The sequence below is a fragment of the Microtus oregoni genome, unplaced genomic scaffold (assembly GCF_018167655.1).
Source record: "Microtus oregoni isolate MIOR12 unplaced genomic scaffold, Mior012 000165F_ref0000029, whole genome shotgun sequence".
Classification (NCBI taxonomy): domain Eukaryota; kingdom Metazoa; phylum Chordata; class Mammalia; order Rodentia; family Cricetidae; genus Microtus; species Microtus oregoni.
Genome location: NW_024544820.1, coordinates 634473 through 695420, shown reverse-complemented (window position 1 = coordinate 695420; position 60948 = coordinate 634473). Strand labels below are relative to the sequence as shown.

Below are 60948 nucleotides of genomic sequence, written 5' to 3'. Positions count from 1 at the left end.
CATGAATGAGGAAATGCTAGCATGGAAATTGCCACATATAGACTGTGGAGATAGTGTGGAGGAAGAGTGGAGTGTGGGATGGTGCAGAAGGACTGATGCAGAAACCAACTGTCATTCTTGGGTAACTGAAGTGCTATGGGCTAGAAATCCAGACAGTTACTGCTCAGACTTCCGTTCAGCAATGACTCTGCAGTCCAGAGGGTAGGAAGGCAGTTACACAGCCTCTTGATGCCAAAACTGGGCTAGAGGTAGTTGCAGAGAAGCCACATATCCATGACTTCCCACTCCATCCTATTTTCATATATTCTTACATCAGAGCTCACTGCAGCTTTGTATGACAGGCACGAGAGGGAATATGATCTATTTTATACCTGAGGATGTTATGTCTTACAAAAGATACCGATGAGGCAGCCAGTTTCTTCACACTTTGCTGGCCAGTTTCTCTTTCCTTGTGGACCCTCCATGCTCACATCTTAAACTCTGCTCTCACTGAAGTCTCATGTTTTGCCAACACAACATATTCTTGATCTTTCCATACATTCAAACTCTCCACTGTAGCATAGCCATAACATTGGCTCTAGTGTTGTCAACTTCCTTAGTCACTTTGTTTAATATAGCCTCCCATGTACCATATGCTCTTCTACATGTTATTTGATGCATGAATGAATAAAATATAGTCTCTGTTGGTCACAAAGTATTTCAGATCGCAAATACATTGTCTCTAGAATTAGGGAGGTGAACAGCAAGAGACATCTAAATTATTAAAAAATTAAATTATAAATTTTTAAAAATATTTTGATCTTTTCAAATTTTATGCTAATATATATATATATAATATGTGTGTGTGTGTGTGTGTGTGTGTGCCTGAATGTATGTTTGTGTACCATTGGTGCACAAGTGCCTGCAGGGGACAGAAGAGAGCATCAGATTTTCTGAAAACTGGAGATACAGGTGATTGTGAACTGCCTGATTTGGGTGCTAGGAAATATATCCCGGCCCTCTGCAAAAACAGCCTCTTATTTTGTTTAGTATTTATGTGTATTGTGTTTGTGCACATGAGTATGAGTGCCTTCAGAGGCAAGAAGAGGGTAATTACCTGGAGCTGGGGTTAGAACACGTGTGAGTCACTTAGCATGTATGCTGGGAAAATCCGGATCATCTTCAAGAACAGTAATCATGACCCCCTTCCCCCTCCGCTCAATAGGCTGCGTTCTTTTGGAACGCACACAGATCTGGGTTCTGATGACTTTATCCGCGTTCGGTCCTTTGTCCTTTCACTCACCCACCGCCATACCCGGCAGACCCACCCCCTCCTGTGCCAGGAACGTGCTGCCACTGGCACCATGTTCTACCCATACCCAGCACTAACCCCGGAGCAGAAGAAGGAGCTGTCTGACATCGCTCACCGAATTGTGGCTTCAGGCAAGGGCATCCTGGCTGCAGATGAGTCCACTGGAAGCATTGCTAAGAGGCTGCAGTCCATTGACACTGAGAACACCGAAGAGAACAGGCACTTCTACCGCCAGCTGCTACTAACTGCTGATTACCGTGTGAACCCCTGTATTGGGGCAGTGATCCTCTTCCACAAAACACTCTACCAAAAGGCGGATGATGGACGTCCCTTCCCCCAAGTTATCAAGTCCAAGGGAGGTGTTGTGGGCATTAAGGTAGATAAAGGTGTAGGACCCCTGGCAGGAACCAATGGTGAGACCACCACCCAAGGGCTGGATGGGCTGACAGGACGCTGTACCCAGTATAAGAAGGATGGAGCTGACTTTGCCAAATGGCGCTGTGTGCTCAAGATTGAGGAGCATACTCCTTCAGCCCTTGCCATCGTGGAAAATGCCAATGTTCTCGCCCGTTATGCCAGCATCTGCCAGCAGAATGGCATTGTACCCATGTGGAGCCTGAAATCCTCCCTGATGGAGACCATGACTTAAAGCGCTGCCAGTATGTAACCGAGAAGGTACTGGCTGCTGTGTACAAGGCTCTGAGTGACCACCATGTCTATCTGGAAGGCACACTGCTGAAGCCCAACATGGTCACCCCAGGCCATGCTTGTACCCAGAAATATTCCAATGAGGAGATTGCCATGGCAACTGTCACAGCCTTGCATCACACAGTGCCCCCTGCTGTCACTGGAGTCACTTTCCTGTCCGGAGGGCAGAGCGAGGAAGAGGCGTCCATCAACCTCAATGCCATCAACAAGTGCCCACTGCTGAAGCCATGGGCCTTGACTTTCTCTTATGGCTGAGCCCTGCAGGCCTCTGCTCTGAAGGCCTGGGGCGGGAAGAAGGAGAACCTGAAGGCTGCCCAGGAGGAATACATCAAGAGAGCCCTGGCCAACAGCCTTGCTTGTCAAGGAAAGTACACCCCAAGTGGTCAGTCTGGAGCCGCAGCCAGCGAATCTCTCTTCATCTCTAACCATGCCTACTAAGCAGAGGTGAACTAAGGCTGCCCCATCAACACTCCAGGCCCCCGCCTACCCACTTGCTTTTGAAGAGGGGGCCTTCAGGCTTTCCCATCACTCTTGCTGCCCTCGTGACTGGTGTGGTGTTGTCTGCGAATGCTAATTCTGCCATCCTTTCCAGCCCACTGCCAATAAACAACTAGTTAAGGGGGAAAAAAAGAATAGCAATCACTTATCCACTAAGCTATCTCTCTATCTCTCAAGCTGCAATAAATGATCCTAAACTGCAAAAATTACCCTGAACCGAAGCAGCAGATTCCAAGCTAAAAGAACGGCAAGTAAATCTATTCTAACTAGGATTGCAGTGAAACCACTCCATGGAGACTGTACTTCGGGTTAAGATCTAAATGATGAGAAGGGAGAGACTGTTGATTGAATGGGATTTCAAAGGCTTTGAGGTGGGAGAAAGTTAGCAATGTACATAGCTGAGGCATCAGCAGTGCGGAAGGAGCATGGCGTCCACAAACGCATTACTTTTAAACCTAACCTGCCAAGAGCTCTTTAAGTGGAACTGAAGGGGACTGGAATTTACTGCTTTGCCTTTATGTATTAATCTTGATCTAGTCATTTTCCATTAAAACCAGGAGTTCCTGACTTTAGGATGTTTTTTGATAAATCTGTTGGTCAGTCATGTTATCTGCTTGTTATTTTCTTTTTCTTTTTTGCTTACGATGTACTTAATGAATCCAACTACCCCCCCCCAAAGAAAACCATGGCCCTGATAGATTCTTCTCCAAACTGTACAGAATAGATGATGGGGTACTTTGGAAGATGAATGCTTCTGCCATATGTTGTCTAACCAAGAAGCCAGGTTTTCAAGTCTAGGAAAATACAACTAGCATAGGATGAAACCTACTAATCTCAACCAAAATTTTAGTGAACCCTTGAGACTTTCCAGGAAGAAATTATGGGTGAGGGGGCTTTGTAAACACAGAGGATGGACATTATCTGTTGAGACCTTTGACAGTGTGAACGCTTTCGCTATAGAAAAGCTGTTCTTGGTAACAGGTGTTTCTTGGAACAGTAGAGACTGCAGCATAGAAGTTGTGGCTAGATAGACCTATTTTGTTGGGGTCAGAGACCTTGGAGTAGGATTAAATATGAAGTCCAAAATCTATGTGTTTTTCTAGGAGGAATACTGACATTTCAAATGTATTTTAATTTGTTTCCAATAGCCATCATGCTACTCCTGATTATACTAAGCCTACTAATTTTGAAATTTGTGGAAGATATACATAGTTATAACTCTAGGCTGAGGCTCAGATTCAGCCTAACACACATTGAATGCCACTGAAAGAGGGGAGAGAAGAAGGTAAAGGAAAAGAGGAAAGAAAATGACAAACAAAAGAAAGACAAGATATGGACTGGCTTTGTGGGAGCCTAGTCTGTTTGTATGCTCACCTTCCTAGACCTGAATGGAGGGCGGAGGACCTTGGACTTCCCACAGGTCAGGGAACCCTGACTGCTCTTTGGACTGGAGAGGGATGGGGAGGGGGGTGGGGGAAGGGGAGGGAAATGGGAGAAGGGGAGGAGGTGGAAATTTTTAATAAAAAATAAAATAAAAAGGACAAGATAAGACAGGAATGAATAGAAGAAATAAAGGAGACAACTTGAAATCAGATGAAGGGAGAAGGTAGCCTCTCTTTTTGTCCAGTAGGTTTATCAATCCCACCTCATTAAGGCATTTCTCTAAGGTCTAAAGAATTCTTCATAGAATAGCATTTCGACTTGATAAAAACAATCCAGCAATGGGTAGCCAAGATTGTCAAATTGATTTGCTCAACTAAAAACCTGCAAAATCTTTGAATTTTTCAGGATCTCAAAGCCAGAGGAACCAACAGAGCTCCTTGAACATGGGACAGTGAGCAACTGAGATCATCATTCTACTCGTCTTTTCGACCCAGAGAAAAGCTTCCCTCTGAGATCTAACCAGTAAAACCATCATATAACAGCGTAGTCATCTGGAAAAGTCCAGAAAGAGATAGGAAGTCTCACTACTCAAAGTAGAACAGAACAAGGACTGGTTGATATCTGATTTAAGGTGGAATCTCCAGTGGTCTGATTGAAAGTTAAATAATTCATGGAAATGTTGTTACTAGGATTAACTCAGCTGCAGAAAAATGTTGAGAAGGACATGTAAGATTTTGTATGAGGAATAAAAAAAAATCCATGAACTGAAAGTGAACATTGTAAAAGACAAAAGACAAGTTATACTGACCCCTTTATCCCTCTTTAGTTGACAAGGTTTGGAGATGAGAATTTGTTAAGCTTACATAACCCCCATGTTGTCATCAAACAACCTTTGATTCATTTAGTTTTCAGAATACTTTTTTCCAAACCAAATAGAAATTGCTACTTAGCCAACATGATCCCTATCAGCTGTTAAAGGGGATTTTTGAAAGAAATCTCCCTAGTTTTTTCTTTTCTTCTTCTATAAATTTGACTTGTGTGAGTCACCTTAGGGAGTATGGTCAGATCAACTCCAGATGTCTTCTCAAAAGAACTTGAAGGTTGTGTAAAACTAAGTCTTGTGGTCTGTGGTTAAAGGTCTCTATTTGTGAAGCACCATCTTTGGAGGGCATCTATATCTCCAACTCTCTCTGATGTCAAGAAGCTAAGCCTTTTACTTTCGTATTTGGAAAATGATGCCTAAAGAGTTTCCACAGTGGGTCAGTATAAAGCCCAGAATCGTCCTATACTTAGCTTAGATAATTCTGTGACTAGATTTTACAATCTCTCTTAGGTCCTAATTCAGAATACTGTGAACTCTCTGAAAATTCCAAGTTTGTTTGATTACTTATTTATTTTATTGGGGGAGGGTTGGATAGAGTCACACTATGTAGTGTAGAATAGTATCAAAGTTAGTATCTTCCTGTTCCAACTTTTCTAGTGTTGAGAATAGAGGCATGCAGGTTATAAATCAATTGCATTCAACTTTGCTAGCATCTTTCTAAGATACTAAGGTATATTTGCAGCTTTGCTTTTTGACTTTAGATAATAGAGATTTCTTCTCTTTTGCCCACCCATCTTTTTCTACTTCCTTTTGGCTTTTATTTTGTTCTTTTCATCACTAAGGGTAATTAGTGTAACTGGCTAAAGTTACATTTGTGTTTGTTTTTCATTGAAATGAGTCTCATCATGTCCATAGGAAGAAAACAGAGAGTTGTAACATAGTTGCTGCACTGGTAGGTGAAAGTTCACTTCTCGCCAGATCTTAATTCTGGGTCTTTCACCGAGAACTTCCTGTGTTTAGTATGAAGTCTGCAGGAAAAGAGCTTGCCCTTTAAAGACTTTTCTACTACAGTAGAATTGGAGACATGGTCTTAACATGATTCCAAATTATTTGTGACCCAAGATGGAATGAAGCTATGAAAAACAACTCATTCAACAGGTACGTTAGTGAGATTTAACTAATATTGACAAAGTATTTGCTTCATATTGGGGCTTATTCTCTGGAACTTCAAAAATAAGTAAATCGAGGAGGATTCCAGATAGAGCACATCTTCTAGCCTTGTAAGCATCTAGCATACATGTTGTATAGTTAGTCTTAATTGAGGTACATGCAGAGTAAAGGAGAAAAGAGTCAGCCATTTCCTAGATGATAAGTAATAGAGAAGATAATTGACTTGAGCTTGAAGAATAAACATAATATCTCATAACAAGACAGTTGTTAGTAGATCAGAAAGCTCTCTAGATTCAGTGATGTATATGTGAAAGTTAGATGCATACTAATGTACATGGCATGTAGTAGTTGGAATATAGAATAAGTAGAGACAGATGAACATATAGTTTGTGGTAATATTTTGAAAAATCTTGACCACTTGATTGACATATTCAGTATGACAGTGGAGAGCCACTGATCCTTTAAAAGCAGTATAATTAGACCAATAAATTTGTGTTTTTTAAAAGACCACTCTGGCAATAAATGTTAAACATTAAGGATAAAGACTTTATTGGAAGAAAATGAAAATAATAATCAGTTTTTCCTTTCATTTTAATGCTTGCAATTAGAACCACATCGTCTTGACCCTCTATAAAGCATTCTGGAACTAATGTCATCACTGCTTTTTAATATTTGCTAAATAATTTTTCTGGGTCAAATAAGATCTTTGTCCTTGATGAAGCTGCAGGCTACTAATGAAGAAAGAGTGGGAGACATAAAAAAATCACATGATAAGGCAACAGGAGTTAGGACTGGAGAATTAAAATATTTGATGATGATCAAAGATAACATATTTCCAGCATGCATTCCTTCCATGAAGCTAAGGCACACACAATGATGAGTATGTTTGTTTCAAATATGGTGGTAGGCATTTGAAGACTTAGATATTTAAGGGTATGGGTAATACACAACTTGATCATACTGATCCAGAGATAGAAGAGATAAGGACTCATGATATGGGCACCTGTCTGTTGATGTTTTGAAAAATATTCAGAAACAAAAGAAGGAAATCAGTCAGTAAGCATTCAAAACTATGAGAAACAAAAAGGCAAAAAGTACAGAATCATATAGAGTGTCAGTATGTGATATGAAGTAAGGGGCCAAAATGGTAAGGGAGATAAGAGACTATGGTAAGTGTACGTTCACAAATTTAAAGCTATTCTGCCTGAAACGAATTACTGTTTTTTTTTTTTTGGCAAAGAATTGATGCTTACATCATATTCAAATGATGCTCACTTGGCTTTTGTTGACCAAATTGAGTCTGAAGCAGGGTGATGCCCTGTAAACATGTTGGTGATTGCATTATTACACTTTGTATGTGTACACAGGTATCAAACTGAAATACTGCACATTGTATGTAAGTGCAAACATAATACGTAATTTTCAAAAGAAAGAAATAGTAGTTAATTGAGATATCAAGAGGGATTCAGACTCATAAAGAGACTATTTCCTTTCATTATTAGAAGTGTGTGATAATTTGATGATACTGGATTGAAAAGCAATTCAGAAATGCAGATAGTGAACACATAATAACTAAATTATGGCATATTAGAAGGTGAAATAGTGAGACAATCTATGGAGCTTGCTTTTTCTAAAATGATAGTAATAAGTTCTCTGAAGAATGATATGAACATTGTAAGGAAAGGGATTTTTTAAATACCATCTGTAGTTAGAGTACACTTACACTCTGAAATATCAACAGACGAAGGAGAAAATAGGATGATGTCTCAGAAGGGGCCTTTGCCTTAATAAAATTGGTGAGAACCCAGCCTGTGGAGTATTGGAATAAGATGAAATGAGACTGGTGAATTCCAGTTCAGATACCTCTTTGATTCAATTAGGTTGAACTGAGAGGTTCACAAGAGACGCCAGAGTCTTAAGGCTGCAGCTTGCCATTCAGGGAAGAACATTTGGAGAAGTAGGATTAGGGGAGAGGAAATTGACTTAAACCACAACAGGCATGGTTCAGATAAGATGTGAGGATCAGCTTCCTGTCAGCAGAGCATAGCTCATGGAAAGAGAAGTGAGAGAATCTCATTATTTACGATCTCCACCCCCAAACTTAGAATCAATTCTGCTTTTGAAAATTAAAAAGGTTAAGGTCTCAAGTGGGGTTAGTGGAAAGGAATAGTGGCCCTTCCGCGTGGCATATGGTATGAAAGACAACAGGAGAGATGATTTGAAATCCAGCTCTGCTGAGTATTGAGAGACTTGAAATGTGTCTTCATTTAGGTAGTCTAAAATTTAGTTTCATGATCTGTAAGAAGGTCATAACAATACCTTCTAGAGTGGCTTTGAAGATTGCAAAAGAGGATGTATGGGAACCGCACAGCAAGGTTCCTGACATGCAGCCATCTTTAGTTGCTGGCTCTCTTTTTCCATTTTGTTTCTTTCGTTCTAGCTACTCGGGGCCCTGAAACCTCTGTCTGTCCCTGCTTTCGTTTTAGCTACTCGGGGCCCTGAAACCTCTGTCTGTCCCTGGACTCTGTTACCTCTTTTTCTATTTAAAAATTATTAACAGATAATGAAAAATTCCTGGACTTATGGATTCTGGGGATTCATATTGTCTAAAAGATAACCATCACCAAGATAGAGTCATGCTTGCTGCAAAGTCATACAAAGCCTCTTATTTTTTCCATTCTGCAGCTACTGCTAAGCTTTGAGAATGTACCAGAAAACTTTCAAGATGCCCAGTAGCGTTAATGAATCACAAAGTGGGCCTACTGTGAGGTTAGAGGCTTTGCCAAGCTTTGGAACTTAACTTTCCTCATTAGGAATATATGACTAGTAAGTGCACCTATAGATTCTCCTACAATTCCAATGTGGACACAGACTCAGGTTTAGGGATTAGTCACAAAGATCCCTTCAATGAGGGCCATCAATAGAGGACCCTAACAAATCCAGATATGGTCTAAGACATAGGATAAAATATCCCTGGCAATTTTATAGCCTTGAAAACTTTTTCACAAATGTTAGGTAAGTATTTAAAATAAGTAATGTTTATTATATAATAACAAAATGAAATAGCATGTAGGAGAAAAGACAAATAAATGCCTCAATATTAGTTTTTTATACGCATGTCATATTACACACATGCAAGGTTCAGAAATTTACCTAGTCTGGCTCAACTTTCAAGACTTAGTTTTGAGTGTTCTTTGGAGAAAGTCTTTTCTATACTCACACACTATATTAAATTCATTACTATTTCTCTTATAACTTCTTATAATTATTTTATATAACACATTATTATTGTGATATTGTTTTGTATCTGCTTCTTTTCCTCATTTAAATATGAATTCTCGAAGGCAGGATTCGATTGTGTGTTTTGTCTTTGGTATCCACATCACTCAGATCAATTGACAAATTCATGAATCAGAAAGGAAGGCACTTAAAAACATTTCAGTCAGGTCCATGTATAAATGAGAAGATTGGTACCAGAATAAAGAAGGGACATTACAAATTTCATGCCACAAGCTATGCCATAGGTGAGTCTAGAACTCAGGCCTTTTGATACTCTCTATTCAATTGTTCTTAATGAAAAGGTCAAGACGGCATAAAAATAACTATTTAATTACTTACTGTTTTGCAGGAGGAACCCTGCAAATTCTTTAGTTCAACCACTACCCCGAGCCTTAGAGAAAGGGAGCTCTTCTGGTAAATTTCATGCTCTGTGAGAGCAGGAGCGATGCTTGTTAAACTAAGGTTCCATTTGAGGTGTTAATTTCTTTTCCTTAATTGATTTTCAGAGTTCTTTGTTAAAGAGATGTTCCCGTTGTATACAATGCACACAACAGACCCATCACCTTGTCATTTCCCTTCTGCCTTTGTTTCTAGTTTCATACTTCTCTGTGTTATCTGTGTCCCTTACAAAAATATGATATCAAAGGCAATGACTTTTTAAAATCTATTTTTAAGATTTATTTTCTTTTTAATTTTACGTATATATGCATATCCGTGTGTGAGTGTGTGCATGGAGCGGCGTTTTCTGAGGCTAGCGGCATAGGGTCCTCTGGAGCTTGAATGACAGGAGATTGTGAGCCACCTGACATGGGTGTTGGGAATCAATCTTGGGTCCTTTGGAAGAGCAACAAGAGGAGCAAGAGCTCCTATGACTGAGCCATCTCTGTAGCCCCAGTTATTTTTATCTTATTAACAATAATATGCTACTAAATAATACTGCTTTCCCTATATTAGATGCTCAATTCATATTTATTGGTGAAAAAAGATTTTATTCAATTTCTTTGAAATTCCATTATGTTAGTTTGCTTTATTTTGTTGTGATAAACAATATGACCAAAACCAACTTGGTGAGGAAAGAGTTTATTTTATCTTTCACTTCCACATCACAGTTCATTATTGAGAAAAGTCAGGCTGGGAACTCAAGGCAAGAACCTGGAGGTAGGAACTAAAGTAGAGACGACGGCAGAAAGATGCTTACTGGTTTGTTCCCCATGGCTTTCTCCGGCTGCTTTCTTACATGATTCAGGAACACCCAGGGATAGTACTGTCCACAGCGAGTTATCTCTTCCCACACCAATAATAAGAAAATGCCTCATAGGCTTATTATCACAGGGGTATTGCTATGACAAACCTGATGTGTATTATGGAAAGGATTATGGAAGTTTTTCAGACCTTGGGCTAGAAAAGCCGAGGAGTCATCAGAGCTTAGCGGGCTGTTCTGTGTGAGCTTGGAAGATAAGCATCCTGTGAGCAGTGCAGATGATGGAGGCTTGGCTTGTGAAGTTCCAGAAGCAAGTTTTGAGTCTTTTAAAGATTGTGTTGGGCCCCACATCTGACAGAAAACTGATCTCCATAATATATAAAGAACTCAAGAAACTGGACACTAAAATACTATATAATCCAAAGAAAAAATGGGGTAAAGATCCAAACAGAGAACTCTCAATAAATCTCAAATGACAAAAAAAAAAAAAAAAAAAAAAACCACTTAAGAAAATGCTCAACTTCCTTAGGTATCAGAGAAATGCAAATCAAAACAAGTCTGAGATTCCATCTTACCCCTATAAGTATGGCCAAGATCACAAACACTGATGACAACTTTTGCAGAGAGGTTGTGGGGTAAAGGGAACACTCCTGCATTGCTGGTGGGAGTGCAAAGTGGTACAGCCCCTTCAGATATCAGTAAGGCAATTTCTCAGAAAATTAGGAAACAACCTTCCTCAAGATCCAGCAATACCACTTTTGGGTATATATCGAAAGGATGCTCAATTATACCACAAGGACATTCGCTCAACTATGTTCATAGCATTATTCATAATAGCCAGCACCTGGAAACAACATAGATGCCCCTCAACCAAAGAATCGATAAGAAAAATGTGGTACATTTACACAATGGAATACTATTCAGCAGTAAAAAGTGACATCTTGCAATTTACAAACAAATGGACAAAACTAGAAAAAAATCATACTAAGTAAGGTAACCCACACCCAGAGAGACAAATAAAGTATATGCTCACTCATAAATAGATATTAGACATAAAGCAAAGAATAACAAGCCTACAGTTCACAACTCCAGAGAGCCTAAACAAGAAAGAGGACCCTAAGAGAGACTTTAGAAAGAAGAAAAGACAAAATCTCCTGAGTAAGTTGGGAGCATGGAGGGCAGGATGGGTGTGGGAGGGGAGAAGGGAGAAAAGGGGAGTGAGAAAACTTGTAGCTCAATAAAAACAATAAAAAAAAGAACACTAAAAATTAATAAAAATTTTAAAAAGACTGTATTGGGGCTACTGAATTATGAACTAATAAAGCAAAACCTCTGCTTTACTGAGACAATTGATACTTGTCAGCTGGGGCTGAAGAATCAAGAAGAGACCAGCAAAGCTGAGGTGAAACCTGGGAAGCATTTCCTCAGAGCACACGGAAACTGTTCCAGACGTGGCTAGGTATGTCATGCTGGCAGCTGAACTTGGTAGTGTAAGATTGTCCCAGGTTGCATGCTTAAGCATGAAGGGATTATGGGGAACAGCTGGAGCTTGATGCTGTGTTTCAGGGTTGGAGACTGTGAAGTGAGCCCGGGAGAAACCAATGGTGAAAATGTAGCCTCAGTTGCAGTAAAATGCCCAGGGTGGAAATGGCCATGGAGAGAAGTTGAGGCTCGGCATCATGTGACAGGATTAGAGTCCAGAATGAGAAGGTTAAGTTGTGGGGAGGGACAGTGTGGGAGAGCAATGGAAGAGATATCTTGATAGAGGAACCACTTAAGGGGTTAGGGAGAAACCTGGTGCTAGGGAAATTCCTCACAATAATGGAGAGAGTGCCTGAACAGGTCATCCGCTGTAACCATGTCGGTAATGACTCAGCTGCCATCATAGCGTCTTCATCCTGTAACTGATGGAACCAGATGCAGAGATCTACAGTCAAGCACCAGGCCAAGATCCAGAAACCCAATCCAAGAGAGGAAGGTGGAAACATATGAACAAGGGAGGTCAAGATCATGAAAGGGAAATCTATAGAGACAACTGAACCAAGCGCGTGGGAACTCATGAACTTTAGACCGACCGTGGTGGCCCCTTCAAGGGACCGAACTAGGGCCTCTGCATGTGGGAGACAGTTGTGTAGCTTGTTCTGTTTGAGGGATCCCTGGCTGTGGGACCAGGATGTATCCCCAGTGCATGAACTGACAAGGTCCTTGATGCTTGGTACTGCCTTAACTTAATGTTCCAGCCTTTGTAGACTCCCCTTACTCTTTCTGAGGAGTGGATTGGGGGTGAGCTGGGGGAAGGAGGGGGAGTGTGAGGAGGGGAGAGGAACAATGCTTGATATGTAAAATGAATAAAAATTTAAATAAAAAAGTTGATAAGAGGCAACTGTTAAAGGTACAACCCAGATGAAGTGGAAACTCAAGAATTTGGGAAATAAGAGTAACTAAGATGACCTTCAAAGACCGCACCAGCTATGAAGTAGAGTTGATCTGAGCTTCCTTTGGAGGAGTCCCGAAGATCATAAGGGAATCGCAGACCTTGATCCCTGAGTTCTTTCCACTGGTGGAGTTTGGTCTTGTTTTATTCAGATTGAGACTGCGTCCTGGTTCTTCTTGCAGTAATAAAAATTTGAACTTACTTTGATTTTACAAGAATCTACAGTTGAGAGACTTTTGAGTTTTAGAGATACGTTGGATAGTTTAGAGACTTTAGATATTTTAGAAAAGTAATGAAATTAGAAAACCACTTTGGATGATTTAAAGAGGCTGAACTTTGTTTTTTTGGTAGCGAGCTAGTTTAATTAATTATGGCATATATAGACAAGGAATACATGACACTCATTTACAACGAGATAGATTGGCATGGATATACTGAAATGAATGTTCTTCAACAAAATACATTGATGAGCTAGGTGTGAGAAGCATACCCATCGTCTCAGCACTTCAGAGGTAGATGCAAGAGGGTTAGGAACTCAAAGCCATTCTCAACTTTATAACAAGTTCGAGGCTAGTTTGGGCCATGTGAGATTATTTAAAAAAACAGTCTGTATCAGCTCAGTGATACAAGGGGCACTATCCCCCATCTGAATAAGTGAACACAGTTTTTATTGTAACTTCATAATTTTATGTGTTTTGAGGATAAAATAGTGTTATGATTTATAAAACTCCATAGAATTGTATCAGACTAATTGTTGTGCTTATTACCCCAAATACTTACATTTTGACTATGTGATTTGACATTTGATATTTGTAATTTTGAAATATGCAATATACTACATTTAAGTACATTTAAACTTACTCCATTGAGACTTTGTATATTTTAAATATTTTCTTCCCCACTTACATCCCCAGATTCTGTATCATTTTACTCTGTGTTTCTGAATTTGGTTGCCTTAGATTCCACTGGGAAGTGAGAATATACAGTAGTTGGTTTTCGTGCCTGGCACATTTCACTTGGCATAATTTTTTACACTGTGTTGTAAACAATGGAATTTCCTTATTTTTACAGTACACATTTTAAAGTAATGTAACTTTCAAAGGGAATGGAAGTGCAAGAGTTCTCACGTAAGCAGTTATTGACCGTTGATGGATGCCAGGAGGAGAGTCGTTTTCTTTTTTTCTTTTTAAAAAATATCTTGGCCCCAGTTTGGTCTACTATTCTCTAGCAGATGGATGGCCTTGACCTATCAGTCTGGGGGCAGCAGAAAATGGAATCTTTGGGGGAGAAATAAAGAGGTAGGGAGGAAGTTGAGAGTGGGTGTGGTAAGCTGGGGGGAGTTGGGGGAGGAGGAATGGGTAGTAAATGCTGTCAAAGTCCATTGTAGGTATGCGTGAAATTCTCAAAGAATTAATTGAAAATGCTATATTAAAAAAAGAAATGCATTTGTCCCCTCCAAATACTTGCAAATAGGTCATTGCATGTTGGTTTCTCCTTCCTTCCCTGATAAAGACCCTTGGTGGACCTCTGTAAGAAGCCGATAAGACTATTTGGCTAGTTCTCTGATCAAGAGCAAAGTATAGAAAGACAAAAGTATAGTTAATTTGTTTTTCTATTTTTAAACAATTCTCTGGACCCCTTTTGTTAACAGTGTTGAGCATTGAACTCTGGGCTTTGCATATGCTAGGTAACTCCTCTAACACCGAACTATAACTACTGAACTTGAAATCCCATTTTATTTGCTTCATTTATTTTGTCCTGTTAAGAAGCTAGGCAAAGGTAAGCTCTAGCAAAGCTCCAAGACCAACAATCATAAATGAAAAATTAGCGAGATTTTCAGTATATGACCGCTCTTGTAAGACAAAAGGGTGACTAACCCAAATTTAATATTTCTTAGCTAGAGTTAATATGATATATATTGCTAATAATATATATGTTGCTGCAGGATTCCATTCATTCATGGATTTTTCACAAGCCATTGAAATCTTACCTTTTCCATTTGTTAGTTGTGGTATTACCTATGTCATCTGTTAAATACGAATATGGAGGTGGAGGTGGATCTGAGAGGAATTCGGTAAGGAAATGGGTATGATCAAAATATACTGCATGAAATTCTCAAACAAATAATATACTTTAAAAGGGTGATTACTGTAGCTCTCTCATTAAGCTATACTAAGGATTGTATTGGACTAATATTTTAAAAAATATATAAAACAAGTGAAACAGTGCATCACAGTGAGCTCACAAAAAATGTTTACTATTGTGATTACAGTTCAAAACAAATCTTTTGGCAGATCCAATGATTTACCTCGTTATTCTTTTTTTTTGTTTTTGTTTTTTTTTTTTTCGAGACAGGGTTTCTCTGTGGTTTTAGAGCCTGTCCTGGAACTAGCTCTTGTAGACCACGCTGGTCTCGAACCCACAGAGATCCGCCTGCCTCTGCCTCCCAAGTGCTGGGATTAAAGGCGTGCGCCACCACCGCCCGGCTTTACCTCGTTATTCTAATACATCTATAGGTATTGGTAGCTCTTTTATTCACACAAGGTAGCCATGTCCTTTCCTATCACTGTACTTTTTGCGTTTTGGTGCTTTGGCTGGAACCGAAGTATCAGGTGTGCTAGGCAAGCACTGAGCATGCAATGGTGGTGCATGCCTTTGCACAGCTCTAATCCCAACACTCAGGAGTCAGAAGCAGTCAGATATCTGAGTTCAAGGCCAACCTTGTCTATAGAGCTATTTTCAGGACAGCCAGGGCTACACAGAGAAACTCTGTCCTGAAAAAAAGTGTGGTTATTAACACGTTGTGGCCACACTTTATTTCTAGCAAATTATTGCCTGTTTTTATTGGTATATATTTCTGTTTTCCCTTGGTACCAAATGCAGAGCTTTGCAGGTAGTAAATGTTTGACACAACTTTATTGAATATTTTTCAGCTGTTATTGTTGAGTTACATGTTGAAATTTATTTCGTTGATATTACTGGCTGTGTATGGCCCTTAGTGAAAAGCCTGTCTTCAGATTCAGGTGTAAAAGGAGTTTTTTAAGTCTGATCTCAGTGGGCCTTACACATTGCATCAGCCTGTAGGCTTCCTCTCACAGGAAGTCCAGTGTAATACTGTGCAGAACAACTATCAAGGTTGGAGTGGGGTGTGTGGACATCAGCCATCTCTTGCACAGGAAGTGGCCATAACTTTGCAATTGTCTTTGTACTCTTTCTTTCAGAAGTTTCCCGAAAGAGGTGGAGGTGGATGACCATGGAAATGAATTCAAAGTAAAAAGGTGTTTTCCTGGTTCCCACATAGAGGGAAATAAGCTAAGGATCTTGGAGAGTTAAGGCCAGGAGGTCTTCCTCATTTTCTTATGCACTGGGTCGTTTATTTACTCACCTGATAGTCCTGGGGGAAACATTTGACCCGTTGCCTTGAGAAGACAGCGAAGGCCTAGAAACAGTCCTTAGTTTGGGTTTCTACTAAAAATGGATGCATAAGAGCAGTTGGACAACTACTGATTTTGCTCAAGGTTATCAAAGAAGACTTTCTAGTGACAGCCAGCATCATTTTTATCTCTCTATCTTTTAAGACAACCTAAAACCTTACTCTTCTGAGAACCTTTCTAACTTGTCTAACTCTTTGTCTCTCATCCTGGGAGGACTGTTTATTTTAATCTATACATCTGATGTCACTTTATACCTTTATCAAGTATTTGTCACATCCTATAGAGTAACCCAGTTTCTTTGATACATTTCTGTTTTCCTATTTGCTGTAGTCTGAGACTCTGGGAATCGGATGTGAAGACTGAGGTTCAGCTAGTACATGATTATGTAGGGTCATATAGATATGTAGGGTCCTATAGTCAGAGATGAGTTGAAGGACTCTGTCTCAGGGTTTCTTCTCATCTAACACTGAGTGAGTACTTGAACATATTACAGAAGGGGTCCCCATCACAGTCTGCAAATTCTCATTTTTTCTCTTTTCTCTTTTTCCTCCATCTTCCTCTCTTTCCAAACACAGCCATGAACTATAGCACCTCAAATGGGAAATCCGTTTGACTTTCCATTGCACTGAAAATCTGCACGGACTACAGGCATACTCTATATATAAGGGGCCCCGCTTGCTGGATGTGGTGACACAGAGCACAGAATCCTAGCACTTGTATGGCTGAGGCAGGGAGATGGTTTTATTCTGGGTTTGAGGTTAGTCTGAAAAAGATTCTGAAAACCTGGGGTTTAAAGGAAAACTTTGTCTCAAAAAATAAAAATAAACAGTCCCTTTGTGCTGTTGTTGAAAGCTGGGCCCTTACCAACATGTTCTGTGCTTGTGGGATAAAGAGGAACTCTCAAGCGTTCAGTACCCTTTGTTCTACTTCATATTCTCGTCACAGATGACATTTTTTTTTAAAACCTCTCTGGCCCCTAATAGTTTCCATCTATGGTGCTGAAGATGGACACCATTAGTTATTCCTTTATTGAAGTCATTATCTCCAGAAGTACCTTGTTTAAAAGCCAGTGGGGGATGGTTGGGAATGTAGCTCAAACAGTTTGAGCCCCTGTCTAGCACACGAGAAGCCATGAGCTTAATCCCCAATATCACACACAAAAAAGAAAACAAAATAGCCACTAGAATACCTTAACTGAGCGCATGCAAAAGGAGTGTTACTGAATGTAATTTTTTCAGAGTTAGTTGAGAGAACATAGTCCCTTCTTAGAGAAGGGCTTACTGCCTTGCTCCTACTCCAACCTTTAGTTAGAAACTCAAAAGAAACAGTCTCTAAATCTTTCTGGAAGTGAAATCTGAATACACTGTTCTCAGGGTCTAAGCTATCATTATTATTTATTATTATTATTCTGGTGGACGGAAGGTATTTGCAAGATAGTGTTGATGTGAATGGGTCCCTATTCTGGGCTACAGTCACAGCCTTGGACCCTGTAATCACAGGAAAACAGACAGTAAATAAAGAGGACCAGGGAGCTATGGAGTGTTTGAGTCAGAGAGGCTGAAAGCAACAATGACTCCCAACTATGCTGTTTAGAGAAGGAACAGAGTTGAGACTATGCTCCTCACACTTTTAATTCTCATGGTCTTTTTGCTTTAGTCCAAACTTAAAAAAACTTTATATGGCAGAAACAGATTATTCACAAAAGCTTGACTATTGTCTAGGGCCTTATTTCCACTAGTTAGACTGAAGGGTGCAGTCTGAAACCAACATCACAGGATCTGTCCCCATCCTTCATCCTCTGTGTCATTAGAATTTAAGGGGGAAGGTCCTAAATGAGAACCGATCATCTTCCTAGTTGTGAATGTAGACTTCCCAAGGACTGCATACATGAGGCTTGAGCATATAAGTCATTGCCTTCCCAAGCTCTTCAGTTATCCTTCTCATCCTGGAGGTCACATTGATTTTAAAGATATAGCATTATCTTTTATTTTATTTTCGCTAATTTTTTCCTTCATTGTGGTTAATAAAATACAGTTTAAAACATCCTAGCATCGGAGCAGTAACTGAATGCAAATTCAGCCTTCACCCTTATTTCTGAGTGTTGTTTGCTCAGACAAGCTGCTTTATCTACAGTGTGTGGCAGAGAGTTACCAGTATATTCCCTGCGGTAACTTGGTCAGACTATGGCTTGCCTCACCTGCTGTATCCCTTGGGAGAAAGCAGACTCTCTGAGTCTCACAGGGAGGGAACAATGTACTAGCACCGCACACCCGAATACCTCAAGCCATGGCTCAAGTTCAGATCAAGCTGCACGCTGGGAAGACATTCCAGGTGGTGGTGAGGTTCACTCCTGATTTGGAGCTCACTTGCTTCCACAGTGGAGAAATACTGACTAATATGATCTGTGAGATGACCCAGTCGGTGCTGGCTTCTCAGGAGAACTGTCCTTTATGTTGTACCCACAGAGGCCCGGGGCTCCAGGCCTGCTAAAGCAACCACCTCGATCTCACAAAGGTGTGCTTCTGTAAAGATGGAGCAAGTAGGTGCTGCCACTTCTGGAGACAAAGAGCCAAAAGTTTCTACATTCTCTATTTGCTAGTCTTTTTAAACTTTTCTATAGTTTGGGCTCTAAAATGATGGGAAGGAGAGTCATACCCAAAAGGGAACTCACTTGTCTTTAGAAGGGGGTGGAGGTAAAACTGTCACATTTATTTTGTGCTACTCCTTATAAGTCATAGAGCTGCTTCTGTCTGTCACGAAAGAAGGAAAGCAGCATTCCAGGGTGAGAAGGCATTCTCACAGGAGAAGATTAACATTGTTTCAGTGGAAATGGTGTGGTACCATATTTCAGTTTCGATACAAATGTGCTTCCAATTTAAAATTCTGACAATGGATTTTCATTAGATGTTATCATAGCTCTGATATTTGAGGATTCCCTCAGTTGCTCTTGGAACCTCTTTGCCTCATGAGCAGAGCCCAAAGGCAGCTTATAACTTCCTGCTTTCTCACTCTGAAGAATGGGAAGTCAGTGAGTGTCTTTGGAGAATGGGTGGAGATAGAGCAGTAGGGGCCATTGCTGCACTAGCAGCTCCTTTCACAATAGTTCTGTTTTGTCATGTTGTACCCAGATTTCCGTTGGTTAGCCTCAACTTTATCTTCCTCATTTCTGTTTCCTCTTCATGATACAGAGTCCTTCCGAACATGTGACCTGCCTGCTCACAACATAAAGCTCAGCTTTCCCTGATCGCTATAGTTCGGTTCGGCACCTATATCCCATCCAAGACAAAGGCACGAACTACTTTGATGACAGGTATAGTATCCATTTATTCTCTTAGATTTCCATGCTGTGACAGTGTTCACAACAGCTTACAGTGGATTGGATATGCCTAACTGCTTCTCAGGTCACAGTTAGGGATGGAGGTCAACGATAAGACAGGAGAAGTTTTCTATTGGCTTTCTATGCTGGAGTTTGTGGTTGCTGAGAGAGGGGACATGATAGTTCCTAAAAAATGATAGGGCTTAGAAGATAGTCATGTAGAAGTTAAATGTTCTTCACAACCAGGAGTTAGGAGTTCTGAATAGCATTTTTTCAGTTTGTCCTTTATCACCTTAATTCTTTTAGCGAGTCGTTTCTGCATTCTAGCGCTCAGGCTTGGAGCTTCTTTTTCAAAAAAGAGGAAGACAAAGATCTCTGGAGTGCCATTTAATGTCCTAGTCCCTGTGTCTCTTATTTCAAAGGTTATCAGCCCTCCGCTGAGAAGGGGGGTGGGACCGATGCTCGAATGTAAACTTTTAAGCAGTGCTGAACACACGCTGGAAAACTGGTGTTGTTATGAAAGGTATGACCAAGAGATGAAAGTTTCTTCCTCTTCTAGTCTTATACCCCACTACTCCAATGTTAGAACTGAAAAGTCACACAGAAGGAAGTTTGAGAGTAGAAAGAGAACAAATATGCAAGTGAGGACCAGAGGTCTAGGGAGAAGGAAGAAGGTAATTGCCCAAGGCCATGCACAGAACCTAAGCACAGCTCAGTCTAATCACAGGCCAGGGCTTTTTTTGCCCTGCTGTAGGACTGAGACACCAGAAAGTAGAGGTGCCTTGCATTTGAGGCAGGTGGCTCTTCTTCTATTGGAAGAAATCTGGATATTTCGGAATGGCCCTGAGTATTTCTTCTTCACTAACCTATTTCCTGTTATATGGCTTATTCTGGACACTTAGAGAACTTTGGGTAAAACCTCATGCCTCTTTTACCAAGATTATGCCCTCCAATTTCTTTGGTGACGACCGATCTATTGGTTTCTTTGGGAACAGATCTCTGGAGCTAGCCAATGGAGGATGTTGTGCTCTCATGGGGGATGAACGATGCTCTTTCAAATCAGATCATGACAAATAGAAGAGTTGAGGAATCCTTCAATTACCACCGCATGTAGTCATCTAGCTCTTCATTCTATGGGTCTGACTAACTTTTTTCAACTGAACTTGCTTTTCTTCTGTGTACTCCTTTGAACAGGTGCAACGAGCATCAAAAGTGAAAATGAAACTGGCCTACATCCAGCTTAATGACGGACTCCTTCCATCAATACTGGGAACAAGTATTTATAATAATTGTTTAATTCAGAGTGTTGACTCTTTAGCCCCTCTCATACCTTTCTTCCTGGCTTCCTGAGGTATATGGGGTCAGATAGGGCATTTAAGATGCTATGAATATCTCTGGGGTGTCCAACTCTTCTTACAGCAGGTGACAGGCAGTGGAGAGGATGACAGGAAGCAGCAACAACTGTCCATTACCCTTTTCCTTGCTATTGTAAATACAACCTCTTTTAATCAATTTCCTTGGATTTTACTAGCTCCAAAGTCTGAAGCAAGGTCTCTTTAAGCACCTTCATAAGAAGCTATAGAAATCTCACCAGACAACTTTCAACCACCTTGACATGTAAGACTTCTGTCCACATCTCTAGAGAAGACAAATTGAAGCCTAAGAAAGGTTTTATCCCAGCTGTGATTGGCTAGGATCAGTACCTAATTTTGTCTGATTCTTTCCACTGTACCACATGTGGTGGCTATGATAGCTGCCGTATTAGAAAGTCACACTTTTGGGAGATGTAGGGTGACTGAGAGAAAAGTTAGGGAGTAGAAAAGACAATTTTGATTTTTAGCTTTTACGTCATCAAATTGGAGCGATGTGTTAACCTCTTATATTCATCTAAGAGTTTAGAAAAAAACAGCATATTTTTGCTGAAATAGCATCCAGGGAAGTTTTCCTTTCCTAGTAATCTTGGATGTTTGCCACTTTTTGTGCCAGTGCTTAATATAGGCTATCTACTTTTTTTTCAAACCTACATTTGGTTCTGGGCAGGACAAAATTCGATAATGGCAAGCTGGCATTTTGAACAATAGGATTTGTGTGATGCAAAAGACAATCTCAAGTTCCAGGTGTTGCTCTTCTGACAGTTTCCTTACTGCCCCAGTGGCTGTGAGTTCGAACAGCTTACTGATGCCCTGCAAAATTCACTGTCCTGTTTTGCTCTTTATTGCTGTTCTTCTCCCTTTTTGCAGGGGGATATAAGACAGGAAAATGCGATGCTGAGGAAAGCTGAGGGACACAATGAGATGACATATGATGTAACCCCCAAACTCTAAATGACTTATTATATGACTTTCCCCAAACTTCCTTTTCTCATTTTTAATCTTGACTCGGCAAAGCCAAGCGACTTAAAAGAGAATTTTAATAGTATTCGCTTGTAACTATTTATGAGACATCTGGCTAAGGCCTCAAGAAATTACTGCTTCAATTTTGCTAAACAAATTGTCAATCATTTTTTTCATGTTGATATTTATTTCATTTATTTATTTTAACTTTAAAAACACATTTTAGTCACCTTTTTTTCTGTATAAGGAATGAAATACAGAGTTTTATACATGCTAGCCAAACGCTCTTCCACAGAGTTTTATCCCTAGGCTTTGTTTTTTTTTTCTTTTTTGTATAAGATAGGGTCATGTTACATAGCTTAGGATGGCCTCAAACCCGAAGTTCTCCTATCTCTAAGAAAGCTGGTATTCAGACATGTACTATCATAACTGGGTATAACCACAAGTTTTGAGCATTTGCTACATAACACATATTAAATGGATGTCTTTATATACTTTATCATTACTCTCACAGTGACTTCCTGCACATTCTTGTGGCTATAAAAAACTAGAAGTGAGGGACATAAAATCACTTATCTAAGATGTACACTAGCTAATGGCCGAGCTAGAATTCAAGACCATTTTTAAAACTCAAAGTCGTGCTGAGAACACAGCGTGAAGGAAGTGGATAGAAGGAAGGAACAAGGATGTTGCCTTTGAGGCTTTTAAAATCAGGGCTGCAGGATAACTACCAAACTGGCCTGTTTCAGCTGGATAGAAGAGTTAAGTGTGGCTTGGGTCACGGAGTCTCCGGGACAAATACTCAGGATTCCTGGTTTGGTATGGTGCCTTAGGCCTATTTTGCTCCCTCCCCCTCTTTTGGTGTTTCAGCCTGTCAGGTCAGCCTCTGCGTTTGTCTGAGGCTTGGGGTCTAACTTCATCACCACATCCCTTCTCTTTCTAGGTGTACGTCTTCTAGGATGTGCTTGCTGCTCAGTGGATGCTCCTGACCTGGCCTTCTGCAGTGTCACGCTCCGTGTATTTGACAAGCTGAGTTGGACACTCTGTGTGGTAGAGTGTCAGTTTGTCAAATACCCCAAGTGTGGCTCCTGCCTAGCATCTCCAGGCCCAGGACAGAGCAAATAGCCTGCAGGATATATACAAATGCTTATGAACCATCGAGCTTTCTCAAGGTACTCTGTGGCTCTGAGGGAACTATAACATTTCATCAGGAGACATCAGAGTAAGGGAGGTCCAGCTCTGGGGCCGACAAATCTGGGATCTATCTACACACCTTGTGAGACTGCTATGGAGTGCCCAATGGGATTCAAATATATTAAGGGATACCAAGAAGGATGTGCAATTTGATTTAGTATTAATGTCTTCTTTCACATTCCTCTTCCTGCAGCCAGAACACCAGAGTTTTTCTACAAGCATCTTGACATCAAGAAGAAAGTAGGACATAGCAATCCACTTTCTTGTCCCTGGAGCACACATTGACCTTGCCTGCATTTTCTCTTTTTCTGTTTTCTTTTGTCCCTTCTCAAAGTACTCTTTCTGTTTCTCTTCGCACACCCAATTCTTCCATGTACATTCAGACCCCACCAAACTCCAAACACTCTGAGCAGTTCGGAACATCGACCTATACTTTATCTTTACTCCTTGAGTAGATCCAGGTATGTGCTCTTATATTTCCTGCCACTCACTACATCCCCCTAAATTGTCAGTGAAGATTTCCAGGGCATATTCTTGAATTCCCCATTACATTGTAAGAGTCTAGAGCATATTATAGTTACTTGATTGCTGCATTCCCTACTATTGTCCAGTATTTTAATTTGTTTAATAAATGTTTACCAATTAATTGATGTTCTACTAGTCCATTGCCTTTGGTGAAATATCATGCGGGGTTTTGTGAAAAAAAATCAAACTGTGTGTATTCCAATGCTAACGTGTACACAAATAGGAACCAAACAGATTTTTTTCCAGAGAAATAAGACTTAGGACTGGAGAAGGAGGGTAATAAAAAACAGACTCAGAGGGCAAGTGAATTTTGGAATTGTTTGTTTATGTGGAGCTTTTAAACATAATTTTCTGAGCCTTTAACATTCTGCACTGAGTGAACTTTAATACAGAACTATAGAAAGGCATTTCCAATATCTATCTCCAGAGTCTAACATTTCATGATATATATTTTGGGAAGTTTCTCTAGAGAAATTCCATACTTTCCCTCTGTTCTGGAGATATCTAATTTCACTCTTACTTCCCACGCATCAGCCAGCTACCTAAATGACAAGACCTATCTTTTCACCCCATTTTTTGCTTAGAAGAGTCACTCTCTATAGGAAGGACTTACTGGCTTATCCTGCCTGGGAAAACACCGTAGTTTAGGAGCAAAGACCATCTCTAGCAGATGTCAGCAGCAATGCAGGCACACTGCTAAAATTCACGGATCTCACTTCCAGTCTTGTTTAGCCATTGTCTTGATGTCTGTTACTTTTGACAAGTCATCATTTCTCTCTGAGCTTCGTTTCCCATTTTGTGATATGTGAATGCTCAGATCAGTAATCCTTAAGCTTTTTTCAAATGAAAGACCAAGAGACATCCCTGATGGTTCCTGCGTTGGGGGGTTCTGCATTTGTGACTAATTTTACTAGAGAAATTTCAATAATAATTCTCTCCTCAAGTCCAGGGATTACTTTTTTTTTTTTTTTTTTTTTTTTTTTTTTTTTTTAGCGGAATAAGATAAATGAGTGTTTTTAAAAGGAGCTTGAGGGGGGCTGGACTAAGAGCTGTTTCGTGAAGGAAGCTGAGGTTTCTGCTGAGTGAGGCCACTGTTGTGTGGAGGCTTGTAAGTAAAATGGAGAAGAAGTGATCCTTCTCACCAGTTATGTGTAGCTAGCATTCAGCAAGGAAGAAAATGCTGAGGTTTTGATCACAAACTTGGCAGTATTAGTGGGGGCAAAATGTGGAGGCCTGTTACTTGCTCATTTTTGTGTACTGTTTTGACTTTTGTAATCATCTCAAAGTGAGAGCAGCTCTTGTTGAAACTATAGGCAACGTAGTAACTCTCATGAATAGTAAAGAAGTTGATTTGATATGAAATACATGGGGGAAAGGAAGCAGTACAAACCTGACCCCAATTGGTTTCTAGACAAGGGAATTTTATTCAATGGTACATAAATATATAGCTCTCCCCCCTCTTCTCTCCCCTCTTGTCCCCTCCCCTCCCTTTCCCTTCCCTTCCCTCTCCCTTGCCTCCTCACTCCCTTCTTTATCCTCCTTTCCCTTTCCTTTCCTTAAAAAAGATTCTGCTACACTTAACCCTCTCCACATTGCAAGAAGAGTTCAGGAGTTAAAGAAAATAACTGATGAATATTGCAACTAACCCAAAGATTTTAGTGATACTACACACATGTTTTAAACAAGGAAATTACTTCATATCTATGTTCATTGTCCTTTGAGAAAGAAGTAGGGCTTCTTGCCACACTTCCTGTTGCCCTGAGAAGAGTCCCTAAGTAGAACTGAAATGAAGATGGAGTGGGGGAATGGCTATTCTGTAGAATACTGTTTAGAAGAGATTGGTTTGTTTTAGATAGGACTATTCACGGTGTGAGAAGGGAAATGGCATGAGTTGGAAAGTGAAAGACTAAGTTTAGCCAAAAAACAAACTGACAGCAACAAAAATCTATAGTATAGTTTAGCCTAGCATTACAGAACTACAGTCCCAGCTACTTGGAAGTCTAAGGCAGTTGGCAAGCTCAAAGCCTAGAGTGAAATAAAGGCAAGCTTGAGCAAGTTAATGAGATCTCATAAAAATAAAATGTTAAACAAATACAAGAATATAGTTTAGTAGTAGAGTACTTGATTAACCCTGGTTAAATTTCTTGTAACACACACACACACACACACACACACACACACACACACACACACTTTCTTGTAAAACACACACAGACACAGAGAAGAAAAGGGTCTAGGGGGGCTTACCATCTTATTTAGTCTCATTTTAGGTAAGTCCTACTGTTTCTTAAGACAAACACAACTGAAGTTGCTGTCATGATTAAACATTTATTACCACCAGAAGAATAGAACACAAGAACATTAGGTTTGCAGTGTAGGAACAGATGTGTACCTTGGTCTTTGATTTGGCAATATTAATTAATTAACACAGATGATTGCCTGAGTTGTTAGGACTGAGCCTCATTCACCTGCTTTTCTGTTGATGCTTTGAGGCATGAAAAAGAACCTTTAGTGCTATGGGAAATTCTCTAGTGTTTTCAGAGGAGGTGTGGAGGCCCTGGGCAGGAACATAGAAGGGTCCAGGGCCAAACTCAGAAGCTAGCTTTCTTGAGGGGCACATGGTAAATTCTTAGCCAAACCAGGATTTCCCAGTGGCCCCACCAATGGCAGAGTTGATACTTTAGGTTGTCTAGGAAGAAAGGAAGCAAGCAAAAAGTCTTAAAGAGCTAAATAATCATAGGCAATTATGTCAGTAGACCTTGACTTGTAACATTTTAGCAGATGCTATTGTCTTCGGTAGCGACAACTTAGTAGTTTCGAGGAACTGTGTGAAGCAGGCAGGAATGAATAGTCATCGTCAATCTGGGTGGTTATCTAGTACTCCTGGCCCAGGCAAGGACTCATCAAAATAGTCATTGATCAGAGCATGGGAATCTGGTTCGTCACTGAAGTACCCATTTGTGAAGGTAGTCACCTCTGTGGTTTCTCCAGAGTTTCTGGTCTCCTTGGCACACACCCTGTGGACCAAGAGCCAATTAGTCATGAGAAAGATCTTGGGCTTAGATCCTGCCTTCTAGCATCCTAGCTCTTAAGTTCTTATTCACTGACTCCCAGGATCCTGTTAGGCGGGGACTGTGGGGACAGAAACCTGGTATACCTAAATCATCTTGTATGTTCATTGATCCAGGATATAACATGAGAACATTCATCTGAGAGGGTAAAATACTTTCTGACCCTGAAGGATTCTGCTTGGGCTAGTCTTCAGGTTTTCTGCTAACAACCAACAGAATTTAGGGTATTGAAGGGTTAATATGTTAGAAAAATGTGTATCTTACCTGTTTAGTTCACAGACATACTCTAGAAAACAAGGAAGAATCAGGTTAGAAATTTATATGGAGAGTATATTGGAGCTAAGTATGAAACCTCAGTACCAGTCCAAAAATGGGGGAAGGAAACAGAAGAGAATCCAGGGTACCAGCTTTGTAATATTGAGGGATGTTGTCATGAGTTAAAATATAAGGACACATATTTTTCAGAGAAGGGGATGGTACACATCCTTGTTCTCCATCCCCTTTGCCATTTCTGACTCAGACCATTAAGCTGAAGATATTGTTTGCTGTGGGTAAAGGGAAAACACACCAGACCTGTTCTTCACCCAGGATTCTCATCAAAGATTCACAGAAAATTCTGTGGGAAACTTGATTGCCTAGCTACATCCCAGGAAAATGCACTGAATTTGGTTCCATGTCAAGAACCATTTTCAAGTGCACTGACACTGACCTATTACTCAAGAAAGGGCTCGGTTGTTGCATAACCTCTTTTACCACATATGTTTATGAATATGTATACATATATGTATATGTATGTGTGTACATATATATGTGTATATGATTTATAACATACATGGATAAGTTGATATTTCATTGAATTAATAAAATATTATTACTTAAAATCTTAAGACTAAAAGGACCCCAACCAGATAGTCATTGCCCCCTAGTGTTGTGGAGAACTGTCCTCTAATCTAGAGGACTAGCCTGGCACAAAGATGGGTATTTCTTGATACAGCCCTCTTCCCTCTAGGTGCTTATGATCTTTCAGGTTAGCAACTGGAAATTCATGTACTAAATTACAAGAATGGTAACAATGCAAACTATGGGAGTTCTGTTTTGTAGAGACCCACCTTTCCAAGTTTTATCTCCCCCACTGGACAGGGAACTTCTTTATTTCCAAGGTTGTTTTTTTTTTCTGTCTTAACTTGCTTAGTATCCAGAGTACAACCTATGCTCAGTAAATACAGACTAAATTGAATTACTGCTGTGACGCTGTCTCTCTTAAAGAGAAACAGGAAGTGGGAATTCTGGAAAGGCAAACTAAGAAGGTTAAAAAAAAATAAAGCACAAAGACATGTTATGTAAGTTTTAGTTGCTTGTCTAAATTCAGTGGCTGGAAATGAGAACAAGGAAAAGCGACTAGTGGATGGGAAGAAAACAGAGCTAGACCCACATCATAGAGGGTCTTTAAAAGATGACTTAACCTGATTTCTTGTTCCCTTGAGCTACTAGGGACAATGAAATATTTTGGGATATTTTAAGAGGAAAATAATATGTAGTTACTGTCTTAACCTTTAGAAGACTATGGTGAATGGTTTCCTTCAAATCGAGCTGGTATTTGTGGCCATTTGAGGAATTTCCATTCCCTAGATCATCCTGATGGATCGCAGTCATGGTAACTGGCCAACACCATAGGTTATACTTGAGACCCTGGGGAAAGTGATAGACAAGACTGCGTTCTATTTAATTAAAGTGATCCAAGGCAGAAAAGATGGTCATGAGTAGAAGAAGCTACAGAAAAATATACAAGATGATTTTAGACAAATTGACTAGTGCAAGGTAATTGAATTCTAACTTTTTCTTAGAAACAATCATTCCAACCCCCCTGTACCTCATGTTTTCCATACTCATTAAATCTCTCTGGCAATAATGTCTTCATCATGCAACTTCCAAAACAACTGGGTTAATCTTAGGGCCATTGCAAGGCCTAGTGAAGAAATTCCTTAGGCTGGATTTCAAAACCTGCTCTGATTAGAAGGGAACCTACATTGTCCCCTGTAATTCATTATCCCTTAACTAACTGAATTTTTCACAAGTACTTTCAGTTTAGACCTTTATACTTCTGCTCACTTGGTTTCCCTTTCCTGGAACACTGTCCCTTCATTTAGTGTCTTCATTTAGTATGACCTAGCTCTAGTTAAACCTTTTGAAAGGCTTTGTTGATTATTCCAGCTCTGACACTCTTCTCTTCAGTATTTGTTCAATATCTTCTTCTCTACACCTTGAATCATTAATCTTTCTGTAATGTAGGCTATGATAAATTCTATGCTTCAACTTGGAAATCCTCACATACATTGCAAGCAACTCAAGGGCAACTTCCTTTCCATTCTTGTAAGATGATTCATTACAAAGAGTTGTGCTTGGCTTAGTACCCTGGATTTTTATATTCTGTTTCATAATTCTTACAACATTACTGGCAGAAACAATGAATATCTGTCTCTTTTTATTTCTACCATTGTCCTGAAACTAGTCTTAAAGATCATTGGAAAGTTAGCCATACTTCTGCATATAGAATGTAGATAAATACACTGTTGGAAAGAATGCATGAAAAGGCCAGCCATCCCTACGCATTACTCACCTTGCTGGAATGTCCTGTGGCAGAAGATAAAATAAGCCGTGGTGACAACCACTATGCAGCAAAGGGAGGTGATGCAGATGATGAGAAAGACTTTCAGGTTCCTTCCTAAAAGAGAAAATAAGACCAAGAGTTATGTGGTTTAAAATGAAGTTAGTCAAAGGCCCTATCCACTGCTGGACTTTGCGCATAATAATACTAACATACCAGGCACGATGTCGATGTGCCCATGGTATGATAGCAGCAAGACTAGTGTAGGACAATTAAGACCTTTCTGATTTTCTGATTGGAACTGAAAACTGCTCCACAGGAGGGAATATCATGCCTGGTACTATAATTTGGTCAAAAGTCTCTCTCTCTCTCTCTCTCTCTCTCTCTCTCTCTCTGTGTGTGTGTGTGTGTGAGTCATACACCCTAGAGTAGAATTTATTATACTTCTTTTTGTAAATATTCAATTTGCTATTTGAATATTATACCCAGAGACTTCTCTCTGTATTGACTAGGAAGCTTGTTTTGCATTTGACAGCCATCAATGCAGAGATACATAACTGGTAAAAGTGCTGAGAACAGACTTAGACTCACTTCTACTTTATGTGCATTGGTGTTTTGCCTGTATGTGAGGGTGTTGGATTCTCTGGAACTGTAGCTACAGACTCTTGTGAGCTGCTATGTGGTTGCTGGGAATTGAACCTGGGTCCTCTGGAAGAGCAGCCAGTTCTTTTAACCACTGAGCCATCTCTCCAGCCTCAGTGCTCATTTCTAAATGATGAATTTCTCTCTCTCTCTCTTACACACAACACGCGCGCGTGCGCGCGTGCACACACACACACACACACACACACACACACACACACGGGGCGGGGGGGAGAACTGAGAACCTCATGAAAGAGAGAGCAGAAAGGTTATGAGCCAGACAACGAGGAAGAGTGCTGTGGAATGCTATGTTCTGGACATCACAGGGTTATTTTATTCATGAATTTATAGTAGTATAGCTAGGGTTATCAGCTCAAATTGACATAAGATAAAGCCAAAAGTCCTGCAGAGATGGTAGACATGCTCGTCTTGCCCTACTCCTTACTGAATATTGCTTCTGGAGGAGAGAGACTCATTCTTTTTTCAGTGTGTTCCCACTCAGAGGTTTCCCATACTCCAGCAGATGGACTCAAACTCATGTACATCTGGGTGTTACTAGTTAGGTTTAGTGGGTTAACAACGAAGACATGAAGTTAGGAGGAGGTAATTTGCAGAGTATATGGTTGAAGTAGGAAAAAAGAAATGAGAGGTGAATATGAACATACTTCATTTTATACCTATTTGAAATTCTTGAGAATCAAGAAGTTATAATAAAAGCATTGCATATTTACATAATATTATTTCAAAAGACAAGATTGGGTGGGAATGGTGGTGGGATACTGACATTTGGGAGGAAGAGGCAGGCAGATCTTTGTGAGTCTGAGGTTGGTCTGGTCTACATAGCTGGCACCTGGAAAGCCAGCACTACACGTGCCGATAATGTAATATTGTTTATCCATGAATTATTAGTAATGGCCCAAATGGGAAGTTTTTCAGGTAATATTCAAGAAGAATAACATAAATTCATTGTTAAGCACATACATACTAACCAATTATTTAATAATTGAAATATATTGTATATAACAAACATATATATTCATATGAAACTGCCACTGACTCTGATAAACACACTGAGTAAACTAAACCAACCACAAAAATACATTATTTTATTCCTTTATAAGAGTTCAAAATAGCTTAAAATAATACATGGCAATAGAGACTAGGAAAAGAAAACATTTGGTGACTATTAGACTGCAGGTAATGTGGTTGTGAAGTATGTACATTTTAAAGATTTTTAAATATTAATTTACCTATACATTATTCATACAATGTTTCACTAAAAAGTTTGTTAAATTTTAAAAAGGCAGACAAATAAACAAAAATTGGCCTTGAGAAAAAAAATCAAATCAGAAACTCTAAGTATCAGCCTAGAGCATCTTGAGGTTCTGAACTAGCCAGAGAGAAAAACAAAATCCCACATTCTTAGGACAATCTTGATAAATGTCAGAAACAAAATGTCAAAACAAGTTCTCATAGTCCCACTGGTTGATTGCTTTTTGGGCCACAGGCAGACTTCTATTCTTTCCAAAGGGCCAAGATAGAATTTCACTTTGCCTAAAAAAAAATGGTGGTGGTGTTTTGACTTGCCAGCTTTTCAGAAATGCTATATTCATGAGATTCTGGCAACTTATGTTCAGCCATAAAGACTCTTCTCACTGAAGTACTCTTTGGTTCAAGTTCCCAGTTTCCTCTTTTCTCAAAAATATTTCCACTCAGAAATCTAGGGTACCTTGAGAGTTAATTCTGTCAATCTGAAAGGATCTAGATACTTCCAGGAGACAAGCTTCTGGGCATTACCTTAACTGTGGGCATCATTCTTCTATGGGCTGGCATTATGGAAAGAATGAACAAGGGAAAGTAAGTTGAGCACCAGCATCCTCTGCTTTTTGGCTGTAGATCTGATGTGATTATATGCCATGCCTTCCTTGCTGTGATGGACTGCACCCTTGACCTATGAGCCCAAATAGACCTTTCCTTTCTAAGGTGTTTTTTCCAGGTATTTTGTTGCAGAAATGACATAAGTAACTAATACAGGCATGTAAATAGTTGAAGGAATATACTGTACCGAAATTCTAGTCCTAAGTCTTATTTACTTGTTGTATGACTAATGGGTCAGATAACGGATCTTCCTCCAAAGATGTTTGCACACAGATTCTTAGAATTATATGTAACACAAAGAAGAATTAAGGTAAAAGACAGAATTAAGGCTGATTGTTATCTGCACTTAAAATAGGGAGATAATCATTACTGTTTCTGATGGACTCAATGTAATCATAAGGATTGATTTAATAGTAAAGGTAGGAGATATGAGAGAAGGTAAGAGTTAGAGGAAGATCTGAACATATTACATTACTGATGTTGAAAACAGGTGAGAGAAATCAGGAGCTAAGGAATGTGGGCAGCTTCTTCATAATGGAAAGCATCAAGGAATGGATTCTTTTACAAAGTGTCCGGAAGGACTGGGGCACTACTGGCACCTGATTTTAGCTCACTAACATCAGACTTTTGACAGCCATAGTATAAGAGAACATATTTATGTCATTTTACCATACAAAATTTGAAGTAAGCTTTTATGCTAGTCACAGAAAAGTTAGTGTAGTGACGTTGGTCAAGTCTTTAACCATTATTAGACTTTAGTTTCCTCATAACTTCCATGACACATTTGAATGGTATTCAATGCGCTCCTTTCATTGACTTTCACTTCATTCTAGTCAACATTCAAGATAACCTATTCCTCATACCTGCTTTGACTGATTTTTCTCTCCACCACTGCATTCTGTCATCTTGTCCCTTGTATCCTTCTGTTCCAGGAGTTACTGTTTCATGGCATGTGTGTTGTACTTCCCTCCTTCCTTAAGAGAAGCTGTTGGTTTTTGTTTTCATTTTGGAGAGATCGTTAGGTAGATGGCTCAGTGGTTTACATACTTGGTGTACAGCAAAACCAGAGTTCCCATCTCATTATTCACATAAAAATCCGACATAGTCATGAGAATCTATAAGCACAGTGTTTAGGAACAGAGGCACGCAAATTTTCTGGTCTTGTTGGCTAGCCAGTCTAGTCAGCATAGTGTGCTTCAGGTCATCGAGAGACTCCATCTCAAGAAAAATTGAGGTAGAGAACAGCAAAAACACCTAGAGGAGAGCTCTGGTCTCCATATGAGCATACACAGGCAAGTATGTGCACACACACGTACATTATATTAAACACACATACACACACACAAACTGCTTTTTTCCTTCTTATTGGCTTTTTTCTAGTTTCATGGCTTATATCTCACTCATTCTTACAAAATACACATGTGTAAAATTAAGAGCTAGAATCTACATATAAGAAAAAACATTCAACATTTATGTTAGTGAACCTAGGTTACTCCAGTTAACATATTTTCCAGTTCCATAAATTTTCCTGATATTTTATTTTTCCTCATGACTGCATAAATTTTTTTTACCAAATAAAAATGTATTTTCCTTGTCCATTCATCTGCTGGTTGTTATTTAGGCTGATTTTATTTCTTGTTGTGAATAAAGCATCAGTAAACATGGATGTGCAAATATGCCCATGGTAGGATATAGTGTTTTGGTATATGCCCAGCAGTGTGAATGGAATATCTTTTCTCATTTTGTTTTTAGCAAATTTGTTGGTGTATATATAAAATATTGATTTCATATGTTGATTTTATATGTTGATTATGTATCTTGAAACTTCATTGTGAACATTGTATTTAATAAAACTGGAGGTGATACACATTTTTACCTCATTTTACGTTTTAGAATGCTCTAAGTTTTTAAGCTTAGTGTAATGTTGGCTACAGGCTTTTCATAAGAAGCATTTAATTGTGTTGAGGTAGGTTCCACACATTCTTACTTTCTTCTGAAGTTTTATTAAGAAACGGAGTCTGTGTATCTGCAGAGATAACCAAGTTAATCTGACAGTCAAACTCAGCACCGTTGTCCACATGGAACTGACTTTGCAGAAATGAAGATTGCAGAAGTTAGTGGGTCATGAATTCTTTCTTCCCCTGTGGTTTCAAATAGAATCTAAGGTTAGTCAAAATGGGGCAAGAAAGTTCATTCATGAAGGTTCTACTACAGGGCAAATGACCTTGAAAGGCATCTGTAGAAGGGAAGTGGAAACGACCTGACAGGGAATGGTGTTGTGGGCAGTAAAATCAGAGGGGTAGAAACATGTAAGCCCTCTGATATCAGTCACAGAGCTATGGAGCTATGGGATTTGAGAATTTGTACTTTCGTGTTTCAGTCTTGCTTTGGTCCTTACTATGCCTCATTTCTCACTTTTATCATGGTAATGTATATTCTGTGTTATTGTATGTTAGATATAATTGCTTTTTATTTTACAGGGCATTACAGTTAAGAGATTGTCTTAATTATAATGTTTCTGATGGGTTCAATGTAATCATAAAGATCAATTTAATCAGAAGAGACTTTGGACTTGCAAATAGTAATCTAATTGTGCAAGAATGTGGGGACTTTGGAAATTGGACTAAATGAATTTTGCTTTATGATGTGGCCAACAGACTATTAAGTTTAGGGAGTAGAATATGGTAACTTGAGTGAGGCAGCTTGGGATTTAGAATTGGTTTCTAGTTGGTTGCTGTTTGAGGAGTATTATGAGGGGTGGCCTTGTTAGAGGAAGTATTTCACTGAGGATGTACTTTGAGGCTTCAAAATCCATGTGCTACCCCGAGTTTATTCTCTTGGCTTCTTTTTTGTGGCTGGACTTAAATGCTCTCAACTGCCTGATGCCTGCCACCTGCTTCACTCCACTATCATGGGTTGTAACCCTTTAAAACTGTAATTTCAAAGTATGCCCTTCCCTCTGTAAGTTACCGTGGTCATGTTGTCTCATCATATAATAGAAAAGTAACGAATACATACCACATGGCTCTAGGAAGAAAGGAGGTCAATCCCAAACTCAGCATAATAAAGATTAGGGATTGAAATAAATGAAAGACAGACCAAAGAAACAATACACAATATTAACCAAATAGTTTGTTCTTTAAATAGATTAAGATGAACAAACTCCCCAGCTAAAATAACCAAGAAAAGAGAAAGAAACCTCAAATTAGTGAAATTAAAGATGAAAAGGGAGTTGTAAGACTTCGATGAAATCAGGAGGAATATTAAAAATATTTTAAAATTTATATAAAGCACTGGAAGACTGTAAGAAATAGATCAGTCTCTAAACACATATGCCTTACTATAGTAATTCCTTTTCTGTTGCTGTGATAAAACATCAGGTCCAAAGGTAACTTAAAGAACAAGGAGTTTATGATTCCAGATGGATGAGTCTGTAATGGCAGGAAATTGTGGTGGCAAGCATGGGCATGGCAGCAGGAGCAGGAAGCCTCGAGATCAATCACATTTGTCAACAACAAAGACAGTGCAGAGAAAGGGATCTGGAACTGGCGTGAGGCTATAAACTCTCAAAGACCAACCCCAGTGATGTACTTCCACCAGTTGGGGAACAAAAACTCAATTAATTTATAGGGGACATTCAAGCCACCATATCCCACTCTTTGACCCTGATATGATTATGGCCACATCATAGTACAAAATGTGCTTAGTCAAACTCTAAATAAAAGGCCTCACAATCTGTGACAGCCTCATAACCATTTAAAAGTCCAACATCTGTTTTGAGACCCAAGTAAATGTCTTATCTGTATCCTCAGATAAAATAAAAAAAGTGGATTACATACTTCTAACATAAGATGACACAGAATGCACATTACCATTCCAAAAGGGAGAAGTGGATGGATAGGAAGGAAATAATGGACCAAAGAGAGACTAAAATCTATCAGGGCAGACGTGAAATCATGTAACCTCATTTCTGATGACACAAAGGTTATATGACTCTGCCACTCCCGCCTTTCTGCCTGCAACAGGCATCTCTTTCTTGGGCTGTTACCACTCCCTATCTGCAGTTCTCCTTGGTAGATGTTTCATGATTCTAGAATCATCAACATTTGGGGTAACCAACACAATTCAGGTTTCATTTTCACAGCATAACACAATGAGCACTTGGGCATCTTGTCTTCTCAGGCTGTTCATACAGGGACTGCCCTGTTACCCATATCCACATCTCAGGGGCTTCTATTCTCAATCAATTCTAAGATATAACTTTGTTGACTATACTAATCTCAGTTGACAGTAATTATTTTCAGAGCTTGAAATATATCATTCTGTGCTTTCCTGGATTTTAGTGTTGCTGGTAAGAGATCTGGTGTTATGCGAACATTTATGCCTCTGTTTCTGAGTTGGCATTTTCCCTGTACATCTTTTGGCCAGTACTTTATTTTTTTAAAAATTTATTTATTTATTAAGGATTTCTGCCTCCTCCCCGCCACTGCCTCCCATTTCCCTCCACCTCCCCCATTCAACTCCCCCCCTCTCGTCAGCCCAAAGAGCAATCAGGGATCCCTGTCCTGTGGGAGTCCAAGGACCACCCACCTCCATCCAGGTCTAGTTAGGTGAGCATCCAAACTGCCTAGGCTCCCACAAAGCCAGTACATGCAGTAGGATCAAAAACCCATTGCCATTGTTCTTGAGTTCTCAGTAGTCCTCATTGTCTGCTATGTTCAGCGAGTCCGGTTTTATCCCATGCTTTTTCAGACCCAGGCCAACTGGCCTTGGTGAATTCCCGATAGAACATCCCCATTGTCTCAGTGTGTGGGTGCACCCCTCGCGGTCCTGAGTTCCTTGCTCGTGCTCCCTCTCCTTCTGCTCCTGATTTGGACCTTGAGATTTCTGTCCGGTGCTCCAATGTGGGTTTCTGTCTCTGTCTCCTTTCATCGCCTGATGAAGGTTAATATTCAGGAGGATGCCTATATGTTTGTCTTTGGATTCACCTTCTTATTTAGCTTCTCTAGGATCGCGAATTATAAGCTCAATGTCCTTTGTTTATGGCTAGAAACCAAATATGAGTGAGTACATCCCATGTTCCTTTTTTTGGGTCTGGCTTACCTCACTCAGAATAGTGTTTTCTATTTCCATCCATTTGTAAGCAAAATTCAAGAAGTCCTTGTTTCTTACTGCTGAGTAGTACTCTAATATGTATATATTCCATACTTTCTTCATCCATTCTTCAAGTGAAGGGCATCTAAGTTGTTTCCAGGTTCTGGCTATTACAAACAATGCTGCTATGAACATAGTTGAGCATATACTTTTGTTGTATGATAGTGGCCAGTACTTTATTTGGATGTTTATTTCTTTCTCTAGGTTTATAAAATTCTTAGCTATAATTTCATTGAATACATTGTCTAAGCATTTTTACTTAATCTCTGCTTCTTTCACTGTGTGGGCTATTAGGTTTGGTCTCAAATATTTTAGTTGTGTTCATTAATGTTTTCTTTATGTATTTTCTTATGTATTTCTATTTTATTACCCATCCTTGAAATTCAGTCTTCTACATGGTCTTATATGTTCCTGATGATTTTTGCTGTGCTTTCTATTTTATTTATTAGTAAAGCATATATCTTGCTTGTTGGAGACCACTGGTCCTATCCCCAGTATTATAAAAAGAAGTATGCCTTCAATGAAACAAAGCCAGAGCGTGAAACAATGAGTAATGTTATTAAACTATTTCGCACTGAATAATCAAAACAGATACTTGATGGATACCTGGATTCATAGATGTTCTGTGGTATATCTGGAATTCACAACTGGTTACAAGACCATGAAATAATTTGGAGGGTTCTGACATATGACCTATGACCTATGACACAGGTGAAAATGGGGATCTCGAGTTGCTGAGGAATCCTAGCTGGACGGGTGAGTGTGTGCTATCCAGGGGCGGACTGTCCCGGAAGAGAGCACAAACCCCCCCTCCCCCAGCTCCTTCTGTAGGGCTGTCTTTCTTTCGCACGACCGACCCCCCCAGCACCGCTCCCCAACCCTGCCCTGCTGTATGCTAGGACCAGCACTCAAGAACAGTTTTTTTTTTTTTTTTTCAGTTTTAAGCTCCTACACTAAGGCTACCCACCCAGAGCAGTGAGTGCCTGCATACCGGGCAGGCCTCAGGGTCCCCTGTTAGGGAGCCTGGGCACCGTCAGCTCCTGCGCCAGGCTTCCTGTGCTCTTCTGGATACCGCCCCCCCCCTTGCTCCATTCATCCTTTTGGCCCTGGATCATTGGGCTACCGGTGGCCCTGTTTAGTAGCAGAGGAATCCCATCTGGACGGGAACGGTTCCTGCTTCTACACTGAAGAGATATACCCAGAGAGTCAATCACAGCAAAGACTGGACCAAGACACCAGGCCTCTCCTGACTCCATTTGAAGGAAGAGATGGGAAGGCGCCAATGCAAGAATTCCTCCAACAACCTGAAAGGCAACATGACACCACCAGAATCCAGGGATCCCGAAATAAGAAGAATTGTACACCCTACTCCAGAAGAAATAGAAGAAATCGACTCAAAAGTGAACTATATGAAAATAATAGAGGACCTTAAACAGGAGGTGAAAAACTGCCATAAACAATTAGAGATTACAAACAAAAAGGTAGAGGAAATGAATAAATCGCTCAAAGACATGCAAGAAAACCAAGAGAAACAAGAAAAAGCAATCAAACAGGTTAGGGAAGCAGTTCAAGACTTGAAGAATGAAATGGAAGCAATGAAGAAGGCACAAACTGAGGGAAGAATGGAGATGGAAAATCTGGGTAAACGAACAGGAACTACAGAGACAAGTACTAACAACAGATTACAAGAGATAGAAGAAAGAATGTCAGACACTGAAGATACCATAGAGAAAATAAACACACTGATCAAAGAAAACAGCAAAACCAACAAATTCTCATCACAAAACATTCAGGAAATCTGGGACACAATAAAAAGACCAAACCTAAGAATAATTGGAGTAGAAGAAGGAGAAGGGCAGCTCAACGGTCCAGAAAATATACTTAATAAAATTATAGAAGAAAACTTTCCCAACCTGAAGAAAGATGTACTAAGAAGGTTCAAGAAGCATACAGAACACCAAATAGGCTGGATCAAAAAAAAAAAAAACATCCCCTTGCCATATAATAATCAAAACACAAAATATACAGAATAAAGAAAGAATATTAAGAGCCGCAAAGGAAAAAGGCCAAGTTACTTATAAAGGTAAACCTATCAGACTTACGCCTGACTTCTCTATGGAAACCATGAAAGCCAGAAGGTCCTGGATAGATGTACTGCAAAAATTAAGAGATCATGGATGCAAGCCCAGACTACTATATCCAGCCAAGCTTTCGTTCACTATAAATGGAGAAAACAAAATTTTCCAGGATAAAAACAAATTTAAACACTACGTAGCCTCAAATCCAGCCTTACAGAAAATAATAGAAGGAAAATCACTAACCAAGGAGTCCAACAATGCCCACAATAACTCAGCCATCTAGAGACCCTTCAACAGCACAACTCAAAGAAGGGAAACACACAAACGCTACTACTAAAAAAGTGACCGGAGTTAACAATCACTGGTCGTTAATATCACTTAATGTTAATGGGCTCAGCTCACCTATAAAAAGGCACAGGCTAAGAGATTGGATACGAAAACAGGATCCAACATTCTGCTGATTACAAGAAACACACCTCAACCACAAAGACAGGCACTACTCAGAGAGTAAAGGGCTGGGAAAAGGCTTATCAAACAAATGGACCTAAGAAACAAGCAGGTGTGGCCATAGTAATTTCTAACAAAGTTGACTTCAAACTTAAATCAATCAGAAGAGATGGAGAGGGACATTTCATAACAGGAACAATTCATCAGGATGAAGTCTCAATCCTGAATATCTACGCCCCTAATATAAAAGCGCCCACGTACGTAAAACAAACATTACTAAAACTCAAGGCAGCCATCAAACCACACACACTAATAGTAGGAGACTTCAACACTCCTCTCTCACCAATGGACAGGTCAATCAAACAGAAACCTAACAGAGAAATTAGAGAATTAATGGAGGTAATGAAGCAAATGGACTTAACAGACAACTATAGATTATTCCACCCAAATAGGAGAGAATATACCTTCTTCTCTGCAGCTCATGGAACGTTCTCGAAAATTGACCACATAGTCGGTAGCAAAGCTAACTTACACAGTTACAAAAAAATATTCGTAACCCCATGTGTCTTATCAGATCACCATAGATTAAAGTTAGAATTCAACAACAATGCTACCCCCAGAAAGCCTACAAACTCATGGAAACTGAACAGTCAACTACTGAACCATACCTGGATTAAGGAAGAAATAAAGAAAGAAATTAAAGTCTTCCTTGAATTCAATGAAAATAAAGAAACAACATACTTGAACTTATGGGACACTATGAAAGCAGTGCTAAGAGAAAAGTTCATCGCACTAAGTGCCCACTTAAAGAAAACAGAGAAAGCATATATTGGAGACTTAACAGGCCACCTGAAACTCTAGAAAAAAAAAGAAGCAGACTCACCTAGGAGGAGTAGAAGACTGGAAATAATCAAACTGAGGGCTGAAATCAACAAAATAGAAACACAGAAAACAATCCAAAGAATCAATGAAACAAAAAGCTGGTTCCTGGAGAAAATCAACAAGATTGATAAACCCCTATCCAAACTAATCAAACAGCAGAGAGAGAATACGCAAATTAATAAGAGCAGAAATGAAAAGGGGGACATAACCACAGACACAGAGGAAATTCAGAGAATCATTAGATCTTATTACAAAAGCCTGTATAACACAAAACTGGAAAATGTAAAGGACATGGACACTTTTTTAGATAAATACCATATACCAAAGTTACACCAGGACCAGGTGAACAATCTAAACAGACCTGTTGGTCGCAAAGAATTAGAAGCTGTTATCAAAAACCTCCCTACCAAAAAAAGCCCAGGACCAGATGGTTTCAATGCGGAATTCTACCAGAACTTCCAAGAAGAGCTAATACCTATACTCCTTAATGTATTCCACAATATAGAAACAGAAGGGTCATTACCTAATTCCTTTTATGAAGCTACAGTTACTCTGATACCAAAACCACACAAAGACTCAACCAGGAAAGAGAATTACAGGCCAATCTCACTCATAAACATCCACGCAAAAATCCTCAACAAAATACTGGCAAACCGAATCCAAGAACACATCCGAAAAATTATCCATTATGATCAAGTAGGCTTCATTCCTGAGATGCAGGGCTGGTTCAACATACGAAAATCTATCAATGTAATCCAGCATATAAATAAACTGAAAGAAAAAACCATATGATCATTTCATTAGATGCTGAAAAAGCATTCGACAATTTTCAACATCCATTTATATTAAAAGTCTTGGAGAGATTAGGGATACAAGGGTCATACCTAAATATAATAAAAGCTATATACAGCAAGCTGACAGCTAACATCAAATTAAACGGAGAGAAACTCAAAGCCATCCCACTAAAATCAGGATCACGACAAGGCTGTCCACTCTCGCCATACCTCTTCAATATAGTGCTTGAAGTTCTAGCAATAGCAATAAGACAACATAATGGGATCAAGGGGATTGGAATTGGAAAGGAAGAAGTTAAACTTTCGTTATTCGCAGATGATATGATAGTGTACTTAAGCGACCCCCAAAACTCCACCAAAGAACTTTTACAGCTGATAAACAGCTTTAGTAATGTGGCAGGATACAAGATCAACTCCAAAAAATCAGTTGCCCTCTTATACACAAAGGATATGGAAGCAGAGAGGGAAATCAGAGAAGCTTCACCATTCACGATAGCCACAAACAGCATAAAATATCTTGGGGTAAATCTAACCAAGGAAGTGAAAGATCTATTTGACAAGAACTTTAAGGCATTGAAGAAAGAAATTGAAGAGGATACCAGAAAATGGAAAGACCTTCCTTGCTCTTGGATTGGGAGGATCAACATAGTAAAAATGGCAATTCTACCAAAGGCAATTTATAGATTCAATGCAATCCCCATCAAGATCCCATCAAAATTCTTCACAGATCTGGAGAGGACAATAATCAACTTTATATGGAAAAACAAAAAACCCAGGATAGCCAAAACAATCCTATACAATAAAGGATCTTCTGGAGGCATTACCATCCCTGACTTCAACAAATGGTGCTGGCACAACTGGATGTCAACCTGTAGAAGAATGAAAATAGACCCATATCTATCCACCGTGTACAAAACTCAAGTCCAAATGGATTAAAGACCTCAATATCAGTCTGAACACACTGAATATGATAGAAGAGAAAGTGGGAAATACCCTACAACAGATGGGCACAGGAGATTGCTTCCTATGTATAACCCCAGAAGCACAGACATTAAGGGCAACATTGAATAAATGGGACCTACTAAAACTGAGAAGCTTCTGTAAAGCAAAGGACACTGTCACTAAGACACAAAGGCAACCTACTGACTGGGAGAAGATCTTCACCAACCCCGCAACAGACAAAGGTCTGATCTCCAAAATATTTAGAGAACTCAAGAAACTAGACTTTAAAATGCTAATTAACCCAATTAAAAAATGGGGCACTGAACTGAACAGAGAATTCTCAACAGAAGAAGTTCAAATGGCCAAAAGACACTTAAGGTCTTGCTCAACTTCCTTATTGATCAGGGAAATGCAAATCAAAACAACTTTGAGATATCATCTTACACCTGTCAGAATGGCTAAAGTCAAAAACACAAAGGATAGCCTTTGCTGGAGAGGCTGTGGAGGAAGGGGTACCCTCATCCATTGCTGGTGGGAATGCAATCTTGTGCAACCACTGTGGAAGTCGGTGTTTCGGTTTCTCAGGAAATTCGGGATCGACCTACCCCTGGACCCAGCAATACCACTCTTGGGAATATACCCAAGAGATGCCCTATCATATGACAAAAGCATTTGTTCAACTATGTTCATAGCAGTATTATTTGTAATAGCCAGAACCTGGAAACAACCTAGATGCCCTTCAATGGAAGAATGGATGAAGAAAGTATGGAATATATACACATTAGAGTACTACGCTGCGGTAAAAAACAATGACATCGTGAATTTTGCATGCAAATGGATGGAAATAGAAAACACTATCCTGAGTGAGGTATCCCAGACCCAAAAAGATGAACATGGGATGTACTCACTCATAATTGGTTTCTAGCCATAAATAAGGGTCACGGAGTCTACAATAGGTGAATTTAAAGAAGCCAAGTGAGAAGGTGAACACAAGGAAAAACATATAGTTATCCTCTTGGCTAAGGGAAGTAGACAAAATTGCTGGGGAGAAAATTGGGATCTTGGATGTGGGGTGGGATGGGGGTAAGGGGAGATGGGGAGAGAAAAGTTAGAAGGGAAGGAGGGGGGATCTTGGGGAAACAGGAGGATTGAGATAAATGAAGGTTGGACAGGGGAGCATGGAACCACAATTCTTAGTTAAGGGAGCCACTTTAGTGTTGGCAAGAGACCTGACCGTAGAGGGGCTCCCAGGTGCCCAAGCCGAGGTCCCCAGTTAGTTCCTTGGGCAGCTGAGGATAGGGAACCTGAAATGACCCTATCCTAGAGCAATAATGACGAATATCTTGCATATCATCATAGAACCTTCATCTGGTGATGGATGGAGATAGAGACAGAGACCCACACTGGAGCATTGGACTGAGCTCCCAAGGTCCCAATGAGGAGCAGAAGGAGGGAGAACATGAGCAAAGAAGTCGGGACCACGAGGGGTGCACCCACCCATTGAGACAGAGGGGCTGATCTATTGGGAGCTCACCAAGGCCAGCTGGACTGTGACTGAAAAAGCATGGGATAAAACTGGACTCTCTGAACATGGCGAACAATGAGGGTTGATGAGACGCAAAGGACAATGGCATGGGGTTTTGATCCTGCTTAATGTGCTGGCTTTGGGGGAGCCTAGCCAGTTTGGATGTTTACCTTCCTAGATATGGACGGAGGGGGGAGGACCTAGGAGTTACCACAGGGCAGGGAACCCTGACTGCTCTTTGGACTGGAGAGGGAGGGGGAAAGGAGTGGGGGGAGTGGGAGAAGGGTGGGAGGAGGGGTGAATGGTGGGAGGAGGGGGAGGGAAATGGGAAGCTGGGAGGAGTTGGAAACTTGTTTTTTTTTTTTACTCCTTTTCTCAATTAAAAAAAAAGAAAAATACTTAAGGAGTCTTTGCTTACATTGTGTCTCTTCTGACTGCTTCTTCTTGTTGCTACAGTTTATTCCTTTGGAATCCTTTGTCTTATATTGCAAGATTGCCAGTTTTGCTTCTGTTCAGTTCATTATTGTTTTTTGATAACATAATATCTTCCCTCATTCTTTTATGGTCCAATGTTTATTATTTCCTTCTTCCTCCAGTTTTTACTTGAGGTTTTTCTTAATTTTTTATTTTTAATAATTATTTGTTTAATCTTTTTTTTTTTAAAATATTTGATTTTTTTAAAAAATACCAATCCAAATTCCCACTCCCTTCCCCGCACTGTCTCATCCCACCCCCATCTAATCCTAATAGAGGGTAAGGCACATTGCTTTGAGGAAGGTTCACGTCTCTCCCTACTACATCTAGGCTGAGCAAGGTATATATCCAAAGAGAATATGATCCCAAAAGCCAGTACATGCAGTAGAGTATGGTGTAAATGATTGTTGGAATCCTTTAGTCTACACTAGATAATCCTGGTGCCATTGTCAGTGGCCCCTCAGTCTGCCCCAGCTCTACACCTGTCAACCACATCCAGAGGGACTAGTTTGTTTATCTTAAATCTGTCTTTTTCCAATATAGGTCTGAGGTGGTTTAAATGAAAATGGGCCTCATACATTTACATGTTTGAATCCTTGGTCTCCATTCAGTGGTTTGGGTAGTACTAGGAGGTATAGCCTTTTTGGAAGTAGTGTGTCACTGTAGGTGGGCTTTCTGATGTAAAAACTACACAACATAACCAGTTAGCTCTCTCTTCATCCTACTTGCCCATAAAGGATGCTGATTCTAAACTCCTGCTTCACAATCATGCTTGTTTGGCCATGCTTGTCTGGCTACAATGATGCCAATGTGGACAAACACTGGAACTCTGAACACAAAGTTAAATTCTTTGTTATATGCTATATTGTTTATGGTGTTTTGTCACAGCAGTAGAAAAGCAACTAAAACAAAGCCCTTCTAAAGCAGCATCTTAGTTTTGTTGTTGATGTTTTGTTACTTCTGATAAACTTTGCTGTAGTTGCTTTCATTTTCATTGCTGAAATTTTCTAAAATTTGACATTTCATGCATTCATTACTGAGAAGAAAGTTTAGCATTCATTTATTTGTATAATTTCCAATGTTCCTTTTTTTATTGAGTTTTAGTTTTATGCTAGTATAGTCAGAGAAATGCCTGATGTAACTCTAGGTTTACAGAATTTCTGGAGATTGTTCTGGTGAATTAACATTATATAACCTATACCTATAAAATGTGCCTATGTCTATAGGTACTGTGTAGTTATTTACTGAAATACTGTGTAACTGATTGTTGGGATCCTTTAATCTCAAACAGAATTTAACAAAAAAAAAAAGAAAAAGAAAATGGGGATCTCATAGTTTGAGAGTCACGAGTCAACTATTAATGTGAAAGAAATTCATTATTTTAAGAATTGATTTAGGCATATCAGTGCATATTAGCTGACTAGAAGTTTGAGATGAACTAATACAAGCTATTTTCTCTTTGAGATTTTAGTCCTTGAGTTCCTGATTTGGGGATCTTTGAGATTTTTGGTGAATAAAAATCAACTCTGATCTGCTACAAAAAGCCCTTAGTCAAGAATGAAAGTAGTGGAGGACTGCCTTGATCTTTACCTATTCCACTTCCTGTCTCCTTAGGGTAGATGGCTGAGTTCATGTTCCTAATCCTACTTTCCACCCATCGCGCCCAGTCTTTGAGAAGTATATTGCTGCTGCAATAGAAAACAAACTAAGAACACATTTATCCATTTCTTTAACCACAACCTCACTCTTTATTCTTGTATCATTATCTTTCCATTTCTATCATAAGTATCCAATTTAGTTCCTGGGCTCTTCCTGGGTTTGTGGAGTTGAATTCCACATAGGAAACTTATAATGTAACACACAGTTTAGAGTCAAAGAAGAAAGATAGCATAAAATATTGCTTTTACCTGGGCCATCAATGATGTCCTTATTGTTTTCATTCCCCAGGCCAGCAGTGGTCCTCTCATGTTTTCCATTCACTGAGCCAACAGTGGTCTCCTTATGGTTTTCATTCCCTGGGCCAGCAGTGGTCCTCTCATGTTTTTCATCCACTGGGCCAACAGTGGTCTCCTTAAATTTTCCATTCTCCTTAGTGGTCCAGTCACAGGTTGACTTCACTGTAGTTGTTGCTATGAGAACAGAGAATCCAGGTCAGAGGCCTATCTCGCACTGAAGAGATGTGAGGGTCGTTGATGGCAGAAAAGGCTTGATGTCTTTGCTGGAGATCTCTTCTGGGCTTCCAAGGTGTCTAGTCATTGTTTTTCCATTGGCTTAGTGGCTACACCTAACTCTACTGATAATTTTACTACCATCTGCAGCTCTGTTGCCCTGCATTGAGCATTCTGCTGCTCAGATAGATCATTCATGACCTGGCGGGATTTCTGGTCCCATCAGCACTGGCTCTGTTGTAGCTGCCAATGTAGTTTTTAACTAAGTGTCTCTTGCTCTATCTATCAATAAAGATTTGGGAGTCAGACGTTTGGGTGAAAACCTGACAACTCAGAGGTGCTGAGAAGCAACCAGCTGACCTTCCTTTTGACAAGAGACTCAGCAAGAGAGTTTCTCTATTTGTCCTAAAATAAAAAGATCATGAATCCCTAAGTCCCTCCCTACTCCTTCCTGTGCATCTCTCTATCCATATTCCTGCATCCTCTGCACTCTCTATGGCTAATTCTTGTCAACTAGTCACTGGGTCTGCTTCCTGATCTAAGGGTGAGTTTATTAATACAGTCTTGTGGTTTCACAGTGCAATCAAATATCCTGCAGCAAGCCATATTATTAGTCTATATTGTACTACAAAGTGAAACCTCTCAGATTTTTGCTATAAAGGCTTTCCAGTGGAAGAAGATACACAAAGAAGTAGAATGCTCAAAGTCACATAGTAAATCAGATTAGGAAAAATGTGATACGTTGCTTTCTTTTAGCTTGTTTTCACAAAGAAAAGTGTATATTCATGATTCAGCTTCTGTACTACCCTTAAATATTTGCTACATTTCTTTTGTATTCATTAATTTATTGCCATGATCTCTTTGAGTAACACAGTGATTTCTTTGCCCAAAGTCAGTGGAATTGCATCTCCTTGGTTTCCAAATGTGTTTCAAGAATTCAGTAACAAAGCTCTAGTAAAACTTACCTTCCAAGGGGGATTGCATGGTTGTAAGTGCTTCAACATTGATTATAGTTGGATTAGAGGGGTCTGCAAGGGAAAAAAGGAGTGAGGTTCAGGGATCTGGTTCCTTTAGATAAACAATTGAAGATACTATTAAAATGATACTATTAAAATTAGGAATTAGGTTGTACCTCTCAACCCTTCCATCATGATGCTGGTAACTTCTATTGCCTGTTCTTTAATCCTCACACATCACTCTAAGGTAGTGGTCATAAGGCAGGGTTCAAAGACGTCAGTGAACCTATATCTAGAGTTGAGATGGTGTGAAGACTAGGCTGAGGGAATATATTCTAGTAATCACTAATTTTGACTAAAATATAATGAGTCATTCTTGAGGAAGAATTCCAAAGAACAACAAAGAAGGTGTTAGTTGGTGACTTCAATGAAAATGTCAAAGTAATGACTTCTAAAACTTGCCCCTCACAGAAATAAAGGCATAACTGAAATATTTTGGTATTGTCATTTTTTCCCAGAATTTGGGACATTGGTTCGTAGGAACTTATAGTGCTTATGGAAGAAAAACAGCCCAGTTTTAGTAATAAAATGAAGCTTTGTGGCATTTCAGCTTTCCTCAGAGGTAATAAAAATTAATACCCTACTCCAGGTACAAAAGTAAGAAGTTCATTCCAGAAATACTATCTTTATTTGACCTTTCTAATGATTTCTTTAAAAGCCATAACTCCCAATGCTTGTTTTATTTAGCATCTGCACTAAAAGTCTCTCTATATGGCTAGGAGAAAATTTGTCGCACAGAGCATAAAGCAATGGATAACAGTTTGGAGAAAGAATGGAATAATCAAGACTAAAAGGAAATGCTCAAAAATGAGATATCTCCAGAAAGTGTGAAAAGTTTGGCAACTTCCCAGAGTCAAAGATAGCATATCCTTTCTTAAAGTCTTGTGCACATCCAGAAAAAAATATAAGAAAAGTATAAGATCACACTTATGATTAACCTTGAGGTTTCATATTAACAGCAAATAAACAATATACTATAATTATAAACTGGATACACATTGATATCATCGTTAAACCAGCAACAAAGTTCTCTGGCAAATAATACGTGGTTTATTTTCTCCTGACTCTTAAGAAAATCTCTATCCAGTTATTACTGACTTCTGAGATAATCAAATAGTGAACTCAATGGTTATCTCATGACCATGAATATACAAGACTATACAAAATTAGTATTTTAAAATCACCAACAAAAGTCCTAAAAAACAAAGAAACAAACAAACAAATAAGTAGAGTGAGAATGTGATCTGCAAGTGTAAATTAAGTTTGGGTAGCAAAGGAAACCCCCATCTAAAACATAAATAACCTCCAAATAAAAATGAGGCAGAAATCATGACATTTCCCGGATAAACAATGACTGTGAGAATACTCTCTAGAAGATAGGACCAAAAGAATTGTCAAAAGGCATTGTTTAAGGTAAAATGAAGGGACAGTGAATCATATCCAAAACTAATATGAAGAAATTAAAAGGCACCAGGAGAAGTACCTCTATTGGTGAATACTGAGTGTAAACATATTTTCCAATCTGACTTAAAAAATCACTTTACAAAACAATATTATTTTGATTGTAAGCCTAGCTTTTAATAGCTGAGCTATCTATTTATCCCTACAAAACAATAATACTATATCAATACTCATACAATTATAATATACTAAGATGCAATTTGCGGTAATGATAGAACTAAATGATAAGAAATTGAGCTGTATACAAATATTATGAAATTAAATTGGAATAAATGCAATAAATTAGGAATTGTTGATATCCCACAAACAGAAATAATGAAAATACTTAGTAAATGTCTTAGTTAAGATTCCTTTGGCTGTGATAAAGCACAATAACCCAAAGCAACTGGAGAAGGTAAGAGTTTATTTCTTCTTACAAGCTTCTGGTCATGTTCTATCACTTAGTCATGGCAGGGATTCATGGTAGGAAATTAGAGTCAGGAACTTCACAAGCAGAAGCCATGGAGGAATGTTGCTTATTGGATTTTTCCCCATGGTTAACTCAGCCTGCTTTCTTCTAGCACCCAGGACCACTCAGTGGGTGGTACTGCTTGTGGTGAGTTGGGTCTTCTCACATCAATCATTAGCCAAGAAAATACACCACAGGCTTGCTCACAGGCCAGTCTATTGGAGACATTTTCTCAGTTGAGGTTCCCTCATACAAAATGAGTCTAGTTTCTACGAAGTTGACATAAAAATAGCCATCACAGTAAACTAAACAAGAATCGAACTATATAATATGCTAGAAATTATCTATCAGGCATCAAAGGTAGAAGCGATGAAGGAATATAGCAATAAGTATAAAGACTACAAATAGAAAATTGGCAGAGATAAATCTTACTTTATTAATACTTAGATTAAATAGAAGTAGAAGAATTCAGATTTAAAGGCAGAGAGTCTCAGATTATCATATCTAACTATATGATATCCTTGCTTAGTACTCAAAGGCAAAACAAGGTTTTAAAGTAAAATAATGTTAAAAGATGTACCATACAGTCATTAGCCAACATATAAGTAGAATGACTATACTGATATAAGGCAAATTATATTTGAGAAAAAATTTTACTAGGTACAAAGAACAACAACTTATAATCATAACATTATTTTTGGTGAAGGATAAAGTTCATTAATAAATATATACTGATAATACTAGAGCCTCCAAAATTCATGAAGAAAATTTAGAAGAATTGGGGAGAGAAATGGTTAGTTTACCAATCATAATTTGAATTCAACATCCCACTTTAAATGATCTGTTTAATAACTAGAAAGAAGATTAAGGAGATTCAAGGGTTGAACAACATTGTTAACCAGCAGTGACATATATAGAACACTTCATATAATAATAGCAAAGTAGATACTATTATTAAGTATACCTGCAGCATTATTGGAAACAGACCATATGTTGTGTATAAAACAAATCTTAGTAAATTTTAAAAATATCTGAAATAATAAACATGTTCTCTAACTGGATAAAATAAAATGAGGAGTAGGGCCTGGAGTGTTGGCTCAGTGGTTAAGAGTTCTTTTTGCTCCTGCAGAAGACATGGGGATGGTCCCCAGCCCTGACATAGCCACTCATTTCTGTATATAGCTCAAGTTCCAGAGAAACTATGTGTCTTTCTGACCTTCACAGGCGCCAGGCAGGTACTCTGTACATACACATTATGATGGTTTGAATGGAAATGGCCCCTATAGGCTCATATATTTGAAACTGTGGTTCGTAGTTGGTGCAACAGTTTTGGAAGGATTAGCAGGTGTGTCCTTACTGCAGGAAATGTGTCACTAGGGGTGGGCTATGAAGTTTCAAAAGATTTGTGCCAGTTCTACTGTTCTCCTTCTTGCAGCCTCTTGTTTTCAGATCAAGATGTAAGCTCTAATTGTTCCTGCAATCATGTCTTTGCTCTGGTCTCCTTTATATGTTGGTTATAAGATTTTATCACTGAAATAGAAAAGTAACTAATATACACATGCTTGCAGATAAAACCATCATATACTTAAAATAATAAACAAATATTAAAAAGTAAATGTTAACTTCAAAAGATGAATCAGGAAACTTGAAATTATGGAATTTAAACAAGTAAAAAAAATACTGGATTGCTAGTTAAAGAACTACTAAGAAAGGAAAAATCAAGCTAAAGTGGCTTCACTATTCAGTTCTACCAGATCTTTTAAAAATTTTATTAATTTAATCTATTTACTTTTTTATTTTAAAAACAATCTTTTCTCATTTTACATTCTAATCACAATTCCTACTCCCTCCCCTCCTCCCACTCCCCCCACTCCCCATACACTCCTCAGAGAGGGTAAGGCAGATTGCTTTGGGGAAGGTCCAAGGCCCTCCTTACTATATCTAGGCTGAGCAAGGTATCCACCCAAAGAGAATAGGATCCCAAAAAGCCAGTACAGGCAGTAGGGATAAACCCCTGTGTCACTGCCAGTGGCCCCCAGTCTGCCCCAGCCATGCAACTGTCAAACACATTCAGAGGGCCTTGTTTGGTCCTATGCTAGTTCCCTGATTGTCAGGCCAGAGTTGGTGGGCTCCCATTAGCTGAGGTAAGCTGTTTAAGTGGGTGTTCCATCATGGTCTTGACCCCTTTTCTCATATTCTCATTCCTCCTACTCTTCCACTAAACTTTGGGAGCTCAGCCCAATACTCCCCTGTGGTTCTCTGTATATGCTTCTATAATTTGCTGGATGAAGGTTCTATGATTAAAATTAAGGTAAGTAGTCAATCTGATTACAGGAGAAGGCCAGTTCAGGCATCCTCTCCACCATTGTTTAGGGTCTTAGCTGGGGCTAATTCTTGGAGATTCCTGGGAATTTCCTTAGTGCAAGGTTTCTCACTAGGCCCACAATGACTCCCTCAATCAAGATATCTCTTTCTTGCTCTTTCTCTCTGTCTTTTCCCCATCTGGGCCATTCCATCCACCCCCCCTGTTCTTTTCCACTCAGATCTTAAGAAACTTAAGGAATATTGGGTCTGGTGGGATATGCTACAAAAACACAAATATTAAGATAAAATAGGCTTAGACTTCAACAAAAAAAACTTTGGAGCCTTGAATGTTACCATCATGAAAGTAAAAAGGCAACATGTTGGGCTGCAGAAATGGTTTAACAATTAAGAGCATTGGCTGCTCTTGCAAAGGACCTGGGTTTGGTTCTCAGCACCCACATGATACCTTAAACCATCTACAACTCCAGTTTCTAGAGCATCTGATCCCTCTTCTGAATTCTACAGGAACCATACACCTATATGGTGCATGAATATACATGCAGGCAAAACACTTGCATATAACTACATCTCAAGAACTGTAAGAGACAACATGAAGAAGTGGGAGAATACTTGTGAATAATGTATTTCATAAGACTAACCCAACCAAATAACCTTCAACTTACAATTTACCCTGGCTACAAGATGTGCTGGGGTAAATGTGGCAAAGAAATTGTGAGAGTGACCAACCACTATCTGGTCCGGCCCTGAGAGGGAACCCATCCCCGACATTGTATGGAGTACCAGGACTCAGAGGTTGGATAACCTAGAGACTTAGGGTAGAACCAGACATGACTGGAAAAAAAAGCTAATGAAATGATTCCTAATAATATATTGCTATACTCCTAGATTGGTGCCTAGCCCAATAATCATCATAGAGGCTTCACCTAGCAACTGATGGAAACAGATGCAAAGAGTCACAGTCAAATATTAGGCAGAGGTCAGGCAATTCTGTGAAAAAGGGAAGAAGGATTGTATGAGACAGATGGGCAAGGGCATCACAAGAAAACCCATAGAATCAACTAACCTGGGCTCATGTGACTCACAGAGACAGGGTGCCCATGTGGGACTGATCTAGGCCCTCTGTATGTAGGACTCCTAACAGTGGAATCAAGGGCTGTGTTTGACTCTTTTGCTGGATTTTTGGACACTATTCATTATTTTGGGTTGCATTAGTGCAGCCTTAATACGAGGGGAAGTGCCTAGTCTTATTGCAACTTGTTATGTTGTGCTTGGTTGATATCCATAGGAAGCCTGCCCTTTTCTGAATAGAAATGAGGGGGAATGGATTGGGGAGGAGAGCATAAAGGGGAAGTGGAGAGAGGGACTGGAGGAAGAGGAGGGAGGGTAAAATGCAATTGGGATATAAACAACAATAATAATTATTATGGTAAAAATCATTTTAAAAGACTTTAATAATCCAAATAAAGAAATTACGCTCATAACTCAAGAATAATTAGGCAAATGCAATTTTGAAATGACTAAAGTATGTGGATAGACAGTTCTCAAAGAAGACTGAAGTCATTACAATTCCTGATTTGGGGACATATCACAGAAGTATAATTAGCCAAACCAGTACAATATTACTATACAAAGATACATAGGCCAGTAAAACAGTGTACACATTCCAGAAATAAACAAATATGTCTGAAAGCAACTAATTTCTTGTAAATGTACAAAATCACACCAGAGAAACGGTAGCCTTTTCAATAACTGGTGCTGGGAAAAGTGGGCATCATCAAGATTGAAACCTGACCTCTACTGTCCTGTGCAAAAATCAACCAAAGTGGATTAAAGACAGCAATGTGAGATTGGGAACTCTGAATCTATTAGGATTCAGCATTAAAAAAAAAAAAAGATCTGAGTAGAGGCAATGATTTTCTGGTTACAACCTCTAAAACACAGAGAGGAATAAAAAAAACATTAAATTACCATGATACTACATCCAACTAAAAAATATCTTTACTGGAAAAGAAATATTAAAAGACTGAAGAGAGACAAGCTGTAGACTGGCAGATTAGAAATGAAAATATTCAAGTTGAGCGAAGAAAATAAAGCCCTCTACTGTAGCTGTACACTAACAATAATCTAAACTTCAAGAACACTTAATGTAATGAACAGAAGAGCCAGCAAATAATCTCAGCAGAATCACTCAGACAAACTGTAGAAAACCCAAGTCAAAGTGGCTAAAAGAAGGAGGAAGGAATGCCGGCAAGTCTATTGCTGCAGAGAATTTAATGTGGTTAGATGTGAATGGATAGAGTTTGGAATTTTGTTATGTAGAGGACAATGCAGATTTCAGTTTCTAAAACCTTGTGGTAAACTGGGAAGCACAGCTAGTGGGGGACCAGGTCTCTCAGAAAGCCTTTGGCGAATCTAGGAGTGATGGCGTGGCAGAAGGAGAGCTTTTTTTTTTTTTTTAAAAAAAAAAGATTTATTTATTTATTATGTATACAGTGTTCTGTTTGTCTGTGTGCTTGCTGGCAAGAAGAGGGCACCAGATCTCATTACAGATGGCTGTGAGCCACCATGTGGTTGCTGGGAATTGAACTCAGGACCTCTGGAAGAGCAATCAGTGCTCTTAACCTCTGAGCCATCTCTCCAGCCCACGAAGAGCTTTTTTGAAAGTGATGCATTTGTATTTATTTCCCAGCACTATTTAAATTCTTGAATGGGGTGATGACTTCGAGGATCTTGTGATTAGCACATAGGATTAGAGACCAAGGCCTCTCAATTTCTCAGAGGTGTCTAGGATTACAGTACTCTATCGTGTCTTTGTTTACCAATGCATTTCGCTCTCACAGTGACTTACATTTCTGGACACGGAGCTCTATAATCTCATCTCTCATCACTTGGGTTCCCTCTGGGCTCTGCCAGGTGACCTCACATGTGTAGTGACTCCTGTCATCCATCTGAAGGGAATTCAGTTGGAGAGACACATCCCCTGGAAGTTTCTGGCTCACTTTCAGGCGGCCTCTGTATTTGGCCCGTTGGATATGGTCTCCCGAGGAGTCACGTAGGAAGATGGTGACTGGATCAGAGCCATGTCGTACCAGCCATTTCACAGACTCTTGACTGTAGCCTCTCATGGGAGTATAGACACACTGTAATGTCACGTCCCCATTCCGGGTCCCTGTCACATTCTTTGGCGCTCTTAGGATGGGTTGGCCTAAAGACAGGGAAGAAAGTAAAATGAGCAAGCAACAGTTGACATGCTCACCTGAGTGAGGGCGAGTGATGGGCTCAATACCTTTCTAAAAAGCACTTTCCCTTCACTCATTCTTTGGTTATCCCTGGCCTCTGCTGATAGCTTTCTCATCAATCCGAGTCAGTGTGTGGGATGAAGTCCTTAACATTCTTTAGCTAGAGTGGTTTCAGGTCTTGCTAGGAGGTGACATTTATTTTTCCCAAACAGAATATGGAGAGTTAGGATAGACCAATCTTTAGGGATTCTATGATATTTTACATGCCCATAGTTTTTCTTTCACTATTTTCAAATGAGATGCGGGAAAAAGAATGGCAAATAGTTGAAACGGAAGTAGTTTTTGTGTGTGTGTGTGTGTGTGTGTGTAGATTCATGGTTGAAACAGCCCTCTGCTCTATTACCACCTTTTGTTCACTCAAGAGAAAAGGCTCAGTGATGGGGACACAAACTCACGTTCTCTTCTGGAAGGATGACAGAGATGATCGATAAGGGAACTGAAAGGTGAAGCAAAAGGCCCGGATGAATTTTCCTGCCAGACCAAACCATTAGCTATGAGCTTTGAACCTTGTACTTTGCAAGTAAACCTAGCTGATTTTTTGGTCCTTATTTCTCTTTTTTTTTTCCTTTTAGTTCTTATAAAAAACATTAGAAAGTTACATTCGGAGGGGGGAAAGGGTTTAATCCACGCTTGGCCTGGAAAAGAAAAGAACCCGAATAAATCTCCAGAGCTGGATGGGCTAGTTATTGTGGTAGAACCAAAGGAAATTGCACTTGATGGGCAGGGGAGAGGAGCCCAGAGGCAAGAAAAGACAGGGACTCATTGTGTTTTGTTAGAATTTTTCATATATAAGCTCATATCGCAATCCTTTTGCATTTTATTCAACTGGGGCCAGAAATTGTATTTAGGCAATGTCTTTCCTGGTAGATGTAGTTTCAACATGCAAGGTATTACTGAATAAATCTTTTTCATTTAGCACATACTTCAGGTAAGCAGGTAGAATACGATGCCTTGTGAACAGAGTGAGGTTATGCTGTCCATCTTCCTGGATGCACTGTAAGGACCAGAGTTTCTAATAATGGGGACAAGGAAGTTGAGTCTAAGGTCTTTTCCCTCACCAGGAACTCTCAGAACATTCATGTCATATTTTAGCCATTAGATAGGTCAACTTTGGTTAAAAAAAGAACAGCAAAAATTTGGTATTGCTAGATACTTCAAATTATGATTGATCTAGCTAGTCTTGTCTTCTAGGAAGACGAAACAAGCAAAACTTCAGCAAGAATCCCTTTACCCTATACTGAAACTTACTTAGTTCTTACTTGTACTTAGTTTCCTGAAAGGCACTTCATTTCCTTGAGTTGTAAATGAGTGTGGAGGAAGATTCACAGAAATGCCCCTATGAGATAGCCCAACCTCTTCTGGGCTGTGTATCTAGAATTAGTTCCAACAAACAGTCCCTATAACTGGGTTACTGGGTCCATAAGGAAGTGAGTTATCTCAGCAGCTAGTAATGTACCAAGCTGAAGAAGCTAGAGATATTTAGCTTGGAGAAGAGGAGAGTTAAGGGGGCACAGTTTCTTCCTCTCCTCAGACATTTGAAGTGCTGGCATGGGAAAAGGAATCATGTGTATTCTGGGTTGATAGTGAGAAGCTCTTGGATAGAAACAACAGAGAAGGGGATTTAGCACAACACAAGTACTATTTGGGCATGCGCCTGGATATAGCCTGGTGGAGAGCAGCAAATGGCTGTGTTCTAAAGTGTATGAACAGCAAATGTTAAGCACCTGTAAACCATTCTATTTGATGGTGCATATTACTGAGTTTCACCATGTAACCCAAGACAACTCAAAGTTTTCTATATAGACCAATGTGTCCTTGAACTCACTGAGATCAATCAGAGTTCCTCTGCCTTCCAAGTGCTGGGATTAAATGTGTGCCCCACCATGCCTGGCTACAGGTTACTTCAAAGGTCACACTTACATCACACTTACTTATTAAATATCTATTCACTGGTGATGGTATGTTGTGGCAAGAATCAAAGCATGGAAATGAGAAGTCAATCATTATTGTAGATTTTCAAGGAAAAAGGAGAATATAGGAGGTTTGGGTGACCTTGAAGTCTTCTGACATACCTGAAATACTGGAAAATCATGCAAATATTTTCCAAGCGAAGAACTGTTTCAATTTCTATCCAAGGCAGCTTCTGGAACTTTTACTAGATTTCAACGACTTCCTTTCCTTCTGCCCAAGTTCAGAAAGCTTACAGAATTGCATATAACTATTACTGACCATTTAAAAACAAGCTTTTCTCAATAAACACTCAACATCAACACCCACATCCTCTGCCTGAGGTAGAAGTGGTAGTCAGGCATCAGTGTGCTACCTTACCGTAGGTGAGCACTATTAGGTGGCCCAGGATCAGCAGGACCAACAAGATCTCCGTCTTATGTGAAGCCACCTCAGTTCTTTCTTCCATCCTCCTGCTGCTGAAGAGACTAGAAATTCTGGTGGCTGTTAGTTTCTTCTCTTCTTCTCTGTATTTTCCCAAAATGCTAGTCTTATCATACACACCCCTCCTTCCGTATTTCAGAATAATCACATGGGGTTCTTTCCTTTGACCCCACCTAAGGCTGGAGATTTGAAACAGCTTGTCATTCTCCTAGGACTGCACTTTCTCTGAGGCCAGTGAAGGGCAAGAATTTTGAGTCTGCTCACTCCAGTGCAGGGATGTTTTCATTTCTGGTAGGTCTGGGGAAGATAAAGTTGTTCTAGCATATGTAATTTTCATCAGTTGTACTATTAACCCTCAATACAAATGGACAGTTGGGAGGTGGGACATCTGAGTGCTTCACAATATGAGTTTCATGTATTAGAAGGCTTTCCACATGGAAATTTCCTTTTTATTAATTGTCAAGCCTAGGGGCACAGTTGTTCTGTCGTAATGGGAAAGTTTGTTGACTAACTATTGCCAGTAGCCATATCTCTGATGACAAGAAATGATTCATTTTTAATTAATACTTTATAATGCTTTTGTAAAGGCATTTATTTTTCATTTCTTTTAAGAGAAAGGCAAGCTATATTTGTAGTTTTCTAGACTTAAAAGGAATATGCTATATTACTTTGAAATTTTTAATTTATTTCACAATGATATAAGACAATAAAGAGATGTTCCCTAACTAAATGTAGTCGCTCTAAATATTATCCCTTTTCAAAGAAGGAGGGAAGAAGTAAAGGGGGGAAGAAGGCAAGAAAGGAAAGAAGGAATGAAGTAAACTGAGACTCTGCAGTCAGCTGAGGATCACACATAAGTAGAACCAGGAATCCTTCTTAGTTTTGCGTGATTCCAAATTTATGTTCTTTCATGCCACACAACACTATCCCGATTTATTTAAATGGAAAATAATTGAAATTCCCCATTACATCCCATATCCACTTTCAAAGTCATTATCTTTCACATATACCCAGACTATCTCTTTGCTTTAAAGATTAGAAAGTGCAAATGGAATTACTTTTCTGGGCTGACTACAGATATTGAAAACTCTTAAGCAAACCTAGTTCTTACATCTCACTTGTTTGGGAGAAAAAGGAGAAGTAGAAAAGGCTGACAGTGTTAAGGGATGTCAAAATCACACAAGATGTCTTTATGAATGTGACCAATATGAGCCTGCTGTATTATATTTAGTTCTAGAATAGATCACCTCCCCTTTCCTTTTCACATCTTTTAGATGCCTCACTGTGTTAATCTCTTTTCTTCAGTCTTATAGTCAAATTTCTCATTGAGGTAATGTGCAGCTCGTAACTGAACAATTTCTTCTCATGGGCCTAACTATCTCAAATTTATCCCCCCAAATATTTTGATAATGCTTTGTTCTTTCTCATCAAACAGATTTGCAATCTAAGAACTTAAATATTGACTGAAATATCTCAGAATTCTAGTAGAAGATCAGGTAGGAGTGGGAAATATAATTTACTCCTCTTTTAATATTTGGTTAGAGATTGAACCCAGGACCTTGAGAATGCTGAAAGAAGCTCTACCCCCAACATACATCCTAAGCCTCTGAGTTTGCATTTGATTTTCATCAGTTGATAGACTGTAAGTGCTATGATAGCATGATTTTGCACAAGTTTTGATATGTCCTAAGTGTTAAGAATGGTGTTTTGCTGACAGCTCAATAATTTATTAAATGGATAAATGGGTGGCCATCTTTATGTTTTATACTTCATGTATGTCTTTTGTAGTATTTAACTAGGAATTAATTTGTCAAATTAACAATTATAGGATATACATTCTAAGAAAAAAGATACCACAGATTTTCTGTGTGAATGTGAGGAGGTGTGCTCATGTCTGCCTGGGTACGTAGATATGAGGGTGCATATACACATGTGCACATGCACATGTGTAGTGATGAGGTGAGCAGGCCTGTGTTTTGTCCTGCCTGGCTCCAGCACAGCTAGCTTTACACCCAAAATAACAACACACAAACTGTATTCATTTAAACACTGCCTGGCCCATTAGTTCTAGCCTCTTATTGGCCAATTCTCACATCTTGATTAACCCATTTCTAATAATGTGTGTAGCACCACGAGGTGGTGGCTTACCGGGAAAGATTCTAGCCTACATCTGTCACGGGTCTAAGAATCATGGCGTCTGCCTCACTTCCCTTCTTCCCAGCATTCTGTTCTGTCTACTCCACTTATCTAAATCCTACCCTATCAAAAAGCCAAGGCAGTTTCTTTATTAACCAATGAAAGTAACACATAGACAGATGACCCTCCTCCATCACACATGAAGGACAAAGGCCAACATCTGCTGTCTTTGTTCAGATACTATCCCCCTGTTTTACTGTTGTTGTTTTGAGATGGATCTTTCATTAACCTGGAACTCAGTGAGTAGTATGATGGACTGGGTGACTAGTGAGTTTCATAGATCCTCATATCTCTGTCTCACAAGGGCTGGGATTACAAGTTCACACCATGACAGCCAGCTTTTTTTCATGAATTTCACAGATCAAGCTTGAGTCCTCATGCTTATACTACATGCATTTTACTGATACAGACATCACTCTAATCCCTACAGTTTTCTATCCAAATCTTTTCTAGTTTCTAAAACTGTTGATTACTAGAAAATGCATCCTATACAAATATGACTACAGCATATCTCTACTACGAGGAAACTCAGAATCCAGAATAAGCATATAAAATGAACAAGACTTGTTGGCTGCAAATGTATTGTTATGTAATATATTCTAAGTAATCCAGAAGTACAAAGGACAGAGATCATCCTCAATTCTGCTATGAGAAGAGGGATGCTGGTCTGATATAATACTTATTAATATACTGATATAATTAATACTGATATAATATAATGCCTATAATCTTGCAAGATGAGAAGCTGAGGCAGGTAAAATCATGGGTTTTATGACTGAGCTGTATAAGAAAGTTAATCCAATCTGGGTCATGTGGCAATCCAATCAGAAAAGAGATAAATTGACAAAAAGAAAGGAGAAAAGGAAGAAGGGAGAGGGGGTGGGGAAGAGAAAAGGAGGGAAAAATGAAAATGAATCGAGGCAAAATATATGCTTATTTAGCAACTTAAAAGTTCATCAAAATCTTTTTTATTATTTATTTATTTATTTATTTATTTAATATTTCCACCTCCTCCCATCCACCCTTTTCCCTTCCTCTCCACCTTCCCCTTCCCCCACTCTCCCTTCCGCCACTCCCACTCCCTCGACTCCCCTTCCCCCTTGCCCTCCAGTCCTAAGAGAAGTCAGGGTGCCCTGCCTTGTGAGAAGTCCAAGCCCCCGCCCATCCAGGTCTAGGAAGGTGTACATCCAAACAGACTAGGCTCCCACAAAGCCAGTCCATGCAGTAGAATCAAAACCCAGTGCCATTATCATTGGCTTCTCAGTCAGCCCTCATTGTCAGCCACATTCAGAGAGTCTGGTTTGATGACATGCTCTATCAGTCCCAGTCCAGCTGGCCTTGGTAAGCTCCCATTAGATCAGTCCCACTGTCTCTGTGGGTGGATGCACCCCCCCACAGTTTTGACTTCCTTGGTCATGTTCTCCCTCCTTCTGCTCCTCATTTGACCTTGGGAGCTCAGTCCAGTGCTCCAATGTGGGTCTCTGTCTCTATCTCCACCCATCACCAGATGAAGGTTCTATGGTGGTATGCAAGATATTTATCACAATGGCTATGGGAGAAGGC

At 39.4% G+C, this 60948-nt stretch overlaps 1 protein-coding gene and 1 pseudogene across 1 annotated transcript; one reads left to right on the top strand and one right to left on the bottom strand.

Annotated features, from left to right (window-relative positions):
• Window positions 1–1337: 1337 nt before the first annotated feature.
• On the top strand, window positions 1338–2462 carry LOC121445207 (annotated as a pseudogene).
• Window positions 2463–25935: 23473 nt separating this feature from the next.
• LOC121445209 (V-set and immunoglobulin domain-containing protein 4-like) lies at window positions 25936–56977 on the bottom strand. Its single transcript, XM_041647230.1, has 7 exons — window positions 56871–56977; window positions 54348–54704; window positions 47215–47277; window positions 45989–46210; window positions 29278–29382; window positions 26925–26946; window positions 25936–26606 (listed from the first exon to the last, which is right to left on the bottom strand). The coding sequence occupies exons 2-7, from the start codon at window positions 54622–54624 to the stop codon at window positions 26447–26449; spliced, it is 849 nt and encodes a 282-aa protein (XP_041503164.1). The 5' UTR covers window positions 54625–54704; window positions 56871–56977; the 3' UTR covers window positions 25936–26446.
• Between the last annotated feature and the right edge of the window lie 3971 nt (window positions 56978–60948).

Bases quoted from the DNA above. Each gene is read 5' to 3' on its own strand.
- LOC121445209 (XM_041647230.1), bottom strand. From the start codon at position 54,624: ATGAGAGGCTACAGTCAAGAGTCTGTGAAATGGCTGGTACGACATGGC. The intron at 47,278-54,347 runs GTAAGTCACTGT...TTTCCCTTGCAG, and splicing joins AGAGCTCCGTGTCCAGAAAT to ACCCCTCTAATCCAACTATA. The intron at 29,383-45,988 runs GTAAAAGCAATA...TTTCTCTTTTAG, and splicing joins GGACATCATTGATGGCCCAG to GAAGGAACCTGAAAGTCTTT.